A 71,078-nucleotide genomic window follows, 5' to 3' on the forward strand; every position below is an offset into this window, starting at 1 on the left:
GCTGCAGTTGCAGGGCTGACCTGTGTCCAGGTGGGTCACAAAGGAGTTTGCTGCCCTTTGTGACAGAAGCAGTGCCTGCAAAGTGGGTACAGGCGAATGAGGAAGGAGCTGTGCCAGCTCTCAGCCACCTCTTTTATGCCCGTGATAACCACAGAGCTGGCAGCATCCACCTCCCTCATGTCCCTCCTTATTCCTCATCTCCAAATGCATAGTGGTGGCACACAGGAGAAAGGGAAAGGCCTGAACCGAGCCATCGCTGGGTGGTGGCTTTCCTCCGGCTCTGTCCCCGGTTGCTGGCAGGATGGTGGATTATGGCTGAGGCTCTGCCTCATACTGCTTCTCCGTGGAGGTGTAAAAGTCCTCAAGGACCGACTGCAGGTACTCGAAGGTCGGGCGCTCCTCAGGCTTGTTTCGCCAGCATTTCAGGATGATGTTGTAGAGCTCCCCGGGGCACATGTCCGGGCAGGGCATGCGGTAGCCCCGCTCCAGGTTGCGAATCACCTCGGGGTTGGTCATCCCTGGAGGGAAACACAGCCCAACAGGAGTTATTTATCACCCTGAGCGTGAAGCTCAGTGCTCCCAGAGGTTTACATCCAGGCTGAGCTGGAGGGGTATGAGGGACTGCGATGCTGTGCCATAGCTGGGAACCATCCCTTCTTTAGAGTTGAGATCCCCCCTCCACCCCTCTGTCCCCTCCCTGACTCCCCTCTATAAGTCGTACCTAGCATAGGTTCGTGGAGCTTAGGAAAGGAAACCCATCATGAAGAGACAGGCGTGCATGTCTGGGCACACGTGTCTATACTTGGGTATGTGCCTCCAAGTGTAAAGCAGCACTAGATACTTTGAAGACAGTGCACACTCCTCCTGTATTTGCCGCGCGCTGTACCTGGGTAGGGGATCCTGCCGTAGGTTATGATTTCTGTCAGGAGGATCCCAAAAGACCACACGTCGGATTTGATGGTGAAAACTCCAAAGTTAATGGCCTCCGGCGCTGTCCATTTGATTGGGAATTTTGCACCTGTCCAGAGGAAGCAAAGGGAAATAGCAAGTGGAGGTACAGCATCTCCTTCTGCTCCCACAGGCATGGGCAAGCTGTTCCCCAAAACTGAGCGCTGGGTCCTGCAGGCTGTTGACTGCATCGGAGGGCTGTGGTGGGACTTATTGGAGGAACAGTGGCATTATGGATATAACACCACAGTTCCTTCTATTTATTTTCCTTCTAATATTTAGACTAGATCTTAGGAAGAAGTTGTTCCCTGTGAGGGTGGTGAGGCCCTGGCACAGGTTGCCCAGAGAAGCTGTGGCTGCCCCATCCCTGGCAGTGTTCAAGGCCAGGTTGGACGGGGCTTGGAGCAACCTGCTCAGTGGAAGGTGTCCCTGCCCATGGCAAGGGGTTGGAACTGGATGAGCTTTAACGTCTCTTCCAACCCAAACCATTCTGTGGTTCTACAATTCTATGATATGTCCAGAGGAAGGTAGTTGATGCCTGTCTCCTGCTTTTATTACAAGATCATTTCTACCTGGCACCTCTTTGACTTTCTTGGTTCTTTTGCATGTCTTGTGTGTTCAGTGATGAGGTCTCAGGAATAGAGCCAGAGGGCACGATGCTGGAGTGAGCCATACTTGCAGCAGCCCTTGGGCATCCATCAGCATTTATGAGAGACCCATCGCTTTTTATGTAGAATGATGCCCTGAGGAATCAGTGGGTTTCTGTAGCCCAAACTATGTGTCTGTGCTATTCAAAGCCAATGCCTCAAGCAGCTTTGTTAGAGGACAACAACAGGATTTAATTCTGTGTAAAGGAAGGAGTCTGTTTTTAGGAAAAGTGCATAAACAGTACAGCAAATATAAATTCTGCAATTCTTAAAGCTGCATGCATCTACTAGAAACAAAAAAAGCACCTCGTTTTATTTTGTACACCAAGTTCTTGATATGAACGCTGTGGACAGCAATGACCATTTTGCAATGGCAATTTCAGTTCAGCTAAGGCCAAAAATCCCAAAACCCAAATCCCCTTGATAAGTAGGAACTGAATGTGTTAAAGGCTGCAGAGGAAATCACATTTTTATTTGTATATATCCTTTCAGGACTGAAAACCTAAATGCAGAGTGTGAAATAAGTGCCTTTGTTCTTGCACATCATTCTCTGATAAGTAGACTGACGAGGCTCGGAAATGCAATCTATGAAGTGAAAATTGTTCAAAGTAGATAGAGGGGCAGTTGTTTTTTCAGATTAAGGCTAGCTGGAAAAATGCTGATAGGAACTGTTTTCCCCTGGAAATGTAGTTCCTTTGGGTATGTTAACAGAATTAAACTGATTTCACCAAAACTCCTCTTAAGGATAAAAACTGCCTTAAAAAATCACAGCAATATCACAGTACTCCTTCATGACATTTCACAAATTACATTTTCAAGCTTTTACTACTTTGAAATAGTTTTACGTATTGAAATGGGTACGGTTTGTATTATAAAGTATTTTGGGGCAGCAAACTGAAAGAAAATTTTTCTAAGAAAAAAAATCATCTATTCAATTTCCTTTCCCCGGAGTATTTTTTATGGAATATTTATCTTCATCCCAACTTTAGAGGAGGACAGATTTCCAAAAGTCGAAAATCTTCTAGTAGGTGCCACTTATGCCAGACTTACTTGTTTTATTTTGATCATTTCTGCTTGTTTCCCTGATGATCTATAAGATCTCTTTGCAATCTGAATTACATGATCTCGTAACTGACCTTAGAGTCAGAGGTCAGTACAGAGAGAGCACAGAGAAAAAGCTGCTGCCAAATTAACCTGTTGTCAAATGGCTGTAGATGGATCTCTGCACCAGCCAAACCAGCTGCCACCTCTCATGGCCATGCTCTCCTGTCCACCACCCATTCAGATACTCAGCCCCAGCAAGGGGCTTGGCCTTGCAGGTGGAGTCATAAGGAGATTTCACATTAACATGGGAAATATCTGGGTTTGTGTGCCTTTTGTTTGTTTGGTCTTGTTTGGATGCTCAAGGTACTCTGTTCTCATGAGAAATACCTGCCCAGCTGCAAACCTTTTCCTGAGTTTTGTAAGTTATCCCTCTGTTATGGAAGGGACCTGATCTGGGCTGGGTTTGCCTGGAACATCTGGAAAATGATGTTAGGTCCCGATTTGTGGCTCCAGCTTCTCTCTGCAGTGCAGTGACTAAGTTACACTGCTATTTCCTTCCCTCTGGACTGACTCACTGAGAACACGTAGGCACAGGCAGCAGGTTTCATTAGTGGAGGTCAAGTTTCTGCAGTAACACAACCTGAGATTCAACAGGTCTCCCCCAAACAGTGCCAAAAAACTTTTTTCCTATTTTCTTCTGCAAACCTCACTTTTTTGTGAGGTTTTCATTGTCCCTAAGTGCTGCTGCCTCTCCTAGGGCCCAATTATTTGGCTCTCTATTTTGCCCTTCCTTCTGCCTGTCTGACTGCTGACATGGCAGCAATGGGGGCTTGGGTCTCATGCCACTGGCAGTGGTGGCTGCCTTGTGCCTGGTTCCAGCCCTTGGACGCCCTGTATCTTGGCACGTCTGCATGGCAGGAGGATTAGAGATAAGGGCAATGTGCTGGTGAGGCAATGCTGGGAATGACACCCACCTTCTTGTGCCAAGTATTCGTTCTCAATGACCCTGGCGAGGCCAAAATCAGCAATTTTGCAGCAAAGTGTCTCTGAGACGAGGATGTTGGCAGCTCTCAAGTCACGGTGGATGGAGTTCATGCGTTCAATGAATGCCATTCCCTCTGCCACCTAGGAGAGGAGGAAGAGTCTGCCTTCATCAGTCACCTCCCCATAACAAGTTACCCACCTTTACAAAAGCAGAGCATGTGTATCGGGTTGCTCACATGCCTTCACGGGCATGGGCATGCATATATGCTCCATGCGTGGATGGATGGATGGATGGATGGATGGATGGATGGATGGATGGATGGATGGATGGACGGATAGATGGATGGATGGATGGACGGACAGACAGATCAACAGACAGATAAATAAACAGGTAGGTAGATATATACATATATACATAAACAGATACTGCCCATGTATGTGTGAACATGTTCAGCCCTACCAGCATACACGTGGCAACCAAAAGCTTCAAGCAGACAAGTCAAGAAGAACAGAAGCATCACTCTCTCTTTTGCTCAGAAGTTACAGCCCTGAGTCGTGTCTGCAGCAAGATGCAGAAAGTTGAAGCAAACCTGAAACCACATCACTGGATTCCTGGTTTCTGCCACAAGACTCTCCTCTCTAGTTGGCATTTTAATCACGAACAGCCCCAATTAAATATGTGAATTAAGAAAAAAAAACCTCAAAGAACTCATCCGTCCCTCAGTTACAGTAGCAAAGTCCAGATCTAGGAGGACAACTACATGTTTTTCAGTAGCCTTCTCTGTTCTTCCTCACTGTTCTGCTTTGGGATGGGGAAGAGACCCCTGGAGGTGCCTCCACAATAAAAACGAGACTGATGTTTTCTTTCCCTGTGCTGGATCCAGACTAGGACCAAGAACACAAAACAGTTCTCCCCTCTGATAGCTACAGGATGCATTAGAGCAGAACACCCAGATATCCATAGAAATCTGGCTGGGATAGACAGTATTCCAAGACAAATCTGTTGTCTTGGGCATGTGCTGCCTTCTTCAACCATCTCCAAACTTTACTTTGGGATGTTCTTGCTCCCAAGCTCATCTTGAGTATTTAGCTCCTCGGAGCAGGGAGCAGCCCTGAGGAGGTGCCTGGTGCATGACAAGCCTCTATAAATGATGGCAGCAATCTTTTATTGCTGGGTGCTGGGACATATAGAAAATAGAGATTGCAAAGTTGCTTTATCAGTCAAGTCTCAGATTTGGGTTAGACATTTATCAGGAGGGTGAGTGGATGTGTGCAACCCCTGCTAACAATGGTTAATACCTATTAAAGATTTTATGCGTCTGTGGGTGAGAGCAGAGCAATTTTCCACTCCATACAGATTCACATCAGCGTCTCGACTTACATGTGGTTTTAAACAGGATACTAACACATACTTTCCAATGGTGTGTTTCTAACCTGTGTCAACACCCTTCAGCGCAAGTGCTGTTTGCTTCAGTGGAAAATGGAAGAATTGATGTAATTTCCTGTCCTGATGTTAATGAGATAGTACCCTTCGATGGGCCCGTTCCAGCCCAGAGTGCTTGTGAGCATGCACCCTCGAGACCGGCCGCAGTATCTAGTGCATCGGCCCAGAGATGTCTAATTTTAACTCCGACAGATGCTATTGGATCCAAAAATGCGCTCAAGAGGGTTGCGTGTCTGTTGGGCTGTGATGTCAGCCCAGCACCACAGATTAACAGATTGCAAAATAGCCCAAAACCTGCCCTTTTCCTCATCCTCCTCCTGGAGTTACTCAGTGAGTGTTTGAATCCCTGCCCTGAGGAGGTGGTGCCGGTGGGAGGGGGAACAATGAAATATGTCCTTCCGACTGACGCCCATGCCTTAAGGGATGGGCAAAATCCTTCCTACCTCACAAGTTGTGGGTGGCGTCGGTGGGTTATTACGTTGTTGGGGTGTGTGGGTTTGGTCTGTATTCAACTACCCCAGGCCTGGATGCTGTAAAGAGCATGGAGGGATGCGAGAGGGGTGTGCAGGGTAGTGAGTGAGTCCAGGAGACCATGGAGAGGTGTTGTCCATGCGCAATTGCTCAACCCTAGTGATGATGCCCACTGTGGGGACTAGTTGGCCATTGTAGTGGGTTTCTGGCCAGCTCAGGCCATGCCATACAATTACATTCAAAGCTTCAACCCTGAATTCAGAGAGGAAGTTTGGGTGCACAGTGTTGCCCTGGGATGCGTTTCTCCTAGGAGTTCCTGCAGCCAGCGTGTTGTCAGACTTCTACCACTGGTACAGACAAGGTCACTGGCCTGTCACTTCCACACACCTGCCTGGAAATGCTTCATTACTCCACATGCTCAATGCAACTCACAATGTTGTGTTAGATAAAGGCATGAGTACTTGTAGCTTCTGCTGTCCCTGCCTTAAAGTTGAGTATGATGTTGGCCAACAGCATTGCTCTGGGTCACCCCTATGACCACAGCTGCGTGCAGATTGCTATGGCTATGGCACTTTCCTCTTGCATCGAAATGCATCAAACCAATCTCTGGGGTAATGATCCCACCAAAACCAACGGCTCTGTAATATAAATAGATTTGGACCATTCTGCTTATCATCAGGAATGTAAAACAAACCACAGGCTATAACTTTCAAGAGTAGGAATGAAAGAATGAAAAAGGGAAGGAGGGAAGTGGGGAGGTAAAGAAAGAGGGAGGGAGGGAAGGAAAAAAATAAGGGAAAGATACTAAACAGTGAGGGTGCAGTTGGCCCCATAACCTCTCACAGAGATAAAGCTGAGATAAGGAAGATTTATCAGTAGTGAAAAGAGAAGGCACTTAAACATCTTCTTCTGCTCACTCATAGGGGTTCAGAGGAAATAAAAATGGCAGATAGCGACACTGCTTTAATGCATTTAAATATTTTCATTCTGGTTAAAGGAAGAAGGAAAATCTTTTACTGCCGTATAATGTTTGCTCAAATCTTAAGATTCTCCATTTTTTAATATGTTATATAATTGGTCTGTATGATGGCTGGAGCCAAGTGGCCAGCCTTTACACGTTGTTTGCTGCCAGACCTGCACATCAAAATAGCTGCATTCAACTGTGGTGCTGATGCTTCAGGTTTTTTTCCCAGTATTTCCAAAATTAGCCTAACTCTGCTCTGGGTGAGCCAAACTCTGTCGAGAGAAGTAGAGCCAAACTCTGTCCACTAGGACCAAAGTGGAGTGATTTTGCCAATCTCATCCTTCGTGTACAACTTTTTGCCAAGATGCTGCCACTTTGATTGCGGCTTCTCTGATTTTGACCTGTTTGAGTTTAGATGAACTTTCAGACTAAAACGTTACAGTGCAGGTGCAGCTAGTAACATTTACAGACTGGGGACGCTCAGAGTTAATAAACCCTACAAAGGTCAACGTTTGTTCTCATAAGAAGCAATATTCGCGGATCTGGGAGTCAGAACATCCGTCATGCCTCAATCATGAGAAGGGAAGAACTGCCGAAACCCCTCATGTCTCTACACTGAAAGTCTCTCTGTCGAGCTTTTTCTTCCTTTTTGCTAAAAAGAGAAACAAACTTATTTCCTGCTCAGCAAGCCAGAAAAACAAATGAAACCAAGTCCAAAACCTGAAAAACCAAGCCCCAATTCTCTAGCACTCCACTAAATTCCCCTGAGTCTGTCCTAAGGACAGCAGAGCATTGCTGAGCTGACATGCACATCAACACAAGAGGGCTGAGAGAGAAACCCTAAGAGAGCACACCAGGAGGTGCTGTTTTTCTCCATGAAACAGACGCTCTGTCAGACTTCAGACTTACAAGAATTTCAATAACAAATAGTGGCCTTGAGTCTATTTCTCGGAGACTGTTCACTGACCTGAGCAGACATGTCAATGAGTTTGGGGAGGTTCAGTTGGCTTCCTTCTTCTGTCTTCAAGTAATCCAGCAAACACCCTGCAAAAGAAGAGAGACTGCTGTAACTCTTCTGAGTGAGTAAGTAAGTCTATACATTTGCTTTCTCTGGTGCTTCTCAGAATATATGTGACAAATCTGCCTGCATCCTAGAGAAAATACGAGGAACCACAATGGTGTCTGCTGGAGCATCTTCCATTAGGAAAGTTCCCAAACGCAGGTGATTTCGCCCCTTTATTTTGCACAGACCTTTTGCAAACTGATGGGCATTCATCACTCAAAGCCTTATAGACAAGAGGGGCAAAAGAAAGGACAATTTCACCACAAGGGGAGTAAAGATCTGAAACAAACTTCCAGGAGGAACAGTGGAGAGAAGAACTTTACTCTTCAAATGGAGCATCATCTTCTTGTGAAGTAGCTTTTGAAATATAAGACCACAAGAAGCAGGATTTCATTGCCCAGAAAGTCCCTTCCAGTACCAGCAAAAAACTTCTGGATCACTTAGTCCTTCTGCTTACAGATAGGGTACAATGCCCTGCTCCCCACCCCTATTATGCATGGGAGTACCAGCCAGCTTGTTGACCTGATTTTGCAGAAACCCAACAAGAACCTCAAGGAGGCTCTTTACCGTTGGCCATGTACTCTGTCACAATATAGATTGGCTGCTTCGTGACTACTGCATATAGCCGGACCAGTTTGTTATGCTGGAGCCTCTTCATCAAGTTTGCCTCTGCCAAGAAGGCATCAGGATCCATGCTGCCCTCCTTCATGGTCTTCACAGCCACCTTGATGTTGTTCTTGTAATAGCCTGCAGAGAGATAATGATGCATTGAGGAATTTGGCCTCTCTACAGGCTCTTTCAGGCTGCGCAACAAGGATCAGGGAGCAGAAAAACACAGCAACAGCTTTCAATCTCTCATAAAGAAACACATGGTAAAGCTCAGTGCCAGCGGGCTCGGCCAGCAGGTATGAAAGGAAAAGGGAGAGATGCAGCACAACCATCAATCTGTGTGGCTTCATAGAGGATCGTCCCTGCTCTGGGTTGCAGATATTCATGCAATGAGGCCATCCACACACAGTCCTTCCAGCCCTGCAAGACTGTGGATAAAACCTCCGGGGCCTCCCACTGGCTGGGTTCTCATATAATCCAAATGCCATAGAAAAAGCCAGGACTCTGCAGTCTGCCAGTAGACTCAGTCTGGTCCTGTCCACAATCTCCATTACTGAGGCGACAGACAACCACAAAGAGGACAGCAAAGGAAGCTGAGCTCACCCCACTTCCTCTGCCACTGATTAGCAGAGGGCAGGAAGGCATAAGGGATTCAGATCTGGGTTATAAAGTGGAACAGGGAAGCAGAGAAAGTGGGATAATGTCACCCAGGTACCCTGCTGTGTGTAACTTAAGATGCTACAACCATGCCCAGGATTCCCAGGAATAATGAGAACATGTCTCAGGAGATGAGTATATAGTTACTTCAACACCCATCACATGTATCTAGCTTGCAAAACCCTTGCTCAACCACTGATCTCTGCAAACACAACCTGTCTGGTCCTTCCCAAGAAGATGGCATCTTCTGTTGTGTGTGTACCCATAAAGATGTGTTCATGCATTAAGATCCCCATGCCCAGACTAGTCTTGCCTTAGGGAAACAGGGCTTTCCATCTTCTCTGTATATATATTTCTTTCCTGGAAAGGGGGGAATTATACTTACCCATCCATACTTCCCCGAACTGTCCACTGCCAAGTTTCTTCACAAGCTTCAGAGACTCACGTGGGATTTCCCATTCATCCTGTGCCCAGGGTCTCTGGGGAACCAGGGATATGCAGGGAGTTGTGAGGCGCTGGCACAGGCCATCCCCTTTCTCTGTGTGAGGGCAAAGCACAGGATATTTCAATGGGATGGCAGAGCTAACCTCCTCCTCCATCTACACATGCCAGGAAGAAGTCAACCCATGTGAAACCTCTACAACCACACAAATGTTTCAGCCACAGGGATCAAGGGATGCAGAATGGACTCAGTGAAAGGAGAAAGCTCAAAGGGAGACATAGCAGAGCAAATTCTCTTGCCCAGCTAGTCCAAACCCTGCTTCCCAAGCATCCCTCCTGCATATCCCTTCAGCATTCATCTCTTTCCTGATGGAAGACACTCTCTGGTTATAGGGCTGGGGGTAGAGCTTACGCTCACAATGTTCTAGGATGAAAAAACAGGACATGGATGCCCAAGTTCTACTTGTAGAAGCACACATGCCCATGAGAGTCAATGGAGTGGTGGTGGTGGCTAGTAAGCCTGTCCTCCCTCTGCCCACACGCCCACCTTCTGCTAGGAGACAAACCCAACTCACGACTGTAATGATGGATTAGCTCTGGCAGGCTGGAGAAAGTCATCCTTGGGGAGATGTAGTACCCCCCACCATCCAAGGAGCGGATCCTGTAGTGTTTGATGATGTCCCCATGAGCAGAGTCGCTGTCTCTCACAGACAAGGAGTAGGCACCTGGAGAATAAGCAGAAGAAAGAACTGTGAGGACAAGCAGAACCCTCCTCAAGGATCACCTACCTCCCTTACCTTGGCTGCCTACAGCTACAGATACCTCTCTCAGCCCTTGCTGTTGCCTTCCCAGGGCAAGTCCCACCGGGCTGCAAAGATACAATCTTCCCTCTCTTCAAGTGGAGAAGATAAAGTTCATGAGAGCTTAACTGTGCCTGTAGAAGCATCATTGTGTAAAACCTGCCTATGCCTTGGCCATCAGCCCCAAAGAATCAATACGGCAATCAATAGCACATCTCCAGCCAGAGCAACCATATGCTCCTTAGGTCATGATAGTCCTGCCATATCTCCCATCTGAGCTCTGTCAACACCATCACCTCATCTGGGTGAAACAAGTGACTGCAGTCTCACCAGCTTGTGGAAACACAGGACTGACAAGGAGCTGAACCAGCCCACCAGCACAACCAGAGGTAAGGTCAAGAGATACGAGCCCCTTCTCATCATTATCCAAGGTCCCTGTAACCGTTATCCACTATAACCCTTATGCCAAGGTCAGTCGTTTATCTGGGAAGTACAGAAGGAGGATTCATGAGAATTGTCGTGTTCAACCATGAACTTGTGACTGTGGATAAACCACATGTAGAGATTCACATTTAGATTCACAAGCCTTTTGACCTCAAGGGAGCTACATAACAATCTGCCACTCCAACCTGCTGTTCTCTCCTTTGTAATGGGTTTATAATCTAAACCATGGGGTTGGGTTTTTTGCACAGAAAAACATTACTAGATGTTGCTACAGAGCAGTGGCTTCCACCCTATGTCAGTGTAAATTTCAATGCAGTTTATCTGGGATTCTTATTTTATCCTTTGTCTGGATTGTATTTCTGGAGTAAGTTGTTACAAGCCTGCTGGGCTGTTAGAAGTCTAATACGTCACTCGGGTTGATAGGCTGCCTTTTTAATGTTTGAAAAGGCAAGGCTATGTATGTTAAAAAGTACCTATCTGTCATGTAGGATCATAAGCAGAAGTGGGGCCTTCCACAGGGACCCTGAAACCCTAATCTTGCATGTGAGGGGAAAATCTACCAAGATATAACTCTCACTTGCTGCTGTTTCTCCATTGCAGCATCAGCAGTTCCTTACACTGAGGCTGCAAACCTTTGTTTTAAAAATAACAGAAGAAAACCACCTCTGTGGATATTTGCTCTGTTGCAGTGATTATAAATCTTTACACGCAGAATTTGGGATGGCCTAAAATTCTTCCAAGCACTAGCAGTCATTTGGGGGACAGAGACCAGACTGTGAGATAAGGTGGCATAATGTTCATGGAAGATCTGCTGGATTAAATGCAGAGCCAGGGAACCTTAAGAATGGAAGCACACAGCCTCGGCATGGTCGGATCCTTCTCAACAGAGGATGAAACTCTTTCCTTCACCATGAATGTCAGGCAGAAGACAGAGTGAGAAGCCTTTTTAGCTCTATCACTCCTGCAGCTGAACAGCTTAGATACAGCCCTGAAGAATGTTCAATGGACAAGAAAAAAATCAAGGGGAGGGCAAAGGAATGGCTCATTTTTGCAGCCAAAGGTCACTACACAGCTAAGGATGTCTTTCCTCTGGCTCCTCTGTGGTACCTGTGTGTACCAAATTATTATTAACTTCTATTATCGTTGTTGAGGATGCTGACATTATTTTAATTTCAGAGTGAATGAAATAACATGCAGGCTAGGCTGCAGCCCATCAGATCTGAGCTTCTATGGCACAAGTTCAGAAGTGTGCTTTGCATGCCTGGGATGTGGCTTAGAGTACATGTGGGATTTTTACAAGGCAAGGCCTGATAGAAGAAAGAGCCAAACGTGGTGTGAACCCAGCTGCACTGACGACAGATAGCACTGCAAAAGGGAGGGCAGGAATTAACAACTAACACGTGTGCGAGTGCGTGCATGGGGGCTGAGAGTCATGAGAAGAGGAGACCTGGCCTGTTTGGTAGTGTGGTTGCACCCAAAATGCCTGCTCCTCTCCTTTCCAGACCCCACTGACTCTTTAAACCCTCTTGCATCTTTCAAACTGGTGATGCACAGCATGCAGCAGTAACAGGAGCTCCAGACACCCTCCAGCCCAATCTATCAGCTGTCTACTCCCAACGTGAATACTTATTCTGTCATTAGAGTTAATGACTGTATTTTACCCCAAGTCAGAGTTTAGTTTGCTGGAGTGAGTGTGGTAGAGCTTTCCATGTCATTCACCATGGACTATTACAGTTCCCTTGGGAGCTGCAGTCTAAAGGCAAAGCACTAAGGCTGAAAAGCTTCAATTCTCTCTTCTCCCAGGAACAGCAGCAAATGAAGAATGTTAAGTGGAGCCAGACAGATGGCAAGACTCCAAATCTCTCCCAATGATAGCCAGGATGGCCGAGAGGAGTTCTAGCTCCTCAGCCCCAAGGGGCATTTGCCTGTCCAACAGTCCTGCATTGCATCCTGGCACAGACCTGGGCTCAACACTAGCTCAGAGCAGTCTGAGCACAAACAAATCTTGCCCTGTGCAGCTCTGAATGTCATACCCTCCTTTTCTGGGTATGGGATTCCTGAACCATCCTGCAAGGAGTCTTAGATTCTTTCTTTTCAAAGAGTGGAAGGTTTTGTATGGGAAAGAACAACAGAAGATATAAAGGGTGAGATTCAGCTTTGCATCATACCTGGGGCTGACTCAGTCACCTAAACATGAGAGTCAGGTACTGCTTGAGGTGCTCTGGGACATCTGCATGGGGGTGGCAGATATGGTGCAAAACCACATCTCGTGGGGGAGCACCTGGAAACGACCTGGAGATGTTCATGTTTTGGCAACCAAATCAAGCCCCACTGGCTACGGTGGGAGCCCAGGCAATGGCTATATGTGAGGTGTCTACATGTTGGTGTCTGCACCTCAGACTGAGTCCCAGCACATGGGTCATCTCTTGCTCTTATAGGTCTCATCAGGGTCTTAACTCCTTCCCTACAGGAAACGCAGGGGCTCAGCTGGAGACAGTGGCTGAGCTGTGCAAGGTCCCTGCTGCGGGGAGCAGGGACGCAGCAGTCTTGCTGCAGGCCAGGACTTCGTGACTCGGCACAGCTGTGTGACTGTGTTCCTGCAGGTTTCAGAATGAGTATTACTTGAGGGGAAGATTTGTTTATTTCCAGTAGCTTCTCTCTGCCCATGATTTCACTGCTGGTCTGCTTCCCACACTGTCTTGACAAGGACCCATCTTCCCAGACGCTGAATGTGCCTTTCACGGCCTCTGAAAAGGATGGCTGAGAGAAAAGCCCCCAGGGTTGCAGAATTTGTGTGTCTTTAATCATTAGCAAAATGACACATTGCTTAGGATGGGTTATGAATAGGTGCTGCTGTTAGGCAGGGTGCAAAATGCATCCCACTGTGGCTGAGAAAAACCAATATGAGACAACCACCCTCCAGCGCATGCAGTTAGAGGGGATACTGCCCTTAGCTTAACTCCGTGCTCAGCCCTGGAGGTCAAATGTTGCTGGTGCAAAGTGAATGAAAATATAGGTCGTGGAGGAGGAAAACAGGAAGAACTTGGGGAGCTCGAAGGGCAGGCATTGCTCCGGATATCTCATGGTGGGTCATAGGATTTTTACATTAGTGTACTCAGCTTCATGGCACATTTGGAGAAGAGGGGCTTTGTCTTTTCCCCATTCTCTTTAGAAAGGAGGAAGCTGTGGTTAAGGCTGATCAAATGGTGTCACCATGGCCATTCAGGCAGTCTAAAGCACAGGGTATTCAGGTAGAAGCTAATCTCATAGAGTGATTCAGAGGATGAGGTGTTTGAAGCAATAACAGCCATATTTTAAGACAGAATGCGAAATATCAGAGAAGACAGAGGTAAGACTCACATTTCTGAGCAGAGGTGACCTCTGACCATTTGGGACTAACACCGGTCTTTCATGGAGTGGAACAGGCCACATCTGCTAATGCAGAGTATCACTTACCTCCAGCTAAGTCTGCTTCTAGACAGCAGAGACCAGGAACTGAAGATTGGGTCTAGCCTGGTTATTTCTCCTTGAATCTCCAGACTCCACCACCTCTGTCCAAGCCCTGTGTGATCCATCCACACTCCAGAGAACTGCAGGGAATGATTTCACCCTGTGTGTGCAGCTTGTGGCCAGCAGAAGTAGGGGACTATTGTCCTGCGCAAGTGTAGGGAATGGTCTGATCTCATTGATGGGTGGCCTCTAGAGATGCCACAAAGTCTAGGATCATGTGTGGACAGAGGGCCTCACTCCTTCACAGATCTTCAGATACAATGCACAAGTGTCTGCTGGGCTTATGCACAGCATGTATGTTACATTTAAGTTGTAAAAAACCTGTAAGATCATCAAGTTCAACTGTAAGACTAACACTGATGCCAACAAGGAGGGATGCTTTCCATGAGGATTTGCAGTTTTCAGAATTTTTAGGGAACATTCAGATCAGGAAACATTGAAGAGATTTGTTTCTAAGCATGGTGGTTGAGTCACCATCCCTACGGTTATTTAAAAGACATGTAGATGTGGCATTTAGGGACATGGCTTAGTGGTGGGCTTGGCAGTGCTTCATGCACTGGAGGGACAACCTAAACTAGCTTCCAGACTATCTTCAAGTTAACAGCACAGAACAAAGAAATTGCAATTACACAGTTAATTGTTATGGTTTATAACTATACCCACTGTCCAAGAGAAGTGACCACAATGCTCTCCTCTCCATCCTAATTGAGTCATGTCTTCATATGGAAGGAAAGTGGATGAATACCACCTTTTCTTCTCCAGTCAGTCTCCTTCCAAAAGTTTTGGTTTGCATCAATTCTCCCTGCTACAGACTATGAGGAAAAACATGTTTCCGTTGGGAGAACGTTCCACCAAAAGAGTTTTTCCAAAATTCTGCAAGCTTCTGCTGCAAACAGGAGAAAAGCTTCTTCAAGAGTGCATGAAAGAATCTCTGTTTGCCAAAAAAAGTACCATTTCCTCAGTCTTTCCTGCTTATTTGTGCTCCTGCATCTCTGCCACAACCTGTGGTGGCAAGAGCCACCCTTACCACAGCCTGAACTACACACAGGAGTAGCACCATGAGCAAATCTTTGCCCTCCAAATTCCCAGCTCAATTCTACAGCCCTCCTGAGCCTTGCAAGTGCTGTTCTGCTGAGCCAGATCCAAGAACCACTGACACAGCTGAACTCACAGCTCAGGTCTGAAGGGTTTTCCCAGCTGTGGCAATAAAGAGGAGTTACCCTTGCTCTGCAGATCTCACCTTTGCTGGTTTCACTCTCTCGGACTAGGAAAGAGCCGACTTTGTTACCAGAAGACAACAGCAGCCGTTCAGCATCTTTTCTGCTCAGAGCTTTAAAATACCACCTGGGAGACAGAAAAGGCAAAATCGTTGCTTGAAAAAATCTTAATAAAATTCTTTCCAGTTACTTTTTTTTTTACCATTACATTCTGAAACTGAGGGTTATTTATATCAGCAAATAGTTTTTTATCTGCTGGAAAGTGGCAGCAATAGACTGTTTTCAGTAGATTAATGCCAGATTTGGGTGACTTTGGGGTTGTTTCATAGCCTAGCAATTCAGCCAGAGCAGAGAGTAGATTGTACATGCAGTACCTTGTACATGAGAGTAGTGCAAGCTCAGCCAGAACACAGCTCTGAGGCGCACAGGGACCCACAGATCACCTGAGAAATGGGTGAGCCCTGAGCCGTGCCCAGATAGGCTGTGTGTAAAGCAGATACATGGGCTGCAAGCTGAGCATAGGGTGCCCACAGACATTTAAATATACCCATTGGGTACAAAGAACATTTATGTCCCAACCACATTTCTGTGTGCGGCTAGATATTTGCTGAATTCGATGACGGTTGGGTCCCTCTAAGAGGAGCTTGCAAGTGGAACTGATCATTTTTAGCTGAATGTCACAGAGGAGAATTTCATGGAAACAATTTCTTCTGCTGCTTGTATTATAGGCATAATAAGACCTTTTGGCTCCAGTCTTTCTTACCATCTTCTTTGCAGGAAGCCAAACATGCAGGCTGCATCTGGGCTAGTGAAACAAACAGCACCAGGCTGTAGGTCTGGGCACTGGCACTTAGTTGTCTGCCCTGTTAAACTGTAGGTGTGGTCCCTGGCATATCCAAGACCTGGATCAAAGCACCCGCTCCCAAGGGATTCCCAATACATGCAGACATGCTCTTGGAGGCTGAGGAAGTTTAACACTATGAGTGTGGGTACACTGTCCAATGGGACCAGAGGATGTTCCCTGGCACTGCTAATTTGCTAGTGCAAATATAACCTTTATGTTCTCCCCCCAAACCCTTGTTTTCCACGGTGGGTGCAATCTTTGCCCACTTCTCCATAGTGACCTCACTTCCCTCCTACCCTACACCCATATGGTGCTTAAAACTTCCCCTGAACTGAACAGCATTGTTGGGGATGATGAAAGACATCTTGCCATCCAGCCCAGCAATGTCATCTTCCTGACGTCAAGGAAAGCTGTTTCCATAGCTTGCTGGGAGACAGGCATCAGTGTTCACCATTCACAAGCTTTTGCACTTACTTTTCCTCTTCTAAACTGTCCACTTGTGCGACGAAGTTACTGGGGATGTAGCCTTTCCTCCCACTGCTGAGAGATTTTGCCAGCCACCAGTCCCCTTCACTGCAAAGCAAGCAGGAGAAAAAGCCTGAGTGCCCAGAGGAGGTTTCATGACAAGCTAACGCTGTGGTGGCAGTGTAGTTTATGGGGTTTCGAGCACTACAAAGACTAGGGCTCCTTAGTCCACTCTACAGGTGCCTCTCAATTTCCTATGACTACCACCAAGTTGAAGGCTGTTGGTCTCTCAGGGACTTCTGGAGGTGACAGACTCTTTCTGTGAATGCAGAGGAAGCAATGAGCGACCACAAATCCAAACTTCTGCTATGTGCCCCACGTGAGAAGAGAGAAATCTGGGTCATCATGGGGTTATTTTGTCTCTTGCATAGGGGGTCCTTCTTTTTGCTCCTTCCTTTTTCTGCTGGATACCCCACTGCTTTGCTCTCCCATTGCTGGCTCAGCCATCAGCTGTGACCAAACAGCATCCCCATGCAGCAGGCTCTTCATCTTCCTGCCCCATGGGTCCCATCCCACTGCATCTGTTTGAGAATTGTCCTCTCTGGAGGCCATCTCACAGAGCAGTCAAGGATGGAGCAGCCCTACAGGGTGTGTTGATTGGGACACCCAACCCCGCCTCTGCCTTGTTATGGTCCAGCCGGATGGACTGTCAGCCTCCTTTCTCATTTGAGAAGCTGAAATGAAACCACATACCTTTATGGCTCGATTCTGTCCTTCCCTCTGACTACACCCAACCCACATCCTTTGCAAAAGCACGATCAGCACAAAATATGAAACAGGAGCTAGCTTATGGTTGTAATTTATGCTACTTCTGTGCCCATGGGCACCAGCAGTGAAGAAGGTCCCACAGTATCCAGACAGAGACAATGCCCAACCCCGAAGTATCTGTAACCCATGGAAGTGTCACCTTCTTACCTTACAGAGAGAAGAGGTACACATATTCACGCTCTGGAGCAAAGACAGGATACATGCTCAGCTCTGGTGAACTGCAAACTGATGTCTGACCCCAAGGTACCCCCTTCCCCAGCATCTCCATGCTCATGTTTGAACCTCCCTCTTGCAGTAGGTCACTTACTTGGAGAGGACTTGGAGTTTCTCCCCCTTGACCAGCTGCAGGTCACGGTCACTTGAGGCAGGAAAATCGTACAGTGCAATCACAATCAGGTTATCTGTAAGAAGCAGAGCACCACTGAACCCACCACTATTGAATTCCCTGACAGAAGGGTGATGCACACCCTGTTGGTATGACAGGGCATTTCATACACACACCCCCCTCCAGGAGCTGTCCCCCAAAAGCCAAGCTTTCCACCAACCCACCTTTCCTCCCAACTGCAGGCTCTGCTCAGGGACTAACACTGATTCACCAAAGTGTTTCCAGTGCATGTGTTTTTAAAGAACTCCAGACACCCCTATCCACACAACCTGGTGTGTCAACAAGAGAAAAAGGTTTTTGTGGAATAAGAAGGGTCATAAATAACCTGTCAGTGTTTGGCTTGAGTTTTACATGGCGGTAAATGAAAACTGCTGTAGTAACATTTCCCAGAGTGGCTCTGGGATTTGACTCAAAAAGATGAGGCTTTCTTGATTGAAAAAGGTATAAAGTCATCTCAGTTTCTGTTATTTGAGCCCATTGCTAGGATTTAACTCTCCCTCCAGCTGCTCTAGTCTCTGCCTGTATCTTGCCATCCCTTTACATCCCTTGCAGATGTGCCACCACATTTTAAGTCACCCTGCTGCTTTTGACCTGGCAGCTCTACAGCATGTGGCTGTCCTGCTCAGCTGAAATTCCCACAGGGGTGGTGGATGCTCCAGGATCCCCTGCCCTCTTCCTAGCCCCAATGCACTTGAGATGCTCCAGACCACAAAACCAGTGCTCTGTGTCTCCCATTTCACTTGCAACCCACTTGGTCCGAGGCTGTGAGCAAGTCTGCATCCCCATCCCCTGCCCTACCACGTTGCTTTTACTCCAGCCATGTTGGGCGATGGTAAATTCTGGCATGGCAAAATGGACTTTCTCTCTCTGGTGCACATGAACTGTACTGTGTGTGGCAAAATTGCTGCCTGGTACATGCAAACCCACGCCAGAGCAGATCTCTGTGGGCTGGAGCTGCATCACTACATTTGCATGCCCGGGTTGTGCCAGTGCTGCTCTCGGAGAGGTTGTGCAACCGTTCACATGTGCTCTGTGCTCGCAGCTACTGAAGCAGAAATGAGCAGCTATTTTTGGGTAGATCAGACTTTATAAAGAGGATCGGCACACGCACATGAACACAAAAATCAAACAAGACCACAATGGTGAAAAAGAAGAAGGGGAAAAAGAAGGAGAAGACAAAGGAGAAAAAGGAGAAAAGAAAAAGAGAAAAAAAAAATAAAGAAGAAGAAGAAAAGAAAAGGAAAAGAAGAAAAAAGAAAAAGAAAAAGAGGAAAAAAGAAAAAGAAAAAGAGAAAAAGATAAAGAAAAGAAGAAAAAGAAAAGAAAAAGAAAAGACGAAAAAAGAAAAAGAAAAAGAAAAAATAAAAGAAAAAGAAAATGAAAAATAAAAAGAGGAAAAAAAAAGTGTCCTGGGTTCAGCTATAGCAGTCATTTTTCTCCTTCTTAGCAGCTGGTGCAATGCTGTGTTTTTGACTTTCAGCCTGGGAACAATGCTGAAAAGAAAAAAGAGAAAGAGGAAAAAGAAAAAATAAAAAAATGAAAAAATAAAAATAAAATAAAAAATAAAAAATAAAAATAAAAATATAAATAAAAATATAAATAAAAATATAAATATGAAGAAATAGAAAAAGAAAAAGAAAAAGAGAAAAGAAAAAGAAAAAAGAAAAGAGAAAGAAAGAAAAAGATTAAAAAAAGAAAAAGAAAAGGGAAAGAAAAAAGAAAAAATAGAAGATAAGAAAAGGAGGCCATTTGCTGCAGAAAGGTTTTAGCTTGTACAGAGCCTAATTAATGCAGTGAGAGCGATGAATTATTAACATTTTTCAAAACAGACTGTCAAGCCACAGTCTCTGTGTGACCTTTTCAAATAAAGCCACCAGCAAGAGCGCCAGACTGGCCCTTTGTCATCGCAAGATAACATGTCTCTGGGGCAGCTTGGGTTTTGTGTCTGTGCGAGGCCTGGCTGCTGCTCCATTGGCGATTTGTTTGAGAGGGGGAGGAGAAAGGGTCAGTGTGGGAGGAAATGTAGCTTTGTAAACCAAAGCCCTCAGCGGTTCCCTTTGGGCTTGTGAGGAGGAACTTGGAGATCCTTGAGAGGTTTCAGCAGAGCCTCACTCTCTCCTATGTACGGGGAAAAGGATGATCAGTCACAGGGGACAATGCTTTGAAGTCTTAAAATAGCTTGCACAGTTAGGGGCTTCCCCTTAAGGGATCTCAGAGTGTTTGACGCTAGCAATGGACCCAAACTCTCGTTGCCTCCTTGAGAAAGTTGTTATCACACAGCTTCTCTGACATGAAAGGTTTTTGGACATGTGCCTTCTGCAAAGTGTCCACAACAAACACGCTCATCCACATGCACTGTCCTGCTCCTCTTGAAAGTAAACTAATGCAGTGGTCACACTTCTGCTTTGAAAAATAGAAGCAAATGTGTAAATATCTTCAAGCACAGAATGGCTGTGTATTCCAAGAAATAAAATGAAAACCGTAGTTTTGATCTTGAAGCAACTGACAAAAGTACAAATAAACAAAACAAGAAACAAAAAGAGAGAAAGAAAAAGAGCAAATACAGTAAGCACAAAAATGTTTTATATGTTGAAAACACACTATGATCACCTCTTATCCCCTTCTCAAAATAACATGCTGAGAAACACTGCACACTTAAGTGAGCCAGAAGAAAAGCTCTCTCTGCTCAAGCCAGCAAGACTTGCCGTCTCATGATGAAAGTAACTCTTCCTGTCTCTGTCACCCTGCTAAGAAACAGCATCGATAATACTTTCTTGGCCTATTTGATCAAGTTAGGTCATGAGTGACTCTATAGCAGAGAAGCTGTCAGGGCTGTGGGGAGTGACTGCTTTGCAGATAATGCTAGCAGCCCAGAGACTTTGATTGCGAGCCAAATACCTCTTGGCTCAGAGCTGCTGTCAGGAAAGTTAGATACCAGCTCAGTTTGCATAGGCTGAGTGCCAGTTTGATGGCTTAATAGAAATGATTCATCCAGTCTTCTGCCCCGTCATGAATGGAAGGTCTTTCAACCGTCTCATGGCTACAGAGCAGGCTGAGATTGTGCTTGGGTTCCCCAAAGGACCATCAGCTGGTTTAAAGCCACACTATGATGGTTATAGGGTAAATGAGAACTCTCAGGATGTGTTGGCCAGCTGAGTGCACTGAGCTGTGAGGGTCAGCTTTCCATTTCAGCATGGCATGGGCTGGTTCACCAAGGTAAATGTGTGCTAGAAAAAGATGCCTTCAAAACCCACAGCTGCTGGGGGCACAATGGCCTCACTGCTGCTATCACCAAGAGGAACACCATTAGATCCTGTTGGTGGAGATGCAGAACTGGGCTGGAACTGTTGCATCTCCCAGCTGGTCCACAAGCCCAGGGATGAGAGCATGGGAGATGTCTCCTGGGACATCCAGACTTGCACTGCAAAAGTCCTTTCTGCCAGAGTTCTTTCAGCCTTGTGTTTTGACACAGTGAATGTTTTTGCAGAAAATTTCTGGTTTTGTTGTAAAATCATTGAATCCCAGAATCTCAGAATCCCAGGTTGGAAGGGACCTCAAGGATCACCCGCTCCAACCTTTCTCGGCAAAGCATGACCTAGACAAGATGTCCCAGCACCCTGTCCAGCCGAATCTTAACAGTGCTCAATGCTGGGGAGTACACCACTTCCCTGGAGTAGATTATTCCAATAGGTGATTGTATCAGACCTAAACTCATAACATTTTTATTAGAAAATCTGAACAGTTTGGGCAATTCCTTCTTACTTCCTTCCCCCTCTTTCTTTTGATTGGAAGTGCTATTTTTTTATGAACTTCCATTTCTAATTGATAAGTGAGCCTTTTCAGTATAAACAAACCCCTTTTTTTCCCAATTAAGCTCAAAGCCACATTTCTGACAGCATTCCTTTCAAAATCAAATCCGTATTGAAGGAACAGCAATAGAAATGACTGAGCTTCAATGATAATCTTGAGATGCCTCAAAAGACCTCAATTTCAAGCGCACGCTAAGCTCCCACTCCCTGAAAATCAATCCTATCCATATTAAGGTTTGCTAAAATCAAGAGAAGAGTTAGAATTTGCAGTTCTTCGATTAGAAGAAATGACCTTGCAGAGAGACCGATTCTTTGCGCAGTCGCAGCTTATTATAATGCCTGAGGACAAGCACCCAAAACAACCAGCTCCCTCTGTCAATAGCACTGAAATCCAGCTGTGAGCAGCTGGCAGGGCAAGGGCAGGCGTTATTCTACCTATCTGCTATGCCTTATCTACCCAATGCAAATGAACAGCATCAGCTGTAGTGATGGAGCTGTTTGTGTTCAGGGACCACCATCATGGGCCAGGACTTCACCGTAGTGGGGGCTTTAGAGGTGCAGAATTAAACATAACTTTTGACTCCATAATGATCTAGAACTGACTGTAAAGACATCACGAGCGCTTAGGGAACTGTGTTAAAATGAAAGAGAGACTCATGAGATGGAAGAATCCACCCCAAGTGGAAAGTGGATTGGCTGCCAACACTGCAGCTGAGTCCAGAGCTTGACACTCCTTGCCTGCCTTTGTGTTACTTCCATTAATATAAATAATGTCAGGAGGAATTAGGCTTTTGTTAGCCTAATATAAAATAAATAAATGATTTCTGAGACAGTGGTGTGAAAACTTGAAACTGTGAAACGATCTGCATGACACTGAGATCAGAGAAGAAAAATCAAAATGCCCAGAATGCAAAAAGAAAAAAAAGCAACAAACAACAAAACAAAACAAGAAAAAAAAAAAGGTTTTATTTTATATTCTGTGCCACACTTCCATAGTCAATATTTTTGCCTGATTGAATTTGAATTGCTCCCACAAAATATAATTCAGCTCTTTGATTTTTTTGTATGATTGAATTGCCTGGGGTTTTGTGCTTTTTCACTTGTATTTCTTTGATTTCTTTCTTTCTTTAGAATATGTCAGATATCTCAAATATCTTGCATGGTTCCTATCAGCCCACTTTGCCACAGAGGACAGAATCAGATATAGCAAGCATCGTTTCTGTAAACTCAGGCACTGGTAGAGAAAAATAAGAAGTGCCTCAGACTGTTGGTGTGAATATTGCTCCAAAACCAGAACTGAACCTTACAAACCAAAATATTTTTGGGAGCTGAAAATGGCTAACATGGTGCTTAATGCGTTTTATAGCATCTTTCCACTTCTGCCTTCTGTCATGAAGCAGAAGTAAAAGCCGCCTTCTGTTGTGCTTCTCACCAGAGTGAGAAGGTTGATAAAAACCCAGTGAAAAACTGGCAGTGCCTGCTCAGCTGTGGAGGCAGGAGAGCACGGCAGCTTAGGAACGTGTCATTGTGCCATGAAAACAGTTTTGCAAAAGAAAGCATGGTTTCTGAAAAAAGATGGAACTCCCATGGAAATGCACCCTGATTCACATGGTTGAGGAGCTACACCTCCTGGAAATTTGGTCCCATAACAAATGTCAATTCTGAAGAGCATTTTGACTTTGCAGGAGTTCCTCTGTCTGCCCCATGGCAGAGCCCCTCTATCATCATCCTTTACTCATGCCCTGTCTCCCCTAATCCTACATTTTTGCTGCATAAGGAACTTTAGTGTGTTGCTAACTGCTTTCTTCCAAGCTTCCTCTATTTTTTGCCATCTTCTAATTCTTTCTCTCTCTGTCCTTAATCTGCAAAATGTCTTTAACAGAAACATATATAAGTTTCTGTTGGAGGCTGGGCAGAAGTAGCAGAGGGTTTCCTGCTAAAAAACAATCATCTACCAAACACTATCTGCGACCTGCAGATAATTGCAGAGGTAAATGAAGCCAACAAACAGTCTCCAAGCAGGGGCTCTGCTCATCCTTATTTTGTGCTCTTCCCTTTCTTCTTGTTCTCTTTGTAGTCTCTCTGGGCTCTCTGATGCCTGCTATTTCCTCTGAAATTTTCAGCTGGCTGGATATAGCATCCACATGTTGTCATGCTGCAGACGGCAGCAGACAGAGAAATCTCATGCAGTTGATGTCTCAGATCTCACTTTGCTCAACCAGTGAAGGAATGCTTTTCCCTCTTAATTTCTTTGACGAACAGGGGAAACTGGCAGCTACAGTCAGTGATGTAAACTGAATCTTCCAAAGCACACTAATAAACTCCCTGCCCGGCAATGCTAAAGATACAGAAACCACACGCCTGAGACATGACAGCTTGTTCTCAAGACCTACTGCTGGGGGACCACCACCTTGCAAACCCCCACGGGAAGGCAAAGAAAACAGTAACAGAGCCAAGAGTCTTACCTTGTACAGAGGCTTGGTTTAGATGAGGGATGCTGATAAATTGTCTGCCCTTAGGTAGAAATAGAAAGAAAAAAAGAAGACATTTATTACTTCTATGTGTTTGCAGGAAGACCTGCTCTTTTCTTCGCAGATGAGTGGGAGTCTAGTCCAGAGCCCTCTGTAGTCAGTCAACGGCTCCTGCTCCTGGCTGTGTATGTGTTGTGATGGCTTTAGCATATTTTGCCACGACATGGTCATAGATGTCTTAACTGTCAGCTTGAATAACCTTGGCTTCCTTCTAAATAAAATAATAAATCTGCTACTCACTCATTTGGATCCTGGTCTATCTAACTCTTTTTCCCTCATGCCAGATTTTGGATCAATGGGAGATGAGACTTAAATGATCTTGTTGAAAAATGAAAATTGCAATATTATTTGAAGCAGAAAACCGGGGATATTCTTTGCCAGAATTGTCCCAGGGATCGTGGAATATCCTTTGCTCAGGGATATGTTCAAAAAATGGAGGCAGTGACCATACTGGCAAATTAAACAGAAGCTAGGTACTGCAACTCATCTAGGCACACCTTTAAAATGCTGATATGGTCCTTAGTCTGGCTTGGCCCAGACCCTGAGAGTGGCCAGTTGGCCATAGACCACTCCAATCAACAGCTGGGATGCAACTACCTTGTTTTGTGGGCTAAGAGTTTTATATTGTGGAAATGGCTTGTTGGGCTGTGTTGGTCTCTCTACTCACCCTCAAACGCCAGTCCTGTGATCAGTCCAAGGCACAGGACCTAGTGACTAGAGTGGGTGTTTGACCACTAACAGTATTTTTATACATGCGCAAAAGGAGTGAACTACAGATGCTGAATTAGAAACATCTAGTGTTTCCTGTCCACACCACCGTTGGACCCCTACTTAGCAGCAGTACAGGGTGGGAGAGCTGCTCACCCACTGCCCTTTCTAATTTAACTGAAAGAAATATGGACTTCCCCTGACACGTGAGAGCTTAGCGCCTGTGGCAAAACACATGAGTGTCAGAAGGTGATCGATGATACTGTATTTACACTGAGAGCAGCTCCTATCTCCAGTGAGCTGGAGAGAAGGAAACAAAGGAAAAGAACATCTTCTTGCTCAATCTGACATCTGCTGTCATGAAAACTGGACTTCACAACCATGGGAGGACTCAGAAATTAAACTAAAGGAGTGAAAAACATCTCCACCTGCTATCAAAAGAAATTATAGGCAATTCCTCCCCCTCTCAAAGGTCAAGACCCAACAAGGTTTTTGCATGACACTTGCACCTAGCGTTTCTCTTGTGCTGGCTGCTGGATGCAGTGCTGACAAGGGCAATTAAGAACAACTTAATGTCTCTGTACAGCAACAGACATAGCTACGGTGATTTCCATAGTTTAAACAAGGTGTTTGTCATTTGAAGTCTCCTAAATACTGACCTAGTGTCTTCCTGATCTGTGTCCATGCAAGCAAAGGCCACATGAATTCAAAGGGAGCAGCAGATCCTCAGCATTCCTGATTCTCAGCCCATCCCAACACAGATTAGCTGTAGAACCTCTTTAGAGAACCCGCTGTACCCCCTGATGTTGAAGTTTCCATTGCGGTTTGCAGCTTTGACTCTTAGCCTGCATCTGACCCACCTTTGTGCCATTTGCAAGTCAGCAACATCAGCTTGGGTTGCAGAGTGCTGAGGGCAGCAACCCTGTCTGAAAAATATGAGGCTTAACTTGGAGGACTTGTGTCCAAGAGATGCAGGACACACACTGCACCTTCTCTCCCTGTTTCCTCCCCTGCACTCCAGTCCAGCCCACACAAATAGTTGTGCCAGGTTCAACAGGACATACCCTTTCAGACCACCACCATCCCTAGCCTACACAGACAACTCATGGCCACAGCACGAGAAAATGGCATGCTTTTTGACAGAATAAAAACCCAGAGCGAAAAAGGCTTGATTGAATAGTTCACCCCATATTAAGAAGCTCTTAGTGGGGAGCCAGGCATAAAGATCTGTTTTCTGCCCTTTGGACAACGTTTCACAATTGGTGACCAAATTTTAGGACGTAGAAATACTCAAGTTCCTGCTGGCACACACAGGTACTGCGTGCATCACTCCAGACACTAACTGAACCTGTGGAGGATCAAAAAGGACACAAAACTGCAGGCTTACCTTGGGTGGGGCAGAAGGTTTACTTTTGCTTTTGGGGTTGCTTCCAGAAGCATGTTTCTCATTGGACATCAACTGATTTTTGCTCCCAAGCAGCCCCATCCTGGAAGGAAGACCAGAAATTGCTTTTCAATGAGACTGCTCTAGGGAAAGTGGCAGGCACTAAGGGGTAAAACTATATTCTCATTCATGAAGAACAAGCTGGAGAAGATGAGAGTTCAGGGAAATGGGGCAGTGGAGAGAAGAGTCTACAGTCCTCCTACTACCTTGGACCTTGCATTCGTGTTCCTGCACAATTCTGGTGTTTCACAGTTTGCAGATGAAGCTCAGGCAGACACTATAGGTCACCAGGAAAAAATGGGCACAAACAACTGCTTTGGGAATGTCCTCTCTCCAATGCAGAGATCTCCAGCTGGCATTGAGCAGACTTGCTCCAGAGCCGAGTGATGACACATGCAGGCACTGCTGGAGGGTCCAGGAAGGGATGCTGGAGATCCTGGGGAAACTTGCAGCCCAGAAATGTAATTTCAGCCCTGGTCAATAATTCTAACATAATGCTTGGTCTGGGTAGTCAAGATAGCCAAACCATGGCAAACTCAGCCTGCTCAGCCCCCTGAAAAAGCAGGGAGCAGTTGAAGCCAGCGCTACTGAAGTGCCATGAGTATATGAGGTATCTACACCATCCAGCACCAAAGTCTGCCCCAGACCCTTCTTTGAACCAAAGGCATTGAAAGGTGTGGGCTACATGTCCAAAGCCTGAGTACTCGTAGCTGAACAAAGACACGTTGACACTTGCTCTTTCCAAATTACCTGAAGGTCTGTGATGAACATGGAGGATATGGGACTGGAGGTCCAGAGACCAACCTGGTTAGTCAGTTCCCCCAAATGTCGGTCTGGCACTGTGTGGGAATAGTCAGACTCCAACAGATGTGTTCAAAAAAACTTCCAGCAAACGAGACTTGTGGGAAAAAATATTCCAATAAAAGCAACTTTTTTTTTCTTTCTAGCACATATCTAATATTTCAAAAATTGGGACTCTGAAATGAGGTTTTTATATATATATTTTAAAGTGTATTTTTTTGAAATATATTCTCCTTTCTGCCTCATTTTTACTTTTACTGACAAAGTGAGCAAAATGGAAGGAATTGATGAAATATTTCAGGATACCCCAGTACACATTCTTCCCACCCCCAGTAGAAAGGTTTTCAGTATCCAGACTTCTCTGAGGTTTTCTTTGACCTGAGTTTACAGATAGCCCATCCGTATATACCCAGGACTCAGCACCACTCTGGGCACTAACAGTTCCCCACTAAACTTCAGTGGGGAAGTTTCCTCCACTGAATCAGCCACAGCATTTCCTCCAGCAAGTTCATTTTAGTTTGGCAGCTTCCCTTCCAGGTTGAAACCAGGGTTTGCTTTGCTTAGAAAACCTGGTTGTCACGCAATGGCATGTGATTTATTAAGTGAGCTTTTCATGCTCTTCCACTTGCAAATTGGTATAAGATATATTTGTGCCAGGATTTCTGATTCTGAATGGTGTTATTTGCCAGGATAGCGAGAGTATCTGGAGTTCCCTTTTCACCCAGGGAACTGAAAGGTATTGTTTTAAGTCAAGGCTGGATGATGGACAAGTTTTAGATTCCACTTATTATGAACCATGAAAGGCACAAAGTCTACCTACGTGTTGCACATCTATCTACAATTTTTGTTGGTATCTCACTGGAGCATCTTGGGGTCTTTGATATACTCTGCTCCCAAACGGGAGATAAAGATGTGGCAGTTGCTGTCTTTTCAGCAGTTTCAGGATATGAGATATAGCATGAGTCAGCAATATGTTTTGACCACTAGTGATGTCACCAGGTTGATCTTATGAGAGGAGTGATGGACCATCTGCATGATGGTGGATGCATATTTTGGGGCTTTGAATTGATCTCAGTGATAGCACTGGTGGGGCAGAATGGGAAAGGACATGGAGGAAAGTCAACTTCAGCAAGTCCCATCAGGGGCCTGTGGCCATCCCAACTCTTCTGACAGGGCTTGAGAGGACTGGGGTCCATGCCCTAACCTGAGCATCTCATAGAATCATAGAATGGTTTGGGTTGGAAAGGACCTTAGGATCATCTAGTTCCAATCCCCCTGCCAACTTCCACTAAACCAGGTTGCTCCAAGCCCTGTCCAGCCTGGCCTTCAACACTGCCAGGGATGGAGCATTCACAACTTCCTTGGGCAACCTGTTCCAGGGCCTCACCACTCTCCCCACAGTGCTCCTGCGTCCAGAGGGACATTCCAACCCTTTCTGCACCATGCTGAGACTGGAAACACCTCTCTGCATGCTTGCACAAACTGAGCTTTCACCGCACATGCTTGTGTCTAAGACGCATCCGTGCAAAGCGGCACAGAAACGTGAAAGACACGTCCCAGCACGGGTGGGAAATGGAACCAGTGAAAAGCCTCCCACAGAGGCCACTTGTTCCCACCCACACACACAAGTTGTTAGCACAGCTCTGGGTATTCACAGTCCCTATGAAATCCTCTGGTCACACTCTCCAGGATGCCTCTGCAGCCTTTGGCAGCCAATGCGACCATCCTTCATGCCGGCAGCTAGTTTACAAACTCCCAAAATAGTGCTGCAGAAAAATATTGGCAGATGTGGAGAATTGCTGCTGAGCTCCCAGACCACAGCTGATGGAGCTTTCTTTTTTCTTTTAAAGTAATCTTTTTCTTCCAAAAAAAAGGTGACCGAGTTGAACATGTGTTGCTGAGTTGAATGTACGTGGCTGAGTTGAACGTATGTGGCTGAGTTGAACACATGTTGTTCCACAGTGTTTCTACTTCTGATTAATGTTTTTCAAAACTAGCTTCACAATAAAAAAAAAAGAGAAAGCTGATAGTAGTTCTCCCAGCTTTTTTTGTTTTCTTTTTTCCAGTGGAAAAGAGCACTGAGGAAAAAAAAGTAACTCAGAAAAGCATGAAAATTTCCTTTTGCGAACATACAGTTTTTCATATCTAAAAATGTTGGTTTATATGTAACATCTGAGAGTGGGGAAACTTATTTTCTCGACTTTACTCAAGTTCAAAAAAAAAATCAAAACAGAACAAAAAAGATTTAAGGCAACACAAAATTTTTCCATATGTTTAAAATGTATTAGCAAAAGTTACAGAATCACAGAATTGTTAGGGTTAGGCAGGGTCAGCTAGAGCAGGTTACCCAGGAACACGCCCAGGTGGGATTTAAATGTCTCCAAGGAGGGAGAATCCACAACCTCCCTGCGCAGCCTGTTCCAGTGCTCTGCTACCCTCAGCGTAAAGAAGTCCTTCCTCATGTTGAGGTGAAACTTCTTGTGTTTTAGTTTGTGGCCATTTTAGTTTATGGCCATTAAGTTTGGAGTAAAAGTATTTTATGCAGAAGTCTTCCTGGGAGAGTCAAGCAAGCCTTTGCTGAAGAAGTCAATAGGCACCGGAACAGTGAGCTCTGTGTATCATCCAGCTCTGCATGTGTGCGGGACAGACACGCATGTCACAGGAACACGGATGCTTGCATAGGACCTCTAACACATGCTGTGTGCCCCATGTTGCAGGATGACAGCATGTAATTTCAGTAACCTTCAGAAGGGCAGTTTGAGGTGACATTTCAGCTAGTGAGAGCTGGATGCAGGTACAGATGTTCCCACAGCAACGGGCCAAGGGGAGGTCTTCTGCAGATCCCACCACAAGGACCTGCTCCAGCAACACTTCCCCTGGCATTTGTATAGAAGAGGATATGATTAAATGTCCTATTATACACCCACCTTCAAAGAGGGTTGGAGAACATACCCTGCAGGAGCAACCCATCAGGCTTAACTTGGAGCTCTAGGGGGCCAAGGTCCAGTAGAGGCAGATACAAGTCTTTGTTGACCACAAGGTTTGGAGACCTGCCTTGCCCCTGTTTGGCGTGTTTTGAGTGTCCAGGGCGGCCTAGACCAACAGGGCAGTGTTGGACCTGCTGAATGCACTTACTCCTTTTGTTGCAGCAGATCAGAGGGTAGGGTGGAGGTACTTGGGCTAAGCCAAGTGCCGCAAGCATTTGCCATCTCATCTTTACAGTAAACAGCCCTGCACCATGGGCACACCAACTACTGCGGTTAGCTGGTTTCCACTACCAGAGCAAGAGAGCTCAAAAGTTGTTTCTGATGTGAGTGCAGCAGCGTCTTCTGCAAGAGAGACATGGATGACATGGACAAACAGCCTTGGGATTGCATGGGTGGGTGCGGGGGAAAAACAAGACAGAACTTAGCAGAAAAGCAGAAGTCTCAGCTCATCATTTGCCTCACCCCCATGAAACTGTGCCATGGAAAAATAGGTTAAGACCCAAGCAAGCCAATAGTGTTTCACTGTGAGGACAGCTCCAAAAAACCCCCCAAGCCCAGTGAAATCACTAAATGAGCCCCCTTTCCATTCAGATTTTAGGGTGAATCCAACAAAGCATTTTCATAGTTCACCAAGATTAGATGTCTCACTTCATTTTAAAACTTCAGAATGTCTTTTTTTTTAAGAAAACACATCTTAGAAGGAAATGACATGAAAAACCCTAAAGCAAATACTTTGAAAATGCAGATATAGCCAATTATGAAGAGTCTTAAATGCTGAATTTTAATCCACAAATCCGCCCCCCTCCAGAAAAAATTGCTGAAATCAACTCACTTTGGATACAATAATGTAAGTATTCGTGATTTGCATTTCTGCATCAGCAAGGAGCAAACAAATTCAATAGAAAAAAAATCCCCCAGTTCTAGGCACATCCCAGATGTATTTAATTCGCTTTTTCCTCAACAAAATAGCTTTTCAATACATTTCCTGGCCTGGTACCTTTGGATTACTTTGCAAGACACAGAAGAGGAGAATTACTGAAGATCTTGGAGAGATCAACTCCTTAAATAGGAATGAAGATTTGCTACCAAAGCATTTTCTATTGCGGCTGTTTCTACTTTTGCTGGGTTTTGGTCAAGTTCTTTTAAATCTTTTTAATGTTTAGCAGCTTTGTTGCTAGAAGGTGGTTAGAAGACAGCTAAAACAAGTGTGCTGTTCCATAAACAGCACTAACCATGCAGAAGGTCTTTTGCAGAGGCTACAGCCACCATCCTCTAGAACACAGTGGCCAAAGTCTTGCTGAGGACCTCTTCCTTCAAGCAAGAGAGCAGCAAGACGTCCTGTGACAGTGCACACAGCACTGGTCTGCAGCTAACATCAGGGGGGCTTTCATAGCTAAAAGATGCTGCTCAGTAGGACCAGGTTGTGTGAAGAGCAATTATAGCAATGCAGAAATTCCCTGTGAAGAGCTGGAGAACCCAGAGCAAGAAGTGTCATGGTTTTTGCTGAGGAGTGAAGCAGATGTCTGCCTCGCATGTTGCATCCTTGATGGAGAAAGGGGAATATGCTACCGGCAATGTTCAGATCCCATCCAGTCTTGGTCCTTGTTGGATAAATATACCAAGTTGTATTTGTGCTTGCATTGAGGCCTCATTAAAACACTGTAGCCTGTCTAAATTGTCATTGAGGGAGCATAAAGGACAACCCCCAGTATCACCCAGGCTCCTCACCTAGTGATGGTGAGGTGCTAATGTCAGTGCTGTCCTGCTGCAGACTTGAGCACAGCCAGTGCGGTCAAATTGGTCTTGGCAATGTCTGTCCTCTGCCAGCCAAAGGCAGATGGAGAACAAATCCACCCCTCCTCCTCGGTAGGGGGTACACATTGCAGAAGTGAGATTGGAGCCAATTGGCTTTTTTTGGGATCTCTTCCTGCAACCCTAACCAGCTTGCCATTTCTGCCCTGAATCTACCACCTTTCTTAGTCCATGTTTTTCAGGTGAACCTGGCCCAAGCAAACAAACCAAGCAGAACATCTGGCTCTTTCAGGACTTTCTAAGGAGCTGGGACACCCCATGGGAGAAGGCTGTGTGTGAGGCTGGGCAGTGGGAGCACAGAGATTTCCAAGACCCCAAGTATAAGCAGATCCAAAAAGTTTCTTGACAAGGGGAAAAAAGGAAGAAAAGGTAGTAAAAGCTTCTTGCTCTCTCCAGAAGTAGAATACAGCTGCCTGTTGCCAGAGTGGTCATTCACTAATCAAAACATCTGTCTGGAGGAAAAATGGCTGCTTACATTGAGCATTGAGCCCTGCTGGAACCTGGCAGATGCTCTGCTGAGCTGCAAGAAGCTGTGGGCCAGGAAGCAGAACAAGGGCTTGGGGTCATTGAGGGGCAAAAAGCAGGAGGACAGGCTGCTTATCCCACCTCCCTTAAACATGCTTCCCTCATGAGCTCACCCCAGGTGATGCATCAGCCTGGTGCGATGTCAGCTGGGGATGGTTCTCAGGGAGGTGAGATGCACTGGGAGGGAGGGGAAAGGAGCAGGATGGGGTCAAGAGAAGCAGGCACATCTATTTGTGTACCTGGAGCATCTCTGAGGTTCTTCAGGTGTGAGAGGTTTTATCACAAAACTGCATCGATGAACAGAGATTTCTGCGGTGGCTGGAATTTCAACCCAAATTTGAACTCAAACCTACCTGCTGTCAAACGTGGCAGTGTGGGCCACACATGGATGGGCTATGGGTGAATTGGAGCACAGTAGGGAGAAATGCCCTCTGCAGGCCACCCCTACGTGGTATCTAAGTCCTATGGAAGTGGGCACAGGCCATGTTCGCTTGGCCAGAATCCCTGATGCTCTGTTTCATAGTGCTTTAATGTCTCTGTAGGGGTGTGGGAAGGTCTTGGCCCCCACAGCCCTGGGAATGTTGAGAAGGTGGATGGGATGTTCCTCCACATGTTTACACATTTCCGCCCCTGGGAAAGACCCTTACTGGAGGCCTGTACCCCAGAGGCTGCCTTTTCCTAACAAGAGGACATAATTTCATTGGACCCTTTAGCTATGTCCCAAAAGGAGCAGTGAAGCTGGCAGCAGGCTGGTGCTCAGGCACTCGGTGCTGTCAGAGACCCTGTCCTTGGGCCAGGTCTCAGAGGGAATGATGCTCCCTCCCACCATTCTCAGATGGGGCAAACGGCTGTAGGGAATGACGGACGTCTCCAATTCTCCACCTGAACACTTCTAAATGCATGTCAGAAATAGTGCTGGATGCCAGAGCACTTCCCCTACTCATCACAGCTGTGTCCAGCTCCAGCCAGCCTTCCCCACACATATACTGTCTCTTCCCCCAAGGCCCTGGGGGGATAGGGGAAAATGGGGGTACCAGGGTGTGCACGCCTGGCACTCATTTGTCTTCCTCTCCGTTTGCAGTAAACCAAGGGAACAGCATCCTTGGAAACCACCCCTTGGGGCTGGATCTTAGCAGCCACTGGGTAGTGCCCCCATCATCTCTCTACCACACAGATCTTAGGGAAAAGAAACAGGGCAGGGGGGCATCACGTGAAGGAGGGATGGAAGAGAGGAAGAGGACAGAGAAAAACCTGCTGGGCTTCTCCCTACCCTCAGGGGAATGTGGATCTGGGTGGGATGTTCCCTACTTGCCTGCTTCCTACGCAGCTGCTCCGGGAGACACGATCCGAGGATGGACGAGCCACCGGTCCGACCCATGACAGATGCTCCATGGGGCTGAGGGCCCTTCCAGTATTTCTCAATTAGAGACCTCTGGCTCCCACCACGTCCACACCATGCATGGGACTGACAGCTTTGAAAGTTACGCCCCCCGATTGCAGGAGCAGCCTGATTTTGCAAATGCCTTTAATGGGCTTTCTTTTTTTAATCAGGTCTTTGTGTCAGAACTGGCTCTTTTCTCCCCTCCAAGGATTCCTTGCTCTATTTTGAATATAAAACTGGTCATCCGGGAGGGGGTGGGAATTGCGTTTCCCAGACAATCTGGCCAATGAAAATAGCAGTGAGGAAGGCGAGAAACCCAAAGAGCATCCAGACACAAAACCCAGCAAAACCCACAAGCTATTAACAGCTCTCATTAAAAACAGCTACAGTGACTGTGAATAGATTGTATTTCCACTATGCAAACCACCAAATTTTAGGAAGCAGCTGAACAAACTGGCTTTGCAATGCTCCTTCCTTTCTCTGATTAGAGAAAGACCCTTTCCAGATGAAACACATCTCGTTCCAGTGAGCCCCAACCCTCTATGAACCTACTCAACCATAGCAGCGTGGTCTAACGAATGAAGACGTAGACAGGGACTTGTGGGTGACTCTGAGGAAGTGACTTTCTCACTCTGCCTCAGTGTGTTCAATAGGGAGGCTGAAATGCCTCTGTCTTAGGAGATGAATGTTGTAAAAGTAGGATTTGATTCTACAGACTCCTGAGGCTTCCCATATTCTGCATAAAGAGCTGGCTTCTCTCGGGTGTTTTCGATGTATTTCCTTCAGCTGTTGCACAGACGAGGCCCCAAAAAAACACTGTGTAAACCTCTGTGGGTAACTGTATGACATCATTTTTGCATTATATGTGGCAGCAGGAGGGAAGGGACGCTTGGTCCCAGCCAGCTCGAGGCTGGAGTGACCTCACGTAGTTTGCACTGAGAAGGACAAACACAAGCTGTCATCTGCCGAGTGTGATGCACAACCTAAAGGTCGCCTGCACACTGGTCATGTTTACAGGAAGAAAGGCTTTGCAGAGCACATGTAAGCTGAGGTCAAGGCAGAGGACCATTACCAGCCACAAGACCCAAGGACAAGATGAGGCTGGCTGAGGACACGATGCTGTGTGAGATGGGAGCTCCAGGATGCATGTGCCTAGTGCCCCAGCACTGCTCGTGGGGCCGTGAAGTGCCCTCCCTGGTAAACCCCTACCATACACGTGGCATGGAGATCAGCCTTGGCTCTGCAACTGTTCTGTGCTCCTGGCAAAGGGAGGAAACCTCATCGAGGACTGCAAGGCTGACTGGGCCATAAGCAGGGGTCTGCAAGTGCTCAGGGGTCACACCATGCCTCTTACCCTACAAGGTCAGCACAGAGTGACTCTGAAGACAACCAGGACAGACATCCACCCCATCACCCCTCAAGCAGGTGAGCCACAGAGTCAGACCTGCTGTTTGCATACCAAAGACATACAGAAATGAGGAAGCCCTTGAAGATTCATCAAACTTGCATTTTACCTGCTCAACTCTCTTCCAGCTAAGGGCAGGGGAGAGACATGGAGGTGGTCAAGTTGGGTTGGGGAAGGAGAGGTTAGCTGAGCACTTTGAGCTTTAGAGCAGCAGATCGTCCTTTGGTGAAGAGCACATCTGAGGTACCTGACCTCTAAGTGAGCTTCACTTCCTATTTCTATGAAAAGGGAAGTTGCTTTTTTAGAAAGCTGCTTGTCATCCACTGCTAAGGTAGAAGGAGGAGCTACCGCAAGGTGCAGCAAAGGCTTAGAAGTAAGCTAGTAGCTGCCAAGACATCTTGGGAAACAAGGCGATAAAGGCTCCAGACAGAAACCTGCTTCTGATTTGAGACATGTTCCCAATGCTAACAGTGGGGAAACACAGCAGCTGCAGCCGAGCTGCTGCAAAGACCCTTCCAGCTACAGCCACAACAAGAAGTAAAAATAAAAAGGATTAGCTATGGTGTGGTTTGCCTATTGCAGCCCAGGGAGGATTTCTGGTATCTAAGATATAGTGGCTGTGCCCCTGCATGTCAGTTGGGGCAAAAATATTCATGTTTGTGACTCCTCTATTTCCTTCAGGCTGGACACCTCATGGCTATAGTATGAGACTCAGAGCCAAGAAGCCGAGGCTGAGAGTGCCCTTATGCAATTTGCTTACTCATAGATCATGAAGCGACAGCCTAGGGATGTCCTTTGAGAGCAGCTGGAAGGAGGCCACTGAGAAAGCATGTGAAAAAGGGCACTAAAAAGAAAGTCTCTCATGTGCATCTCCTGGGTCACTCCAGATGCGCTCCATCTGCCCCCACTTCCCCATCCTGAAAGCGCAGGCTGTAATCTCACCCAGAGAGTAGGGTCTGTCTGGTAGTGGTTTCCAACTTGCTTTCATATGTCAGTCTTCAGATGTTCTCCAGTATCTTTGCAGGCCTCTACACGAGTGTGCAATCCTGAGGCTGGCTTGTCTCTGCTATCTTTTTCAGTTCTCTACAAGACATTCATGAAGATCTGAGGTCCAGCCCATGTTGCAAATGCCCGAGGGCTCTTAGGCTTGCGTGTAAGAAAGACTTCTAGGACCCACCACTCAACAGGATGTAGAAAGGGACCAGAAAATGCGGAAGCCTCCATCTGGATGACCCACAGCCCACTAGGATGACCTCACAGCCAGACACCTACACTGGTATCCCACTGCATAGCCTCCTTCCATCTAGGAAAGTCCAGCCTGACTGCTCAAGTTGCACTGCCTGCCTGTTGGGTCTCTGTTTTCCAAAAGATAGGCTGTCCCTTTTCCCCTGATTGACTATCTTAAACACATTACCATGTTTGGGGTGACAGTCAGACACAGGCACGTTGTGTAGTCCCAGGTACCAAACCATCCCAAGTGCAGGGTGGTGATGGGCTCCTTTTTTCTTTCACTATTGTTATTTATTGTCCAATCCCATGGACTATCTTGAGGGACTGGGATGAAAATGCAGCAGTGGCTTTGGCTGATGGTAAGTGGGGGATATTCTGCTAGTAGGGACTGCAAAGAGATTTTGTCTGGCCCCAGTTAGGAAAAGTCTTTTTGGAGAGAGGAAGTGACTTTTTTTTTTCTTTTACTTCTCACAAATAAATAAGAGAACTAATGAGGAGAAATGAAAACAGTTTAAAACAGACACCTTTCTGGTGACCTCATGGAAGTACAAATTTCCACTGCCCAGAATCAGTGCAACTGCTTACAGAAAATAGCCACTGGAAAAGCATCTCGCACAGTTCTCTGCCCTGAGGCAGGATCAGCCCTCACAAAACCTTGCTGGAGGAGTGTGTGGCCCTTGCTCCCAAGAGTCTGACCGTGCTAGACATGACAGTGCTGATTATTCCGTCCTACCCAGACCAGTCCTCCCTGCCAGACTTCTTCTATACTGCTCACACCATACCTATTCTTGGCTACTTGCAGCAGCCAAGACCCTGCCTCAGTATTATTTCCCTTTTGATGCTAGTAAAGAAAAAACCAACCAACCAACCAAAAAACAAACAACCCCCTATACCATTTTTTAAAATCTTTTCCAAAATTAAATAAACTTCACTTTTAAAATTAGAAGAACATTTAAACTTCCCAATGGAGCTTGAAGGAGACAGAAATGCGGCAGAACAAGGCCAAACGTTGCAGCCAGGCCTATTGAAGAAGTCGTCATATACGGCACAGAAGTGCTGGAGCTGATCTGCCCTCGGGTTTCCTCATCTTTAATCTGGTCTAATTCTATTGCATCAGAGCCAGAAGAAATCTAATTTCTTCAAGTTTCTTGCTGTGCCAGTGTCCATAATCTCACTAACATCAGCAGTATTGCATTTAAACAGCCAGGACTTCTTCCTGGTCCCAGCTAAGACCTTTCTTGTACAGATCCCTACATTCACGATTCCCTTCTGCGCACAGTTGTTATTCATTGGCAGCCCACCCAATGACTTTTACATGGAATATTTTTTTTCCCCAAAATTTCCAGGGAAAAAAGCATTCCATGGGAAATTGCCACTGTTCAAATGGTTCTGTCACAAAAACACCATGCATATTGGCATCTTCCACTGGAAAAAGAATGATTCCCCATGCAAGTTTGCTGTACTAATGTCTCAAGCAGCTGCGGTCTTCTTCCTGTGCTTCTAAAATGGTGAAGGCTAAATATGCAAGAGACAGCCAGGAAAAAGTCTTGAGATAAAAGTCAAGTTAAAGTTTTTGTATCAATTTCTGCATTTGCTTAGTATGACTTTCGCTCTCCCTCCTTCCATCACGTACTGCAGGTGACACCTTCATTTTTCCATAGATCAAATTTAACCTCTATTCAAAGCCCAGTTCTCAATCATCATCCTCCCATACACGTATCTTGAGAAGTTCTGCCCTAAATTTTCATGGTTCCAAGCTGTTCACCATTAGCAGCTATTCACGTAAATGTGGATGCCATCATTACAATCAGCCACTGGAATAATCTCCCCAGGGAAGTGGTGGATTCCTTAACATTGGAAACAAGATTCAGCTGGGCAGAGTGTTGGGACATTTAGTCTAGATCATGCTTTGCCGAGAAAGGTCAGACCAGATGACCCTTGAGGTACCTTCCAGCCTGGGATTCTATGATTCTGTAATGGCTTGGGTGTTGGGCAAGCAATCGGCTAGGCTGAAAGAATTCCTGCAGCTCCTCTGCCTGCAGCATTTTGTCAAGGTTTTAATTTCCCACCCCAGGGTTTCATGAAGAAGAGGGTAACCTTCTTATGAGGACACCTCGTGTGACCTAGCAGTCCTTTACCACTAGCCACCATAACCTGGGGAAGCACAGAGATCTGAGAAACGGGGAAGCTGTGACCTTCTGTGTACGAGGATACACGGTAATGTAGTAAATTGGGACCTCAGCGACCTGGGTCACAGGACTAACTGCCTCTTTTGCCTCTTGGCCATAAGGACCCTTAAGCAGATGGCACAAAGGGTTTTTTCAACCAACCTTCATCTACCAAAAGAGTTGTATATTCAACCATCAGTAAGGCAACCATCCTGAACAATGGAAGAATTTTTGACACTTCTCCCCTCATTAGGTAGCAAAGAATTCATTTGTAAACCATGTGTTTTCTATTGATGCTTAGCATCCCACGTGCCTGAGACACGGGACTGGAGGGGTCCTGCATGCTGCTTTTTGATCAGTAACACTTTTCATGGTTTTCAGAAGAGCAGAAATAGTTGAAGCTGGAGAATAATTTTGTAAATACATAAATAAATAAAGAGGGGGAAATGCAGGAGAAAGATTTTGAAAGCGCGTTTCACTTCAGTAGCCACATATATTATGCAGGATGGCAGAAATTTATGACTGGCCCCTTGAAAGTCAATCTGGTGGACCTACGTTGCATCTGAGAGACTATCTAAGTTGCGCTTCAAAGCTTTCAATAATGGACATTCCTGCTGCTCCCCATCAGTCTATCCCACCCCTCTAATTCCCATAGCCTTAAAATGACTTCCTAAAGATCAGCACTAATCTCCTTCACTGAAAGACCTATAGCTGCTTGTCTTGCCCATGGTCGACGACATTTATTCTCTTCTTTGCAGTGGCTTCAGCAAATGAAGCAACATGACTTCTTGTAAAAATTCCTCATTGATCACACTTTCCACACATTTGCTCAACTGTGTCCCTCTCCTTCAGGCATTTATAACTGGGTTTGAAAGTTTGAATAGGCAAGCCCACAACGTTTTCTGAATTAAAACTAACCAACATTAGCAAAGGCAAAATTGCTCTGTAAAACCATAGAAACATTGTTCTCCTGCTCAGTTGCAACTTTTTCTTGGAAACAATTATAATTAGAGACCTATTTTTTATTTCAACACAAGGATCTGCTGTGGTTTGAGTTAGGGTTAGGGGAGAGGCAGATTTTTTTGGCTGGCCAGTGAAATGAATTCACATGGATTTAACGTCTGATGTAGAAGAGGTAGAGATGTAGAACCTGTGAGAAGTAAATGGCTTGTCCAGCATGAAATACTGGAGGGCTGGTTTACATTTGTATTGCGTATGTTGCCCCTTAGCATTTATTTTTAAGCAATAACCATGACCCTGTGTATCCTGTTTCATACAGTGATGTACTTTCTTTTGAGCTTCACAGTGATGTCCAGTGGTGCAACCATTTCTTCTGCAATGAGCAGCAGTACCCTGAGGCTGTAATTTGTTACGAAAACCTCTGCCAAGAGGGAATTGCATCCTTTTTTATCCCTCCAGCTACTTCTAATCTTGCAATGTGGTGCTGACCCAATGAGAAAGCTGACTTGCACGTCATAAAATGAAGACATGAATGGAAACTTTGGGGCTGCCAAGGACTTCAGTGGGGTTTAGCCCCAGGTATCTTGCTAAATTCTTGCCCATGATTAAACCCTGTGGGCCTGCAGGAAATGATTGACTACGGGGGAGCTCACCCACATGGAGTCAATGCTTGGCTGCCTCCAGAGTCTTGTCAACCGTGGAAGAGCAGCAAGGAAACTCCCTTTTTAACACAGAGAGAATGGAAAGAATGAGGGGAAGGAAGGAAGACAAATAATGATGAAGTAATAATGTGCCCAAGTGTTCCTACTCTGCCCAACAAAGTGCTGTGACCTGACCAAGATGACAAAAAGCCTTGTCTACACTTAAATACAGCTTCAAGACCTTTTAGGATTCTGATGTGGCCATAAAGTTGCCACAGAGAATTTAAAGTTGAAAGGTCAGTCAGAAAGAAAGTCACAAAGCAGAAATAAAAGAGCTGATAGCCTTGTCTGAAACTGAAACAGAGCCCAAATTGTGCAGAACTGGAATGCTCAGCCTGGGATATCATGGGCTTATTTAACAAGGACTAGGGAGTGCACCATCTCACCTGAGAGCCCAGGGTATAAACGCATGCCAGAACATGCCATGCTGATTAAGCAGAACATGGAAGTCATTAAAAAAGCAGATAAAGAAAAATCATTAGTGCCTTTGCAAAATTTTCACTTCAATGTGTCTTGGGTCTTTCCTCCTTCGTCAGAAAGTACAGCCTTCGACTTTGCAATCCTCAAGGTGCATGATAGTCCTGTTTTGGCAGAACAAACCAAGAATGGGCTAGAAGTTGTTTCACAGATTTTTGTGCATCAATATAATGATAATCATAGAAACATAGAATCACAGAACAGTTTGGATTGGAAGGGACTGTAAAGCTCATCCAGTTCCAACCCCCTGCCACGGGAAGGGACACCTTCCACTAGAGCAGGTTGCTCCAAGTCCCGTCCAACCTGGCCTTGAACACTGCCAGGGATGGGGCAGCCGCAGCTTCTCTGGGCAACCTGTGCCAGGACCTCACCACCCTCACAGGGAAGAACTTCTTCCTAAGATCTCATCTAAATCTCCCCTCTGTCAGTTTAAAGCCATTCCCCCTTGTCCTGTCATTACATGCCCTTGTAAAACATTCCTCTCCAATAATGCTTCAGGAGGGAGGTCTGGGAGAAAAACCGTTACGTGGACAAGAAATCAGAAGCTCTGCGGCCCTCAAATCTTCTAATAAAAATTATTTAAACCTTGATAGAATGACTAATGGAGCATATTACTGAGGGTGCCTTTGCTGCCCTACAGCTGTCCTTTTTTTCCTCTTTGTTTCCATCTGCCATCTCTTTTCCAGCACACACCAGAGCAGGGACAGTGTGCGTGCTCTGCGTGCAGCAGGAAACCTCACTACTGACTGTGTACGAACCTCATCCTGACTTTGCACTTTCAAACATCCCTAATCAATTAAATATCACTGCATCCCTCCAAGAAAGGAAAGAAATGCCCCCATGGTGGGATAACTGAAACACCTTGAAGAGCATCACTGGCCACAAAGCACTGAGTGAATACCAAAGAAGGTCTGAGATGCAAATACCCCACAACACTGCAACTGCTCTTCCTTCCCAGAAGTAGCATAGCAAGCAAGGTGGCTTCCGAGATACCCAGGCTCCATGTCAGAGTACTGTGGAATTTTGAGTGTGGCTAAAATTTTAAATCAAGAATGAATGTTATTAACTTAATGTAGACTCTGCATGTGTGGGGATGGGAACTGACCAAGGGGAAAAACAGAAGGTCCATCCTTTCCATAACTCCACTGGAGGTATCCAACTCGCCAGAAGCTTTGTCCACAACCAGCATTAACCTGCCAATAGTTTTATCAGCTTGAATGGAGGAGCTGGTAGATACTAAACACTACATCCAAGCAGAACATCGAATCCATCAGCAGGGGAAAAGAAAGCAAGGATCCTCAGCCCCAGATGTGCCTCTTGGCGGAAAAGGAATTAAAGCTTCAGCCCTTCTTTCCACCATACACAACACCCATGCCTTCAACTCAGCAAAGGCTGCTAAGTTGGAGCCTGAGCATCCAAACTTCCCCCTGCCCTTAAATTAAGAATTGGGTCCCTGCTTAGACTTTCTCCCCTCTCTCTCACCATTCCAAGGAATTCAGCTGGAAGAAACTCATTCATCCCTTGCTAATTATTCATCTACTTTTAATTTTTTTAAGAGAAAGAGGTTTATCTGTGCCCAAGAGGGGACCCATGGGTCAGTGGATGACTTAGAGCATCAGTCCCACCTCAGCGAGCACCCTGATTTCAGCACTGAGACACTGCCAGAAGGAAAGAAGGATGCCCGATCCGCAGCAGCAGTGTAGCCTATTGAACATCCCACACCTAATCTTTAAGGGTTTCATTACCACCAGCCTATAGATGGGACAAATCTTGAAATGCTTTAAGGGGATGCAAGCAATGGAGACCGAGAAATAAACAGGCAGCAGGAATGAAGCAAAATTGCTGGAAAACTGTTTGCACTTACCTGGCGAGTCCTATGTTCCGATTAAATCATATCCCGCTTGATCCTAACTGTCCACCAGAGTTAAAAAATCCCTCTCAGGTTGCGTACTTAAGAACATAAGCAGTGTCTTGATAAGTTTTAATCCTTAGAGCATGTACAAAGAGAAACCCTAATTCTTCTTGGTGACATCAGTTGACTGCTGTTAGTGGTTTCCTGTCGACAACAGCTGAATGACAAATCGAACTGGTTTGTTACACTTATAGCGATTAAGAGCTGGTAGTATAACCACACTACTCATTTCGTGCTAATGTTAGAATGGTGTCTACCTTAGAAGAGCCATTACCCACAAAGGCTTGGTGGGCTATTAAAAGTACTGTCCTGCTGCAAATGATGCCCTGAATCACTCTCATTCAGGCTGGTGTGAGTTGAAAGCCATCCCCTTGAGCCACAGGGTGTAAAACTGGTCTGCAGGTGGGAGGAGAAATATGGGTCTTTGAGTTTTTTAGATTGGCCCATTCACAGCTAAGACTAGCCTGTGCCAATAGCAGGGGTGGAGATACTTATTGCATGCTCTTAACCTTTGGGAGAGTTTATCTCCAGCCAGGTTTTAGTCTGAGCAGTTTCCCCTTTTGTAGTCAGCTAGGTTATGCTGCTGTAATCTCACTCACTTTCCATTTTGAGGTTCTATTTCTGCTTAAAATCTCACCTAAAGAGCAACTTAATCTCACTCTGAGATTACGTTGCAGAGCTGGCTGTCTTTCGGTAGTGAGTACAAGACAGCTGATGCCATTTAGGGCATGGAGGGAAGAGAGTTACGGGAGAGAACTGACAGCACATCCTCATATCTCTTTATCACTTGTATGTAATATCTTGTAAGATCTGCCTTCTCTCTGTTTTGTGCAATCAGCTATTTGATGTATTGCAAAAAGCTTTGCCTGCGCTGAGCTCCCAATGCCCACGTGGACATGCTGAGGGCAGATACCAGCTCAGATCTCACTATGCGGGTGTCTTTTGGTGCCTGTTATCCCCAAGGGTCTTTGAGCAACACGCAATACCCCATCATTCTCATTCCCACCCTCATCAGCAGGATTTCAGACCCACCAACCCAACTGAAGGCCAGGAAGCTGGGTGTGTCATCTACTGATCCTGCTGGATTTTGGACAGAGCCTCTGGACACTGGGACAAACAGAAAGGCAAGCCAGCCAAAGCTTCATCAAACAGGACAACAGGGATCCTGCCTGAGGCTGTTTGATCAACAGGCTGTTTATCCACTCTTTTTTGAGATGAGTGATGGCAACTTTATGTAAGAGAAGTCTGAATCTTTCGTCTCTGTCCTGCAGTTCCAGGTAGCATCGCTGGCTGAGATAACGGCCTACTGCTGTTGGCTGTCTAGGGCACGGAGGCAACCTTCAAAGCACAGATCTCTCTGGAATAGTGGTCACTGGAAGTGCTCGGAAAAAGTTTGATTTAATGGCCCATTCACTAGGCTGAAAATACAGCAAAGCAGAAGAATATAACAAGCAACATCATTTTACTTGTTTTCATTTGAATGTCCCCAGAATGGATCAGTTTGATCCAGGAAGATGAAAAACCAAACTGCTGCACTGAAAAAAAAGGTCAAACCACATAATTTGTCTTTCATTTTTTTGCCCTGAGCTGAAGCTGTTGTCCAGATTAAATCTGTCAGTCCACAAAGTGTTGAAGTGAAACTCTGTTTTCTGACAATCGATCCATTACAAATCCAGTAAATTTCACTCATCTCTTGTTATGAAAGTGAGCAGAAACTGACTCTGGCACCAAAGGGGATGACAAGGACAGGGATGCTTCAGCTTTCCATTTCGCTGTTCATTCATCCTAACTTAAAGCAGGTATCTGAAATGCACTTTCCTTATCTTTCCCTTCCTTGGCTCAGGAAGCCAAGGAAATAAATAGAGGGTAAACACAGAATTTTTTAACTGAAGTTTGAGGAGATGGTGTGCACCCAAGATCCCTCCACTCTTGCACTTTTCAGTGGAGATGCCTTTACTAGGTAGCCAGGCAAGACTGGAAGAGGAATTTTTGCTTCACTAGCAGTTCTGGAAAATAATTTACAACAAATATTTTGGGTGAAAGCGGAACTCAAATCCTTTTTCTGTCAAAGTAGAGAGGTGATAAAAATTACGTATCAGTCCTGAGATTTTAAATGCTCTTGACTTCTATTGGTTACTGCAATGAACTGGATTAGCAGGTTTATCAAAGGACAATCATTACAAATGAGCCACTTCAAGCCTTCAAAAGGGTTTTGATATTCTTTGGAAATGATTTCTAGTTCTTCAGGGCTTGGGAATTTTTTTGGTGTTGGAGGGAGGAATAATCCCCTAACAATACACACTTGCAAAATTAGTTCTGGATTCAGGAAATGTACTTCTTTTTACCTAAGAAAAAGCAGATGGGCTGAAAATTCCCGCCATAATTTCGATAGGACTTCAGGCTCAATTGTCCTTTGCTTTTGCCTTTGATATCGCCTCACCTGGGAGAAACCCATAGAGAAAATATTGCTGATACCCCAAGGCAACAAACAACGCAAAAAACATCACGATGTTCCATGACGGTGAAATTTATGAAATCTGATTTCCTGTTGATGCTTTGGTGTTTAACACCCTGGTGGTGATCACAATGAAGCTTTTCCTCTGGTGGACTTAGTCTTCTCACGCCTTTGCTCGGCCACCTCTTTGCATCTTTGAAATATTTCCTTCTTTACCAAACTCAGCTAGAATTCACCTGAAAGCTTACAAGTTGTTTGGTGGGAGGGGTTGATCGATGGACCAACAATATATTGGTTTGGAAATTCATAGGAAAACAAAATACCAACCTCTGAAGATATGTAAGAAAGAAGCCTAACGGCTCACAGGGGTTGTATTTGCATGAGGAGGGTCAAGGTTAAGAACTATTCCAAGTAGTGGTAAAATATTTACAGCCCCTTGCCTTGTTCTTGAAGCACTTCACATACCACTATCTTTCCCCTGCACCCCTACGTCATTACTTTTCCTCTACCTACCTGCAGGATATATGGTCCAAAAGCCAATTTCCCTCTTGCTGGAACCTGTATTATGCTGAAACAGCCCCAGCACTTCCTGACACTTTATTCTAGGTTCCCACAACCCTATTCCTCCCCATGCCCCATCCTAGTAATTGACAACTAATCTGCACCACACTCCAGGCTCAGCCTGAAGGTAGGGACAGACAACCCGTCCCATAGGAAAAGCAATTCCTCAGTCCCAGCATGCACATCATTTTGTCAGGGTGAGCAGTGGATGCTCAGCATCATCCAGAAACAGAGCAGCACCAAACACATGGGTGCAGGGGTTGCCCTTGCAGTGAGCTATTTCCCCCGTGTTGCTCAGAAACCTTGTGCCATCCCAGCTGAGAAAAGCCAGCTTAAGCTCTTAAACAAGCTGACCCAGACTAAACAACAGAGCAATACTGAAAAAGGCCAGTCCCAGGTCCCTTGGTCATCCATAACGATAAGCAGCCAGGTGACCACAACCCTCTGCAGGTCTTCTGTGCTTGCATCAGTTCCCTTGGGGCGACCAGGGAACAGTATTAGCTGGAGACCTGCTGCCCTCTGTAGGTGCCTCTGCCACATTTCCAGGCTGAAGGGCTCCCAAGTGGCCCTCCAACCGTGTCAGAGGACTTTCCTGGTACAAGTCCCTGCGTAGGGAGAGGAGGCTTCACTGGCTGTGGTAGGATGGTGATGGTTAAGACCTACCCATCCCAGCCTGGGCAGGCTGAGCCCCAGGGACTTTGCTTTGGGGCAAATGCATTTATTTAGAAACCAACTGAGAAGCAACCATGGATGCAAGATGCTCCCAGCACATGATCCCACAGAAAGGCCACACAGCCCTAATGGGAGGTCCAGGTCTCCCATGCTCTGTTGGCAGGATGCCTGCAAGGAGAAATCACCCAAAACCAGGAGCAGGGGCAAGAATCAGCTGGTTCAAATCCAAGCTGTGTTGCCATTATGGCAGAGGAATGGCCATTTCTGCCCATTTCAGGTGATACATAAGCAGCTCAGAAAGTCCAGATGAGATTTAGCTATAAGGCACATCTACATTTATAGCATTTGTGGTACTTAGATTGGCATGGGAGATTTGGGTTCCCAAGAAAATCTGGAGGGAATTACCACTACAAAAAGCAATTCCCATCTTGGGCTTTGCAAAACCACATCACAGCAAGGACCCAGGCTTGGATCCGTGTGTTCCCAAGGATTCAGGCATCCGCTGGGAAAGGTGCTATGCCTAAAGATGCTGTGGGATGTAGCCCTGGGAACTGGAGCTCTGAGTGCAACAGAAAGGCCTCGCTATATCTGAGCAAAATAAAAAAGTCTGAGCTATAACAGTGTTGGTGTTGCACAGGTTTATTTTGACTCATTGCACCTCATCTCAGTGCCCACTGGTTGGGGTTAGAGCCTCGTCAGTGGGAGCATCACGGCTCTTCAGCAGTTCCCCACCACAGTTTTTTTGGGTGAAGACAACTTAAATAAGATACATTCAGGCCAAAAAATCACTCCAAACCCATGAAGAGACCTCAGAAGGACCTGGCTCCAGCCTTTCACTGGTGTCTCATGGCAGCTCATTTGAAATCCATTACACAACTAAATTAAAAATAAACATTTACAGAAGAGGGAGCGCGTGACAGTGTGTGGTCTGTTACTGCAAAGAGATAGGTGTCCAGCCTTGGAAGTGACACCTCTGCTAGTAAACTAACCCATGCTAGACCTGGTCACTGGCCATGAGGCCAACTTACCCTGTCTGGCCACATCCATGCAATCAAATGGCTCTTGGCTACCAAATCTGGGTGGCTGAATCCAACTTGTCTCTTGGGAAGGGGCCCTGGTCTTGCTCATTCCCGAGCCATGTCCTGGAATTGCTCGTCCCACATCGAAACTAGACCACGGCCTGTGTTTCATCAGGGTCCTGTGCCCATGCCCATTCCCTGGCACTGTTTGGTTCACCAGCACAGACCCAGATTTTGTTTTGATGAGGTGTTGCAGGAAATGCTGAACCACCCATTTGCTGTTAAGAGCTTAAATGCAGCTGTAGATCAGCGTCAGATGGTTTTAGCATGAAGGCAACAGCTCTTCCATCTCCCCGGTCCCTTTCCATTGCCAGCATCCCCAGGAAGGACGGGTGCAAGCCGTCGGGTGCCTGCCTGCAGCACAGCAAGAGCTGATCATCAGACTTGAGTTTGCATATGTATATCTGAAATCTGACAAAAAAGGGTGCTGGCAAAGCAAAAAACATAAATTAAAAAATTGAAATTACTTTTGCATCAGAAATGCGAAAATGATGTTCTTCACTCTTTGAATCTGCATTGCTGCAACTCGCAGGTGCCCGCTCCCCCTGCACTCAGAGCTGTACAGGCACAGCCTATAAATTAGTAGGGGGGTGTCAGGGGCACCCCCTGGTCTGGCTGGCATTTGAAGGGAGGTGCAAAATCCCAACCATGCGCTGTGGTTTGTAAGGCCCTTGTTGGGATGCCAGACTCTTGAAAGGGCTGTAAATCTCTCCCTGATGCCAGGCAGGAGAGAAGGGATGGCTTAGGGGGGAGAAGAGAAAGGTAAAAAAAACACAAACAGAGGCTGTGAGGGGGTTTCTCTCACAAAAGCTGAATGTGGGAAGGGGACTGCGTGGTTAGGTGTTGATTGGCAACACTTAACCCTTTACACCCCCAGGTTCACAAACACGGCCAGTGGTTCTGAGACACTAGATGTGCAATAACTGCACGTGGGGATGCTTTTGAGAGCTGTCCCCAGGCATAGAGGGGTTAACCTTCATTTTCTGGTGAAGGAGAGAAACCCCCTCTGTCCCCTGCCTTTGCTTCTGGCCCCAACTCAGCCAGCAGCTGGGGCATGTGCCTCTATCACTCCCTTCCTGGAAGCAGTTAAAATGGTTTCCAGCCCCACCGGGGAAGACGTGGGAGCAACAGGCACTTTCCCAGCCCAAAAGACAGGCAAAGGCTGGTTTCTGAGCTGGTTTCTGTCTGGAGGTGGATGGTGCCAGCAAGCGGGTACTAGCCACCATGCCCCAGGATACCCACTCCAGGGCTTCCCGGAGATGCTGATGCAGGCTTGCAAAACTCCCCTCCACACACACGCTGACCCCTGGGCAAGCCGTGGCATCTGGAAAACGTTATCCCAAAGCTCTCCCAAGTGCCAGCGGACCCCAGGCTCCTTGGAGAAGGGCTCATAGCTCTCCGTGGCATGCAACGGGAACAGCCGCGGGGGGGGGGACATCAGCCCGGTCTGTGTCGGGAAGAACCACAGGCTCCTTTGGGAGTACAACAGCATCTCCTGAAAGCCTTTTGGGTCCCTAGCCCCGACAGCACCCCTTCATTCCTGTTACCCACGCCGAGGGCATCGCTCCCCCCTCCTCCCTTGTTTGGGTGCTGGTGTCGGAGGATGTTTAGGACCCAGGCTGTGCAGCTCCTCCCTTTCAGGTCTCTCCAGGGTTATTGCTTGGTGGGAGGTAGGTTGAGGGCTTGGTGGTATGAATGAAAGAGAGAGAGGAGCTCTGGACTGAAAAGCTCAAACTGGAATAGCTCGCCTGTCTCCAGGCAACAGGCCTGACGCAACCGCTGGGGAAAAAAAAAAGGGTCCCTTAAATAAAAAAAAAAAAAAAAAAGAGGCACACACAGATTTCTGAAGCGAGACAGGGAGGAGGATGAGACAGTCTCCTGGAGGCACTGGTGACACTGCTCTGCAAACACCAACTTGGAGACCCGCGGCGGAAGGAGGGAGCCAAGATGTCCGTGCGATCTTACCTCTGACTCAGTCCCCGGTAAGTTTGTTGCTCGCGTTAGCTTGCCCGTGCTGGGGCTGGAGGGGAGCACAGCCACCCTGGGGACACCCCGCTGCTCCCAGGACCGGAGCTGTCTCGGAGATTCCCGGTGCTAAAGGGAAACCCTGGCTTTTCTAGCCCTGCAGAAAGGGGTAGCAGCACAGACCAGGTCCCCGGGGAGCATCGGCGTGGGGGTAATGCTACCCCATGCACTGTGAAGTTCAGCACTGGGTTCTGGTGTGCTGGCTGCGGCATGGCTGGGCTGGGGGCTAGCATGGTCACCCCCAACCACAACCTCCCGCCTTGCCAAATTTCCCTGGAGATGGCCAGCATGGCGGCTCCCCACTGATTGGGACAGGCTGGAAATCAGGGCAGAGCCCTCCTTTACGATCAGGCTTATGGGTTTTGCTCCCAGCTGGGACCAGTGTGGGGGTACCCACTGCCTTCAGGAGGATTTTCCTGTACTGGATGAGGTGTAACAGGGAAGAGTCTATCTGGGTTTCGGGACAATCACCTGTTGCTCCCTCTGCCCCCTTCCCGAGAGCCCTGTTAAGGTTTGTTGGCTCGTGCAATGCAGGTACAATGAGATGGAGCGTGGTGGCCTCGCAGGGCGTAGCTACCTTTGGATTTTGAAGCAGGCACTGTGTGCTGAGCAGAGCAGGTTTCCACCTGCTCGGGTCTGGCTCTTGCAGCTCACGTTAACACTGAGCTGCGGGGGGAAATCAAATCACCCAGAACTTCTTCAGAGCCGTTTATAACAGCCTGGGGCTACTTGCTAAAATAATACTCTCCCAGCACAAGCATTCGTGCAGCCCCAACCAGCACGCCCTGGTGCGATGCACACCACTGCACCCACAGCATCCACATCATGCAGCCTGCAGCATCCCAGCCCGTGCAGACTGACACCTCTCTCATATGAGACACCCGCACAGGGCTAAAGAGATCCCTCCTTGTTTCCCTGTGATGCTCCCTGTATTATTTGGTATTGCTCTGTCCTCCGGAGCTTTTCTATATCAGGGACCTCAGTGGAGGGGGTCTAAAATGGTTGAAAACCAAGTGCCTTGTTTCCAGTGAGGAGCTGTGTCCAGCTGATTCCTTTGGCTTTGTCTATTCATCTCCCATATCCTATGCACTCCCCACTTTCCAGTGGGAACAAGCCTGTTTTGGCTGCTGTGGGTTGTCTCTGTGCCAGCCATCATTTCAGCATAGTGGGGCTGTCACTGTTATTTGCATCTCAGGTCTCCCCCGCTTTCAAGTGCCTATTGCAGTGGTACCTCTTCATGGGGGGATCTGTACAACACAGAAATAAAGCAGAATGGGAGGAATCTGTCTTCTCCCGGGCTCCGGGCTTGCAACAGCTCCGCAGCCATTAGGTGTTTGCAAAACGTAGCAGAGACACTGCAGAAAGGAAAAGCATAAATAAGCATCCTCAGAGTAACGCAACCTTCCTGAGGCTTTCTGTCTGCAAGCGGCTCGCCTTAAATAACGTTAAATAACAAAGTGCAGCTCAGCGCTGGGAGAAGGCAGGGCTGAGCACAGAGGTTGGGTGATCACTGCTCAGGCAGCCACCAAGGCAGGTAATTGGATGGGACAGGGAGCATGTAAAAGGGATTAGGGGATCACCGCGGGGCTGACCCCACTCCCTGGATCACTTTAACTTGGAGCCCGGGGGTCTCCAATGGGAGCTGGCCCTGGCGCTTGTCTCTGCAGAGGAGGAGCTCAGTGCCAGGCAGAATGAAACCCAGCGAAGGCGGAAAGAGGTGTTGTTTTTTGTCTGGAAACACACCCTTCTGCCTTCCATACTGCATTTAGGGGCAAATAGCTCCCTGTGCTAGTCTCCTGGGAAGAGAGCAGTTCTCAGCCTGGGCTGGATCATTCCCAAGGAGTCCCAGCCCTTCGCATTACCCTGGTTGCACGGGCAGAGGTCCCTGACTGCTCTGTCTGCTCTTCCCTTGCTGAATCGTGGCTCTGCTTGGAGTGGCAGCAGGGAAAACAAGGGAAGGAACTGGCTGTGCTAAGCCATGGGTCCTTTGGAGGCATCTCTGGGGACAGGTTAGGTGTGCCACCTCCAAAAGTAGATCCCAAAACCTGCTAGGATCCTGGGGCAGTGCGTGGAGAAGCAACCCTTGCCCATAATCCATAGCTCCCTTCACCCCAACAGGCTTTATCAGAAGATGACTAGGGTGGATGGGGTGTCTTCACACGAAAAGTGTGTAAACTTGCCTTTGCTGCTGCTGCTTAATCCCTAAGAGTAATCATACCTCGTTTTGGCTGGTGGGCTGAGAGCATTGACTACATCCAGCTTGCCAGTCTGCAAATATTTCCCACTCATTTGGAAGACTGGTTTGTAGGAATGCCAAGTATCTGGCAGTGCCCATCTTCATGCAGGATTTCCACACAACTGCTGGAAATATGCTGATAAAGCAGGAGTGGAGCTGGTTTGAAAATGGAGCTGCTAGGGTCCATCTGAAGCAGGCAGCAACCTGAGTCCTGCTTCCTCACAAGCAGCCTGCTTGATTTCGTGCAGGGAATGGAGGAGGGATCAGATGTAGCTAGGCAGGAATGTACAGATGTATTTATCGGAACAGGTTGTTTTGTCATCTGTTCATCATCTGCTAGTGATGCTGGAGGTTAGCCAGGGAGAAGTACCTGAGGCCAGGGAGTGCAAACTGGTCCTCTCTTATCTCTGCTCTTCTGCTCTGCTCCTCTTGTCAGGCTGGTGGGTTTTCTGCAGCCCCCCACTGCTCTCTCCTCCCCCCTTCACTGCAGTGTTTAGGGGTCTTTCTGGAGGTCATTTGGGCAGAAGGACATGCCAGGGTGACCCCTCACCTTGCACCAGGTCATACGTGAATGGAAAGCCCCACTTCTTCCCTCTTTCCCCCATATACCTGTGAGTGTCATGTCCACATCTGAAGGGCTGAAGCAGCAGGAGTGGCTGCTTCCCAACTGCTGACCTTAGCATCTGAGCTGTCTGGGAGGTCTTGTGGGGATTTGTTTGTGGCAATAAATGGACAGGAATATCCAGGTGCACTCAGGATCCCATTAATCTGGGTGCTGTACCCCTATCTCAGCCCGCTGCATGGGCTCTGACATGCCCACCCCAGCCTTGCATGGGCAGACCCCCTTCCATCCTGCCCCACCATTCTGAGCAGGCAGAGAGTATCTGATCCTGACATGATGTTTCAGGAGGGAGTCCTGGCTTCAGGATCAGGCAGATCTTTGGGCTGCTGAAGTCTTCTCTTTTTGGAGAGAGGCTGAAGGTCACTTTGGAATAGGTGAAAAAAGCATTTGGGAACCAGATCAGTTTTCTGCAGGAGCATTTTCAGGTGCTACAGAGAAGGATTGGGTAGCCAAATGCTGGATAATGTAACCCAGGGAGATTGTCTCTCCTCTGAGTCAGTGGGCTGGCCAGAGGAACTATTCGGTCTCTGCCTCTGTAGGTTGCCTTAGGCACAGCAGCATGCTGCAGCCGTGCTGCTTGGGGGGGTATGGGCAGGAACCCCAGGGTGAGGAAGAGCCCAAGCTCACCAGAGCCCACTCAGCGGAGGAGCTCCCTCCGGAGCCATTTCGGCATGGGAAAGGGGTGATTCATGTACAGCCTCCCCAGAAGGGAACCATCATCTCCAGGGAGCTGCAGTGTTGACCCAGATGGGTGTCCCCTCTCACCCGCTGCCCGGGGTCTCGGTGTCTCTGCTGCCCGGAGGATGCTCGGAAGCCTCCATCCAGCACCGTGCTGCAGCCAGAGTCCTCCCTTACTCCATTGCTATGGCAACACCCTTGCACAGGCATCTCCTCCTCCCTGCCCCAGTGGCAACCTGCTGCAGACCTCCAGCAGGTCAGCTATCCCCACCCCATCCCCGTCTGTCTTCTTGCTGTGCTGAGAAGGAAAGCAAACACAGCTCTATCTGCATGGGATATGCGTTCCTTTCACTGTCCCCACCCTCTGGGTTCATCTTGGTATTTCTTCAGCCCACTGTTTCAGGGTCCTCCTCACTCACTGGGACCTGCAGAGCTCGATGATGATGTTAAGCAGGTGTAATTTACTCCAGTGTTTTCTTTTCCAGGATGCAAACCCTTGGAGCAGATGCCTGCAAATGGTCAGGGAAACTGCATCCCAAATTCCACGGATTATAGAGGGTGTCCCTGTTCCAACTGTAGTAAAAACATGGGCACTCAGATAAGATGGAGAGACCTCAAGATATCAGAGGTGAATTCTGTACATCTCTGAAGATCCTCAGGGCTTTTTCCTTGAAGGCCAATTGCATGAATTGCCTACTCAGTGAGAGGGAAACTGAGGCATAAAAGGGGCTGAAGTGCTTTTTGAAGGTCATTAACAGCCTGAACCATTCACCCTGGTAAACAGGCTGCCCTGTTTACCCCATGCTATAGGTGTTATCCATGGGCTATGTGGATAACTATGGGCTATGAAGGGACCTAACCCCTTCATCCAAAAGGGCTTCCCTCAGCCTGGGCTTTGTCTCATACTGGGGCCTTTTTTAGTTCTTGGAGACTAGATGAGCAGAGTAATATAGATTCTTACAATCACTGCTCCTCTGCAATAAAAAATGGTGTTACAGTAAGCTGAAATCCACCAGGAATAGTGAAGGGAGAAGAATAATTTGCTCCCCACACCTCTACCTAGGCTGATAGATTTATTCTGCTTTATCCCTCCTATTTCCATCCTGTGTGTTTCTCCTCCTTTCCCCCACTCCTTTCTTCTCCTAGACCTCCTTCTCCCAGAGTGTGACCTTCCAAAGCACTGTGTGCCCTTATTTATAGCCCTGAATTTAGCAGGCTGTACCTGTGCTGCCCTGACCCAGCACACACCAATCAGTGCTGTTTCATGAATGCCCTATGTGCAAAGCTGACCAGGGCTCAGAGAGCTGATGGGGAAGGTACACGTGTACAAAACTTCTCAGGCACATAAAACCCCCACAGGGTAAAAGGCTGTGCCTAGCATCATTTTGTGCAGTCTCCCTTTTGACAGCAAGCAGCATCTGAATTCATTGTTTTCCATCATCAGTGATGATAACACAAAGCTTTTCTCACACCCCTGTACACCTCTGCTTGCCTCCTTATCCCATCACACGTGGTTTGTCAGGGGATGTTCACATGGCTCTCCTGATCCCCTGCTGTAATGCATGGGCAGGGATATCAGAGGGGTGAGATGGGAACAGGTCTGCATCTGCTTCAGGATTGATATGGCTGCCGTTGTGGTGGTAGATTGTGCTGCTGGACCTGGTTTCTTAGAGGATAGGGCACACCATGAGCTTCACAAGGTGTGTCTGGCATAGGAGAGAGCAGGATTTGCACTGCTGACCTGCAGCCATGCAAAAGCCAAGCCTCAGGGCATGCCAGCTCCATGAGTCTTGGCATGGAAGAACTTCATACTCAATCCAGGTTGACAATCCTGTTATTTCTCCATCCCAGACATGTGCTTCTACTAATCCCTTTGCATTATAGCTTGCAGGGTAGGTCGGTTAAGCTGACTTCTCCAATGGAAACCTAACCCAATAAAGAAATCAAAGTTTTTCTTGTCACTGCAGCGACCTGATGTGTCCTGTGCCTTCAGGATTGCTGGGGTTCATTCGAGGGAAGGGGGAACCCCTGAGCAAAGGGTCTTAGTGAGGTGGGAGCAGACCTTCACAGTGCCAAACTGTTTCCCCTAATTAGGCATGTCCCTGAGTCTTGCAAGTGTGATAATGAGGATAAATCAAGGGTTAATCACTTCCATTCCCTTGCACGGGCCAGCCTAGGGGGAAACTGAGCCTGGAGCTGGGAGACTGGGGTCTGTTGGTTTGAGCCAGAGGCCAGGTTTGTTCCTGGGAATTAGGTAGCTCCCAGGCAGCAAACAGGTTTGTATTACAGCCTCGTACACTTTTCACACGCTTACCACTTTCACATATCTATTTCTACAGCAGGTCTTTGATCCAAGTCCAAGGTATTGATAGGAAATTAGAAGTGGCTCCTTTCTGTCCTTTCTGAGTTTGGAAAGGCTGGGGAACAGACAGGACTATTTAGGGGGTGTCCCGACAGAGTGAGTGAGAAGTTTCCTGTTACACTGAGGAGGAGGTGAAGGATGGATTGGATCGATGCCACCGTTAGGATAGAAAAATCAGCTCCCTCCAGAGCTGCTGGGAGGCTCTTCCAAAGCTGCTGGGGCGAGATGGCAGTGGCATCATGACAAAAGGGATGCTCCAAACTGCTGTCCCGTTTTTATGGTCCACTCTATAAATGCTAATTGAGCTATACCCAGGGCTCAAACAGCAAGTGTCTTTTCCACCCTGAGGATTTTATACATGCTGAAGACGCGAAAGAGTTTGTGAGGGCTCTGCTTTGTAGCTGTGGCATTTGGAAAAAGTCAGCTTTACAATAAACATGCTATCTTTGCTAGGAGTTACCAAATCCTGTAGATCAGAGCTGCAGCAGACTCTATTGTGCTGCTGGTTTTGGCCATCCCCAGAAATCTCTGTCTCAATGGTCAGGAAAAAAGCTCAGAGGTGAGGTCTTTAAAGCCATTAGGTATTCTCCTTTATTGATTTCTGTAGCTGGAGCTGGAGACAAGTGAAATTCGTCTACATGCCCTTAGCTTTGCAGCGCATCTGTGCAAGAGCTGGTGCAGGGCCTGACTCTCCAACAGGGCATCCCTCTGCTTTCCCCTCCAATACAATCTGTTTCCCAACAGAAGAAGGAAAACTGTTGCTGCTACAGACATGAGAGCTGTTGGCTTCATCCTGATATAGTATCTGTGTTTGCTCCCGCTCACCGTAAAACTCTCATTAACATAAATAAGAGCAGGAACAAGACCGCAACATGACTAATTCTCCACCTCCAGACTGTCTGTGTGTATATTATCAACTCCTCGCTCAGCTCATGTGCCTGCTCACAACTGTGGGATAGATCTTGCTCTCTGTTGGTGTTTGTTTTAAATTGAATCTTCTTACTGAAAAGGTTGGAGAGGCATAATTATGGTCTGGATTTCAGAGTTACACGCGTCTTCGTGGGTGCAAATAGCAGGGAGAAAAATGACTGAGTAACTCATAGTGCTGTGGTTCAGTGCATCCAGCTAGAAAGCTGCATACGTCCTGGCTGGTCTTTCCGGGCATGTTACCAGGCGGGCAGAGAAGTGTTTTGTTTTGTGTTTGACATGTATACGAGAGCTCCGGATCTATTCCTAACTCAGCCATAGACGAGCATATGACCTTGAGAAAGTCTCTTATCTGATCTTCCCCTCAAATGAATGCAGAAATAGCCTGAGCTTAACTCTTGCGGAGTTGTTTGAGTCCTCTGTTGCTGCAGGTCCATGGTTTGGTAGACCAGCTTTGGGCACAGCTTCCCTGCGTCCACACGTGGTGGCAGGAGGAGAAGCGGGGAGGAAGCTCCTGCCTCCTCTGTGCTAGTCCTCTACCAGTGTGGTAGAGGACCATTCCCAGTGGGCAGACGGGACGTGGCCAGTGATGGAAACCACAAGTTCAAGGATCTCTGAGCACAAGCATCAGAACCTAGACCAGTTGCTCCCACGCTTGGCTGAGACAATGATCCTGCCCTGATCCTGATGGGCAGGAGGGAGCTGAATCTTACGGCTGCAGTTTGGCATCTTTAGCAAACCTAGACCTAAACAAAAATCTGTAAAATTTGAGGGCCCCTTTAGGTATTGGAAGGTCAAATGTCTCCCTGGAGCCTTCTCTTCTCCAGGCTGAACAAACCCAGCTCTCTCAGCCTGTCTCCATACCAGAGGTGCTCCAGCCCTTGGAGCATCTTCGTGACCTCGTCTGGACTCGATACAACTTCACCTGGCCCTGTTTTGCCCAAATGGAAAGATGTAGGTTTGCCAGCCAGGAAATCAGCAAAATAGTGTGCACAGGCACCCCAATACCCAGCAACAGCCATTGCTGTCTTCTGAAGATGTTTGGTTGTGTGAATGTGTCCTGGCCTCCCTGGCAACCCTTTCATGGCACCCTAAGTTAAGATTGGAGATGTAGGTAACCAGCACTTCCCTAAACGCCAGAGCCTGTCTGTTCCTGCCCCAAAAGCAGTCAGATAGCTGAGGTGAGGTAACACTCCCCAGGAGCTCCTGGGCACCGTGCCTCTCCCAAAGCCCTCACTCTCTCCTCTCTTTCCTCACTCTCTTTTCCGTCTCAAACTGGAAACCAACCCTCTGTTTTTCTTTTAGGTGTTCGTCCAAGGCCAACGTGGTGCTTGAGCAGGAGCTACCACTGCTCTGGCTGTCCACTGAAGAGCTGTTTGACACGCTGTGATACCTGGTCAAACCTTGAAGGTTTCCCACCCCTGGTTCTTTGCAGCCTACCCCTATGCCTTTTGACTCCCAGAGAGGATGTCTCTACCCAAAATCCAAATAGAAGAGGTGCTGGACAGTATGGATGCTGGCTCTGGAGGTGCTGCTCCTCCTGATGACCACCTGAGGACCCTCAAGGCGCTGACAGAGAAGCTGAGACTGGAAACCAGGCGCCCTTCCTACTTGGAGTGGAAGGCAAAGCTGGAGGAGCAGGCATGGAAGAGTCCTCAGCCAGCGGGAGAGGAGGAGGAGACGACAACTGAGGCCAAAAAGGCTATGGGAGAGACTGTCCCCTTGAGGAAGGTGCAGCTGCATCTCAATGGGAGCCCTGCCCAGGACAAGGTGACTCTTACCTCAGGGAGAATAGGTGGCTTTGAGAGCATCGATGAAGCTTTGACGTGGCTCAGGAAGGAACTGGTAAGTGGTTTTCTGCCCCTGTTAGATCACACACTTAATCAAGAGGGAAAAAAAAGAATGAGGAAACAAGCAACTCCTTGTTCCTACCTGCCTTCAGCCCCAGGTGGAAAGGCAACAATCAATCATTGCATTTTCTGTGGCTGGCAGGAGCAGCCCAGGGAAGGGAAAAGATGAGTTCCAGAGCATCCACAGCCTCAGAGAAGGAGCTGGGCCAGCCTCAGCATCCTTGGGAGATATGGTCGCTTGTACTGGTTAGGACTTTTTAGCAGTTTGTCCCATCCCCTTCTTCTCTAATTACATCTCAACACTCAGGTGAATGCAACAGGTATGAACACAGCATGAATACGTGGGCACTGCTGGTGTAATAGCACTTCTCCGATAGGTATCGCATTAGATGCTGCTTCACAGCTGTATGAGGGAAGCATGACTAGATCTATCCCCTGGATCTGCTCTTGCAGCTTGTGGCTGTTCGTGGTTTAGGAACTCCCTCAGTGGGAGCCTGTGTGCTGACCACTGTGTTTAACAATCATTAGTGAATCTGGCCTCAGAGTGTTTGCCTAATTCCCCCTTTTTTCTTTTTTTAACTCACAATGCTTCATAAGGTCTTGTGCTTCCCCCAAGTAGTTTCTGCATGGTGAGACCAAGTGCTTCCTTTTTTTACAAACTATTGTGGCACCCCCTTGTGCTGATCATGTAATACCTAACAACTCATATTCCTTTTTCTGCTGTATGCAAGATGCCAGAACCTTATCTCAGACCCCTCCTTATCCAGCTCTTACAGGTTCATCATTTGTTGGCTCCTGTTTCATTAGAAGCTGGCCCACCTTTCTGTCATCCTCCCATCCCAGCCTTGGGTCCTGTGTTACATGTATGTTTATTTCTGGTAGTTATGAACTAGTAGTTTCACAGAGAGGAAGAAAAGACAAAAATGCTACACTTGTGCTAGGAAAACACACAGAGCCAGGGCATGGGTGCTGGAATTCATCTTTTATATGTTGTGTTGCTATCTGTCATGGTCTTTGGCACAAATTTGGCCTGGACCAACTAGTGCTGAACCAAACAGCTTCCAACCCAGCTCAGGAGTCAACACAGCGTGGGGATCATTCCCAGGAGGAAGTGTGGATGCAGCACATCTTTTCTGGAGGCCACAGGAGGTCAACAGGATGGACATGACTGGATCAAGGCAGCTGCTCTCAGGACTGGAGAATGGGCCTCAGTGGTCTTCAAGTGCAGGAGCAAGCAGACACCAGGACCACACTTCCCAGTGATCCTTCCCTTCTCCTCACTGGAATGAAAAATCTTTATTATTTGGCCCACATAACTGGAAAATACTCCTGCCTAGAGAAGCTGTGGCTGCCCCATCCCTGGCGGTGTTCAAGGCCAGGTTGGACGGGGCTTGGAGCAACCTGCTCTAGTGGAAGGTGTCCCTGCCCATGGCAGGGGGTTGGAACTAGATGAGCTTTAAGGTCCCTTCTAACCCAAAATATTCTATGGTTCTATGATTCTATGTCACTTGGCTTTGTTTCTGGTGGCTAATTGGAAGTTTGCCTATGAGTCCCACCAGCATTTGGAACTATTGACAGTGGCATCATTTGCAGCAGAGTCCCCAGGGGCTGGGACATCACTCACGGTTCAGATGCACTTACGAAAATGTTCCTGTGCACGTTTTGCTTGTGATAAGCACTGAAAGTCTTCAGGGAAAACTTGTGCACAACAACGAATAATAGTTTGGCAACTTTTGCTTCAGATAATAATTATTTTCAACTTTTTGGTGCTCTTACTGTATCCATCCAGCTAGATAGATCTCTGGAGAAGTTATTTACAGAGATGGTTCAGGATGTCACAGTTGTGGTGTTTGAGCTATTTCTCAGGACCATGGCTTTCAGAAGGTAGCTGCAGTGCTTTTGGGAATCCAGAACTATTAGGAAGAGTTTTGAGCTGATCTCCTAAAATCACTCAGCACTCCAGAGAATCTCAGCTCCAGATGTGAGACCTGAATCTGGGCATGTGCTTGCATCTGTGATGCAATCTCAAATTCACAGTGCACTTGATGTAAACCCCAAATCTCAAGATGCCCAAAGACAGTAAGAAGCAGATTTTTCTTCTCAGAGCCCTGGATTTTAAAAGATCTGCTCTTTCAGCTTCTGCTGATGATGGAAGTATTCTATGATTCTATGATTCTATGATTCTATTGCCTCAGAGTCTGATTCTACCCTTTCAACTGGGGTGTGGTATATAAACCACTGTCTGACGAAAACTGAAAGTTTAAATTAAAGAAGAAAAAGGGCAAAGCAAACCCTAATTGTTCCTCACTTTCTATTTTCCTGCCTCATAATTATACCAGTCTTTTCTGGATCTGGATGTGACTCGTGTAATTTAGAACAATTTCCCCAAAAAAGAGAGCATGTATTTGACTGACCACACAGCTAAATAGCTATGTTGGAGGCACTATTGTTGAGTAAGATCTGCCAGCAAACAGCAAGAACACAGTGAGGCCAGCGCATCACAGGATGCTGGAACAAAAATATGCATTTCACATTACATTTCAAGGGTGAAACTCAGTTTCTTTTCAAATAAGCGAACAAGCTTCCACACATCCCTTTTTTTTTAACTTGTTTATCCACATGTTGTGATTGTAAAGCAATCAGGAAGGCTTCCTAGCAGGGTATGGTTATGTCTAAGTGTACACATTTATTGAAGGTAGGAGCCAAGGCCAGAAAGGGCAGCATCCTCAGGCAGCACCCTGCTTGGGGCAGCCAGGCAGGACACCAGCACCCTACACCTTGGGTAAGGTCACCCTAAGCTGGCAATCAGTCAATCGTTCTGGTCTGATTTAACATAGGAGACCATAGACCTGGGAGCACCATGCAATCCAAGCAAGTGTTGAGTATACTGGGCAGCTTTCTGAAGATCATCCTAAATTATCCAGTAGTCAGAATTGAGCTGAACTCTGCCTCTGCCATGCTGTCCTCTGCTGCAGGGTGAATTCTCCCCCACTCTACGCAGTCCTTCATGAGAAGTCAATTTAGCATATGTAGGATTCATCTACCCAATGAAATTACAAAAGCTGGTGAATGTAGAGATTTCTAACAAGGAAAGAAGTATCCCAGCCTGTGTCCTTACTGTATGAAATGCAACAATACAGGGTGTGCAGTCCATCACCCACACTGTGCAACCCTCATCACAGCTACCAGCATGTTTAGGCTGGGTTATTTCAATAGCATGGCCCCGGCATGGTTTTGGCTTGTACCAGATAGCACCCTGCCAAACAGTTAGAGCTTCAGGAGTTTGCACATGCTGCGGACTGTTCCCAACAGGCAATTTGTATGGGACCACCCAGTTTTGGAATTAACTCTATCCTAGCCAAAACCTCTACTGGTGGCAAAGTGAATTCAGTAGTATGTGTATGGCCACACTTCCCCCTGGCCAGGGTGGTATAGAACAGGCTATGGCATGGGTTAGTTGTGTGGTGAATTGATAGTCCAGGAGTTATTAGCTTTAAAATTAAAGTTACCTGTTAAATCTGAAACATTACTCCCATTCCACACAAAAGACATCATTTAGTCTAGGTCATGTTTTGCCTAGAAAGGTTGGACCAGATGGCCCACGAGGTCTCTTCCAACCTGGTGTTCTACAATTCCATGATTCCATGCTGCAAGGAATTTGCCTCCGTGTCTCCAGGGTCTGCTCTGGTTCAGCTTCTGGCAGGTTGAGGCTCCTCACGTTCAGAAGTGAAGGACAAAGCCAAGGTCTTACTGGGCATCTGCTGTTCTTGGTCTTTCACCCCACATGACCTGTCCCAGGACCTGATTCTGCACATGGAGTCCTGGCCCTGGTTTAGAGGACTGACATATGCCCGCTGAGCTCCAGCCAGCCGCGTCAGATGGGACCTGCTGAGAATCTGGCCCTGAGAAGCTGATTTATTCAGCCATGCAAATTCCTGCTCTTGTTTTTGCGCTGAGAGGCTCTGTGTAGGTGTAGGAGCAAATTGCAGCACTCAGCATGTGCTGAACCGCCCCAGGGCTGCAGCACTTCCCTCCCCAACTCCTCCTGCCTCGTCTTCACCCTCGTGTTTGCCTTTCCACTGTCAAGTGTGGCTGCTCTTCATCAGTGCTGAAAGTAGAACCATCACCAGCCAGGGTATGGTGACAGACCCAAGGATCAGAGTGGTCGGACTGTACTTCTCACTTTGTTCTTGAAGTTTGGCAGGTTTTATGAGTTCTAAAATTAAGCCCTCAAAGTCCTCTTCCTCTTAAATGTGGTTAAAGTACAAAGCTGTGAACTGGGACATCTTGGAACAGTTCTGTCTTTGTCCCACAAGGAAAATACTTTTTCCATCTCAAATTCACCAGTGTTTGGCATTGAAATCTGAGGTGTGTGAGCCAGAAAGCAGGCAAGACTCTTGAAAAGGGACACAAATGCCTGATGCATTCTCCTGGGCAAACATAGAACACCCACGCCCTGTTCATCAGACATTTAATATTAAGTATTAACCACTATTATCTCCTTTTGAGATACTGATATTGGCTGAATAAGTACTTAAATGAGCTTAATGATGCAGCACCAAAACAGTGCTGACATGAGCCTCACTGCAGATTGCTCTGTGGTTGTTGGGAGGTGGAGAGGAGGAGAAGGATTCTAGGGAATGGATATGGTGATGGAGACTGGCCTGCATTGCGAGTCCTCTGTTGCATAGCAGATCCATGAAGGATTTGTCTGTGTTTGTATTTAAAGCAATGAAAGAACCAGAGCAAGGTCAACTCTACTGTTAAATTCATAGAATCAGACAATAGTTTGGGTTAGAAGGGACGCTAAAGCTCATCCAGTTCCAACGCCCTGCCACAGGCAGGGACACCTTCCACTAAACCAGGTTGTTCCAAGCCCCGTCCAACCTGGCCTTGGACACTGCCAGGGATGGGGCAGCCACAGCTTCCCCTGTCTGTTCTCTCCCTCCCCCATATTAAACATTCCTGGGAGACTCAGAGGCTCAATCCAAACAGAAAATCCTTTGCGGGTTCATAATACCCTGTGGTCCAGCTTTGTGATTCAGCCTAGCAGTTGCAGCAGCTCCTCCGCCAGGAAGGACCTGAGTTTGGTTCCCTCTCACCCAGTGAAATTCAGAGTGGCAGCCTGTCCATCCCAAAAGCATGCTCCAACAATGCAGATGAAAGGCAGCTCTTTGACTGGGTTAAAAAGTGGTTGGTGTGAGCAAGACATACCTAAGACTCTTCCTTCATTTGACATGTGAGACTTGAACGAAGCAAAATGCATGGCTTCTGCTGGATGCTCCCTGTGGGTTTCCCCAGGACATGACACAGAGTGTGTGGGATCATGCTGTCATCCCACACATTAACTGGTTCATCGAGTTACTTTGTGATGGCTGGCTCTGTAGATGAAGTGTGTAAACTGAAAACCCCACGGCTTCCTGTGTTGCAGGCCCTGTAATCTCATTATTTCTTTTCAGGAAGCTTTGTGGAGCTCTGCTGACCTGACAGTGCTCCTTTCAAAAAATGATCATTCATAATTTCTAGCGATGGCTGGCTCCTCGGCATGGAACAGAGTGAATGTTTCTAGTGCTCTTGAGGAGCCTCTGGCAAAGGGAAGGAGAATGAGGATTTCTGGATTTTGACCCAAATTATGCTAATGTTCTGGGCAGTTTTGAACAAAGCAGGGTTTAATGGGACAAGTCCATGGAGGGAGGACAGAGTGTTTGCATCTCAAGCCAAGCCCCAGTGATGAGTGGGAAGAGTGAGAGACTGATAGTGCACATCTGACAGGTCACCCTTGTTTCTCTGTTCAGCCCCAGAGCACAGATAGAAAGGATTATATCCGAGACAGTGTCACAGCCTAGGTGATCAGTGTAGATGGGTGGTGGGTTTGCTCTACCCTACCCTACAGGAGGCCAGCAGGCTGTGTGGCTGGCTCGGTAGACATCAACGTCAGCAAGTCTGATGGAGGGCAGGAAGGGTGAGTGGAGATGGAGCACTTGAAGAACATCCACTGGAGGGATTTTGTCTTCCAGCTTGCATGAAATCAAGACAGCTTCCTCAAAAGACGGGCGAAGCAAGAACTGGTCAAAAAAAGGAAAGCTAGCTCACAAGGGAAAAATAGCAATCACCAACTCACATCCCTCTCCACAATGGCCTCGTAATTAATTTTCAAACTCTTTGTGGCAGTGGTGGCTTTTTTAATCCCACATTCTTGAAAGCATTTGTTGACATTTCTTATACAGCTTGATAAACTGACAAGAAAGAATGACCAAGGGTCAGTTCAATAATGCCCACGACCGCCTTCCTGATAAAATGTCACAGCGTGGCGCTGGTTGTGAAACAGGGAAAAATATCAACAAAATAAGGATACTTTTTTCATTGCAACTGCGGTGGGAGAAGAACAACCTGCCCAGTGGCATTACTCTGCTGGAGGCATGGGCTACAAGGTTTGCAAGGAAATAGTGGGTTTTATTAAGAAGGTAAATAGGCACAACCCTGCCAACAATTTGAGATTTCCCAAGAGAGAGAAAGATATTCACTCAGAAACTGGTAAAAAGGTGACCCTATCCTCTCCAGGCAACTGAGCTGGACTCCAGTCGCTGTCTGAGACCTCTAGGCAAGGTCCTACAGGATGTTTCCGTGGTCCAGGATTGAGAAAATCCTCGCTTGGCTTGGATTAATTTTCACTATGCTCGCGTCAGCTCTGAGGTTAGGCTCCAAGCACAGCATTTTAAAGGGCTTCCTGACAGCTGCAGAAAACAGCTGGAGCAGAGCCAGCCTTCCCTCCAAGCTCTTCAACCTCCTAAGGTGGCTGCTTCACCTCGCTGTGAGACTGGAAATGGTGCAAGGGGTGATCCAAACGTCTTTGGAGGCATTGCCTGGAGGAAGAGGGATAATGCCACAAGCCAGAGCAATGCCAAGATTGCTCTGGTTCACATCCTTGTTGTAGCAGCCCATGCATCAGGCATCAGAAAAGTCTTATGTAGAAATAGGGCCACCTGTGGAGCCTCTCAAGGGGAATTTTCCCTCCTCCCTTCCCTTCTTGCAGCTTTATGTATGAGTCACCAGATCAGGAATAAATTTACCCCCTACCCCTAGAGCTACATCTGTACTTGTAAACTGAACAGCTCGTTTTCAGGCCTGGAGGCAACCGGTATGGCCTGACTGAATCCATACTGTTAAAATCCAGACAAGGCGGCTGTATCCCAAATGCCTGCTGAGGACGAATCCCTCTGTATTAACTCCTGAAGAGTGCCTGTGGGGAATTGCTTGGGACCGTGAGAGCTGGCATCACCTCAAAGGATGCTTTGCTCACAATTGAGTGGAGAGGAAGACTTTGTTGAAATGTACTATTTAATATAGTAATATATTAAATAACATACAATATATAATTAAATAATACATATTATATTAAATAATATTAAATATATTTAATTAATATTAATATATTTAATATTGATGTAGTCTGGGTCTGTTCCTGAGCTTCTCTTTCAAACCACAGGTTGCTGAGAAATCAGTAATGCAAGTCAAAGGAGTGAGGTAAATGTTGGATTTGGAGTCAGGGCAGCTCCACTGTGCAGCTGGAGGTGAACTCAGGGCATCATCTCATGCACTGAGAAGTCAGCAAGGACAGAACTTAACCCAGGAAGCCACTTGGAGGAAAAAAACCCCAAACCTAAAATAGAAGCCAGGAGGCTTCTTCCAGTGCCAGTTCATGTCCTGAGATGGAGGCAACACCAGGGAAAGAGGTAGGATATCACATCAGGGCAGATGTAGGACTGTATTCCAGGTTTTTTCCCTCCTTGTTTCCAGCAGTTACAGAGAGATTTAAGCCACAAGGTTTGCTCAGAGCTGTTCAGCCTCTCTCTCACCACCTTCTTTGCAGCTTTTGTGGTTTGTGCTTTTCTGTGAGGAGGGATGTGGGATGAGCAGTAGGGATTGTTCTTTCGCATCTGCTGTTCTAGCTCTGCCTGCTTCTGTTCCCCAGACAAAGGCTGATTCTTGCACCAAGCATTGACCTCTTTTCTTCACCACCCCCGATATCCTGTGGCCATAAAATTTCTGCTTTATTGCGAGTTGGAATTAAAAAAAAAAGCTCGTTTCTTTCATCACTTCTGAATCTTCCACCTTCCAAAGGTAGGTGCGAAGGGAGGAAAAAGCCCTTCAAAACACTTAGCTCATTAGCCTGCAGGATACTTGTTCTCTCTCCTATGTGGAACTGTGGAGGTCCCATCCCTAGAGCTACTTCAGATCAGTGAGATAAGCCACGGAGCATATGGAGGCCTGTGTTCCCGGCTGTCGTGAACCAGCTCTGATTTATGCAGGCTGGAAACCCAAGCCAAGTATTTGGGGATCGGTTCTCTGGGGTTCTTTTAATTGGTCCTTTCCACCTCTAATTGCTCCTTCTAGCTGCGGCTGCTCCCTTATGAGCAAAATTAATTTTGGCTTTGCTTAAGGTTGAGATGGAAGCTCTGAAGCCTGCTCTGATGGTTACCCAAGACAACAGCCCTGGCATGGCTGGCTTTAATTCCAGTTTCCTGGTGTTCCTGAAATCTTGAGCAGGCGCAGACTTCCTGAAAGCTAAAAATTCACCATCCTGAGCCGGTATTTGACTGGGATGCATTGCTGGCTTGGAAGATGCTTATCTCCCTCCCAGCTCTTTCCAATGGTGTAGCTTCTCCCCATGAGTTTCATTTCCAGTGATTTAGTGCAGCCACTGTCAGGGAGCTGATATCATGACATCATGATGACCAAATTTGCTGTGCCCTTGCCAATAACCTCTTCCCTCCCCACCCTCCGTCTTGTGTTCCAGGCAGAAATGCGCCTGCAGGACCAGCAGCTGGCGAGACAGCTCATGCGCCTCCGCAGCGACATCAACAAGCTGAAGATCGAGCAGACCTGCCACCTCCACCAGCGCATGCTCAACGACGCCACATACGAGCTGGAGGAGAGGGACGAGCTCGCCGACCTCTTCTGTGACTTCCCCCTTGTGAGCTCCTTCAGCCTCTCCACACCGCTCAAGCTCATCGGGGTCACCAAGATGAACATCAACTCTCGGAGGTTCTCACTGTGTTGAAGGGGGGAAGAAGAGGGAAGGATGGGGGAGAAAGAGAGGACTGGGCATGGCCAGAGCTCTCTCCACCTGGCGGCTGGGTGAAAAGAGGCCAAAGAGGAACAGAGGGAACAGGAGAAAACAGGGTACCCACAGCCGGTCTTGGTGGCAGGGTAGAGCAGTGGAGCTGCACCCTGGGATGGCCCAGAGATGCTCACTGAGAAGACAGAAACTGCATGAAGGAAGCGCGGAGAGCATCTGAACCCATGTGCACTTAGCCTGCTCCTTTGCAAAGTCTCTTCTCCTTCTCTTCCCCCCACAGTAACTAAAAGGTGATGCAGCTCCAGTGTGGTTTGTAGCCAAAAATCAAAGGAGGGAGTCAAAGATCAGCCACAAAGCAAAGCAAAATCTCTTTTGCCTTCCCCTTTACCTTCCCCCAGGCTAGAGCTGCTTCTTCAGAAACTAAGTCACTCTCCTCCATGAATGTCACCTTAGGCAACGATTCTGAGCCTCTGCTGGCCCAGGCACAGTGTCTGTGAGGCTATTTCAGGTGGGAAGCTTATTGCCAGTGGAAAGGAGCCCTCCCAGCAGGGAAGGGACAATGGGTAAAATGGCATGCATCCCCAAGAAAGGGTGAGAAGATATGTTTATTGACTTCGTCCATTGAGTCCAGTGTACTCTAGCTTAATTTTGCCTGTGGTATAGATTATGGACAGACCATGGACACATTTATATAGACACTCTAGCCAGCCAGAAGTCGCTTGTGTGCCCTAGAAGTTATACCCAGAGCAATATGTGATTATAATCTTCTTGTCAGCAGTGGCCACAAGACACCATGTAGTTACCCCTACAGTAAGGCAAAGGAGGTAACTTACACCCAAGGCATCTCATATGAGAGAAATCACCCCAGGCTGACGTTACCCCAACAGCAGCACCAGCAAATACTGGATCTTCTGTAGCAACACACATCCATCAGAAGAGGAGAGAAGAAAAGGGACTTTTCTGTGATGAACATAAAGTGTGACTATAAAATTAAAGGGAGAAATATAGCTGCAATGTGCTTTGGACCTGCAGCAAACCCCTGGGATTCCCTCCCTGCTTGGCAGTATTTCAGATGGATGATATAGATTTTTGCCTTTCGTGCACACAGCTGCACACCTGCCTGTGAGTGATACAGAGGGTAGAGACACCCATGGTGCAGCCCAGCAAGGGCAGGGGCTCAAGAGATCTAGCCATGGCAATCTTGGGTCACCTGGCACCCAAAGCAGCCTGTCTAGACCAAGCCTGGGTGCCTCTAGGCTCTTCCTCCTGTGCCAGCACCACTCCTGATCATGTCAGAGTGGTACAATCTCTCAACCCATCGCCCTAGCCCAGCTCTGCTCCCCTCCACACGCCCGAGCAGAGAGCTCTGTGGCTGAGTGAACGTGACTGTGTCCACGCAGCCCCAGCCCCAGCCCCAGCCCTGGGGATGAGCAGGAGACGCAAGCCAGCACTGAGCAGAAAGCTGTGTGGCTGTGTTGATGTGCCTGTACCTGACTGTGTCTGTAAGCTGTGTGTGTGCATAAGTTCTTGTGTGTGTGCATGTGAGCCCACAGGATGCCTCTCTCAGGAGGTTGAGTGGTGGGCCTGTGTCTTTGTTCCCAAATGTGATGTGAACCAGAATCTGATGAGACCCTGCCATGCCTGGGAAGATGCAACAAGGCATCAAGACTTGGAGTTTTCATAAGGAGCTTAGGTCAATGCAGAGAAGACAAATAATTTGTCTGTCTCCACAGGAGGAACAAATTAACGTCATGAAGGAGTTCATAGCCACATGGGGCTGGGGAACTGGCAGGGGACTCTGGTGCTGAGTTCAGTCCTCTGTCTCCCATAGTATGTAACCATGCAGTGATGCATCCCCCTCCACTCCAAGGCTTATTGAGTATCATTTCTAGGGAAAGAGGTATCTGGGGCACAGCAGCTCTACCTATACCATTAAGTTAATTAGTGCCATGCCTGGGTGCTGAATCTTGTGCTGCCCAGATAGCAAAGGTTTAATACGGTTGTGGCCAGAGTGTCAGTTGGCCTCTGGACAAGACAGCCAGCCACAATGTTGTTGTGTTTACAGTAGTAGAGAAATAGCCTTATTTCCCCATGGACATCTTGAAAAAGAAAATCTCATTAAAATTCTTCTTTGATTACTTTTTTAATGAAAAAAAATCAAAATAAATTTATGTCCCACATGTTGATTTTTGGAGGAATTTTTGATCAAAAGACAGCAATGACAACTCTTCAGTGAAAACAATGCCTTGGAAGAGGGACACTAGTTCTCTCTAGGATCAGCTAGAGCCAACTATAGGGTGGACCTGCCTTTGGGCTCTTGTCAGGTAGTCGAATACAGGAGGTTAGTACAAGCACAGTCTTAGGAGGTCATTATATGTGGCATTAGAAATATCAGACGTCTGGGTTCCAGACATGTATTTTCTGCATTGAGTGGGATGAGGGATGGTTGTATCTGCCAGCTGTCTGTCCAAATGCACAATTTTTTAATTATAAAATTATGTCTGTATTGATTTCTGCCTCTTGTCTCTCACTGTGTTCAGTGGCCCCAGCTCTGCCTGGAGAGCAGTCGGGGAAGCACAGATCTGGTGTGCCCAAGGTTTACATGTGTGCAAGGTTTCCAGTCAAGTTTTTCTATCCACACACATCACTGGTTAGGATTACTGATGCAGCTCCATCAGTAATTGCTCCACCTTGCAGCCTGGAGGAGAGGGGGAGAAATTAAGGTGGGAGCATTTATTACATATTTGGGCAAAAATGCATGGGAAAGAATGCCTAAAAAGCTACTGTTTTACACGAGGTGCTGTTCTGTTAGTTGGCCACTGAGTCAAAAGTGGGTCCAGGCACTTAAAAATATATCAGGCTAGGGAAAAATATAAGTAGAAGTATGTCTGATTTTTGCTGAACTTTGTTTAAAACAAACAAGTCATCCAAAGGTTGTGTGGGCCTTGAGGAACGTGGGTACAGGTCGCTGGTCCCACCACAAAGTTCACAGAAAGAAGCTTCCCCGTCTCAGCAGTCTGCAATCAGATGATTCATGCCCTTGAGTGCCTGCCTTTGTACAAGTGGCTTACAGCCACATCCCCTTTCCTATGATGCCTGCAGTGAAAGTCTGGTGGCAATTAAGGTTGACGCTTCCAGGGTCCGTCCTGAAAATACCCTTTAAAGTGGCCAGATGTGTCGACCACCGCCACCGAATCAAGGCCATGGTATCTCCATCTTGAGTATCAGTGGCTGCTGACCCATCTATTTGAAGCAGGGATCTGCTGGATGTTGGTTCAAGGGTTGTCCACAGCTACCCTGCAATGAGACATGTTCCTCACTGAAATTAAAGAGCAAGTTCGAGACTAGCCCATGTGAATAATGAACTGCATTGTTATTTTAGATGGCTAGACAGGAAGACCACAGATTTCTCCATGCTAACTAGAAGACCAAATTTCAGATTATTTCTTGCCCCAAAAAGTTCAATGCAAATTTTGGATGTCAGGGAGTCAGTCTAGCATTTTAATTGGTCACATTTTGCTTTTACTTAAAACAGTTCTAAAAATTTTAATTTGAAACTGAAACCATTAACACCTTATTTTTGTTCATGCACTGTTTGGTAATGAACAGTCAAAATATTTTACCTTAAACAACCTTAATGAAACTTTTCCACTTCCTCTTTTTCAGTGCGTATCAGACATTTATACAGCTAGACCAAATCCCTAAAGTTTTAGTTAACCCAAGTCTCTATCTATTATTCAGCATGAAGAATTCAGTTAAATGTGAATTGGCCCAGATTGATTTCTGGCTTCCTTTGGGTCAATTAAGAGGAAGCAGAAAGCAATTTTACACATTTTAACTTAGGGTCAACTGGCCACTCTCCCAGGCATGGTCTGCCTCCATCTACTAATGGACAAGACCTTGCTCGAATGTCACA

The 71,078-nt window shown here is 46.9% G+C and overlaps 2 protein-coding genes across 2 annotated transcripts; one reads left to right on the top strand and one right to left on the bottom strand.

The window, feature by feature from the left end:
• Positions 1-258: 258 nt before the first annotated feature.
• BLK (BLK proto-oncogene, Src family tyrosine kinase) lies at positions 259-33,774 on the bottom strand. The gene is made up of 13 exons (XM_030489790.1): positions 33,695-33,774; positions 26,201-26,300; positions 24,040-24,088; positions 17,688-17,781; positions 16,562-16,660; positions 15,267-15,370; positions 9,848-9,997; positions 9,217-9,369; positions 8,133-8,312; positions 7,470-7,546; positions 3,614-3,764; positions 887-1,018; positions 259-518 (listed from the first exon to the last, which is right to left on the bottom strand). The coding sequence occupies exons 1-13, from the start codon at positions 33,772-33,774 to the stop codon at positions 310-312; spliced, it is 1,578 nt and encodes a 525-aa protein (XP_030345650.1). The 3' UTR covers positions 259-309.
• Positions 33,775-48,849: 15,075 nt separating this feature from the next.
• FAM167A (family with sequence similarity 167 member A) lies at positions 48,850-69,672 on the top strand. The gene is made up of 3 exons (XM_030490608.1): positions 48,850-49,365; positions 57,539-58,078; positions 66,881-69,672. Exons 2-3 carry the CDS (start codon positions 57,701-57,703, stop codon positions 67,142-67,144), a joined length of 642 nt encoding a protein of 213 aa, XP_030346468.1. The 5' UTR covers positions 48,850-49,365; positions 57,539-57,700; the 3' UTR covers positions 67,145-69,672.
• Positions 69,673-71,078: the final 1,406 nt, after the last annotated feature.

The sequence above is a fragment of the Strigops habroptila genome, chromosome 6, assembly GCF_004027225.2.
Source record: "Strigops habroptila isolate Jane chromosome 6, bStrHab1.2.pri, whole genome shotgun sequence".
Taxonomy (NCBI): Eukaryota; Metazoa; Chordata; class Aves; order Psittaciformes; family Psittacidae; genus Strigops; species Strigops habroptila.

What these genes read in the sequence shown, in the direction of transcription:
- FAM167A (XM_030490608.1), top strand. Translation starts at nt 57,701, where the DNA reads ATGTCTCTACCCAAAATCCAAATAGAAGAGGTGCTGGACAGTATGGAT. An exon ending in CGTGGCTCAGGAAGGAACTG is followed by an intron (nt 58,079 to 66,880) that starts GTAAGTGGTTTT and finishes CTTGTGTTCCAG; the next exon opens with GCAGAAATGCGCCTGCAGGA.
- BLK (XM_030489790.1), bottom strand. Translation starts at nt 33,774, where the DNA reads ATGGAGCATCTGTCATGGGTCGGACCGGTGGCTCGTCCATCCTCGGAT. An exon ending in TCATTGACATGTCTGCTCAG is followed by an intron (nt 3,765 to 7,469) that starts GTCAGTGAACAG and finishes CTCCTCTCCTAG; the next exon opens with GTGGCAGAGGGAATGGCATT. An exon ending in CGAATACTTGGCACAAGAAG is followed by an intron (nt 1,019 to 3,613) that starts GTGGGTGTCATT and finishes TCCTCTGGACAG; the next exon opens with GTGCAAAATTCCCAATCAAA.